Source organism: Melanerpes formicivorus, unplaced genomic scaffold, assembly GCF_026170545.1.
Source record: "Melanerpes formicivorus ecotype bairdi unplaced genomic scaffold, bMelFor1.0.p_v2 SCAF_5, whole genome shotgun sequence".
In the NCBI taxonomy this organism is placed as follows: Eukaryota; Metazoa; Chordata; class Aves; order Piciformes; family Picidae; genus Melanerpes; species Melanerpes formicivorus.
Window position 1 is genome coordinate 9271935 of NW_027142357.1, and position 58674 is coordinate 9330608.

At 41.5% G+C, this 58674-nt stretch overlaps 1 protein-coding gene across 2 annotated transcripts; it reads right to left on the bottom strand.

The window, feature by feature from the left end:
• Positions 1–663: 663 nt before the first annotated feature.
• BARD1 (BRCA1 associated RING domain 1) lies at positions 664–47837 on the bottom strand. 2 transcript variants are annotated; one of them, XM_068138005.1, is made up of 11 exons: positions 47651–47837; positions 47469–47525; positions 42596–42741; positions 34077–35059; positions 25177–25257; positions 24299–24471; positions 16789–16900; positions 14975–15110; positions 14015–14107; positions 2862–2959; positions 664–2123 (listed from the first exon to the last, which is right to left on the bottom strand). In XM_068138005.1, the coding sequence occupies exons 1-11, from the start codon at positions 47800–47802 to the stop codon at positions 1794–1796; spliced, it is 2361 nt and encodes a 786-aa protein (XP_067994106.1). In that variant the 5' UTR covers positions 47803–47837; the 3' UTR covers positions 664–1793. The 2 variants fall into 2 exon arrangements, with proteins under 2 accessions (XP_067994106.1, XP_067994107.1); XM_068138006.1 differs by lacking the exons at positions 42596–42741; positions 47469–47525; positions 47651–47837 and adding an exon at positions 42389–42514.
• Positions 47838–58674: the final 10837 nt, after the last annotated feature.

Here is a 58674-nt window from a genome sequence, read left to right on the forward strand (position 1 = left end):
AAATCTGCTTCCTCTACTTAAGGACACAATAGAATTACCAATGGGGCTAAATTCCTCCCTAAGATCAGAGCAGAAAAGCTCCATTCTTAAGAGCTTTGCAGAGATTCACTGTTACTTTTGCAAAGAACACTGCACTGGGTACATTGATGCGCAATGAAATGCCAAGCTGTAATGTGCTAGAATTGGTAAAATAAATGACCAATTCCACACCAAACTGACTCTGACCCTTCTTTGCTGCCAGCATTTATCTGAACAAACCCCCACCACACATCAGTTCCATGGGCTGTTCCATTTATGCTTTATGTTTTCACTCGCTGAGACAGACATGTGAGTAATTAAAACTGCATTTAGTAAGAGCAAGGATTCAGTTTAGCATAAGTGACAGACCAAGATACCTTCTCAGACTGAAGTCCAGTAGAGGCTATTGCAGGTCATACCTATGCTATACCTGACATGTAGAGTTCCAGGAGTTCTACAGAACACATTGAAAATTGGCAGACCCCCACTGGTGACGGCTACAGAAAACAACAATTTTGTTGCCTGGAAGAGGTGCTCTTGCAGGTGGATGTACTATCTTCACTGCTGGGGCAGGTTCACAGAACAGTACTTACCTTTCTAGTTACCCAGTGAGATAGCTAAGCTCATCAAGTAAGATACTCCAAATTTACTGGCACCAAAGTTTTATTATTACAAGCAATGCAAAAGTAAACAAGAAACTGCTTTATTTTTCATCCCACAACCATCATTCTCATTGTATATGACTACAACTCACCATTTAAAAATCATTAATTGACAAACTAAGACAACACAAAAGATGTGACACGTGAGAGAAGAGCAGAATGAGGAAGCAAAGTTCTGATAATAACTTAGGATCAATTATGACAAATAGTGTAATATATACAAAGGAATCAAGCATTGGAATGTTTAAGTGCAATTGTACAAAGCAAGGAGTAATTCTTTTGTCATCATCATCATCTTTGTTTTTCATTAAAGGTATCCATGATCCATACTTACAGCAATTCTTATCTTAATAGTTTAATAGGGATCTCGATGCTTAGAAACCTTCAAAAAATAGAATTGGAGTTATGGATTTTCAAGCATCAAAGAGGACAGACACAGAGCATCCCTCCTGCTACAGATAAGGAATTTCAGACCAACACTTTTAAAGATGGTGTTCTCAAAATTGTCTGGTTTTGAATGAATTTGGGCCATTAGCTCCACTCTAATTTCTGCAAGGCTTATCCCATGCCAAGAATTGCCTGCAAAAGTGAGTTGCAAGAAGTTAGAGGAAACAATCATATGTGCCTGACAGAACAGATGTCAGTACAGGCGAGCTACTATGTTCAAATGCATAGCCCTTTTAGATTTTTAAGGATACAAATTCTGTCCTGGCTGAGAAATCTCGACATAACACACAGCAGGTCTTTGCCAATGGATATTCAACAGAAAAGCAAGCAGGTAATGCTCCATCACCTAGGAAGGGCTGCTTTACATCAAGAATGCAAAAGGCTTCATTTTGCACAAATCTCAGTTGCAAACTGCCAGTGATTATTGCAGTTACATGCAAAAATAAGGCATACTGAATAACCCAAGCTGGTGTATTTACCTCTCTTCTCCACTGAATGTTCATTCATTCCAGCATATCCGTGGTGATCTTCGTAACTTATCTAAACAGTCAAAAGCTCTCCCCTACTCCTAAGTATAAAACAAATCATCACCTTCAGACCAGTGTCCACCAGAGTGTTCCAGCTGCTCAAGATTCACCACATTTTAAAGCCCTGAGACAGCAATGCTCATTTTACAGGCAGGAGCTGAAATGACATCACACAGTCTATAAGCCAGCTGGAGGAGGCCATCCAGACTTTGCCTTGACGAATTTTCTCTGGCTTGAATTTAGAAGCCACATCATAGATGACATACTGAGTGCAAAATCTCTGGTCAGAAGTGGATTCTGCATGGTAAGCCACTGTGTTGATTGTCTGTGTCACATCACTGTCTGGTTTTGGCTGCCTAACCAGAATTTGTCCTCCTCCTGCTTTGACCAGCTCCACAAGATCACTCTTCTGGTGATGGCTGAAAGATCCCAAAAAATAGAAGTAGCATCCATCAAACAACTTTGGCAGCTAAAGGGGGGAAAAAAAAAAAACAAATCACACAATAAAAATCAGACTTCATAACTGAATACACAGGAAAACGGTGGAAAAGAACAAGGAGAGCCTACAGGAAAAAAAAAATGACACGATTTAAAGTAACCAAGATTGGAAGTTAGACCAAGACTGAAAGTTACAACAGTAACTTTATGTGCAAGGTACTCAGTCTAAGTATGCAATCAAGAAAAGCTTGCTTACACAGTAAATTCTTACTTACATTGAAGTATTTTCCAGTGCAATGAGGTTTAACCAAGAGCTAGCAATATTTACAGCTACTGTTACAACATATTTCATTAACTTCTCCAGCATAATCCAGAAAATAACCCAAAATTAACCCAGTTAGATATAAAAGTGGCCTTAGGTGGAAAACAAGGAGTAACAAGACCATTTTTCTTTCAACTTGCAGATAATTTCAACTAGATTCTAAAACTGAGCAGGAAAGGTCAAAGAGGCCTCACTTCCTGTCCTATCCAGCATCTTCCATGGGTGTAATACAGCATTCCCTCTAACAAGGTTATAGCAACATATCCACTAATAGAGGAAAATGACAGCTTTACGGGTGCTCATGGTTCTTTCCATCACCTTGCACATAATCAAATTTCTGTACAAGACCACATTAAAATTTTACATCTACTGCACCTGTGGCAAGGGGCAGAAATGCACGAACCAAAGGTCATGAAGATAATCTGTCTCAAGCAATAAAAGACTCACCAGCTGTTCTCTGTTGAGCCGGCCTCTTTGTGGGCCACCTTGGATTTCGTACTTCTCCTCTTGTTCTCGCACTGTGGTTTGCAGGCAGGCTTGTACCCCTAGGAAAAAACCCAACCCCGCACACAATAACGAAGTCAAAGATGACAGATCTCATGCTTTAACAGAGGCTTGTGTGACATTTTAGGAACTAAAGAGCTGCACTGAAGTAAAAGGATTACCCACAATGCAAAACATAGCACCAAAGCCTGTGTGCTTTAGCAATTTGCTTTTAAACTTGAAAGCATTTACTACACTGGTTGAAGATGAAAGTTAGGCAGAGAGAAACAGTATCACAGTAAAATCAGTGCTGTAAACTCTAGGAATTATTAGCTTTTCCTCATACCCACTAAAGGTCAACCACTTAATGTCAAATGTCAAATTTCTGATCATTTGGAAGCTTAAAGCCAGCATGTAGAACCAACTCCGCGGTCATGAAATGGAAGCAATTGCCTTATAAAGAGCAATTACAAAGCAAGCAGAAAGCTGTTTCCAAACAGCCATGGCCTCAAATAACAAATCAGATGGGATTTCAAGGTCTCCAAGATCAGCACAAACTGGAGATTTATGCTAGGGTTTAACAGTGGCATTCATTTTTGTTACCAGTGGTGCGTAATGAGGTTGTCTTTTAGAGCCCACATGTTTTTACCTTGTTTTTTCCAACATGGAATGTGCTGATGCTAATGTATCACTACCATCAGTTAAACCTACTACCTGACCTCACTTTGGAGAAAGAAATTGCTGTGGCCACCCATTCAAGGGTGGAACATTTTGCCTGTGCTCATTAATAAAAATTACTCAAGAAAGTTAGTTTGCAAAACTGGGTTTGAAAACTCTTCCATGAGGATTTGCAGTGTTACTGAGGTTGTAACTGTTAAAGTAGCATTTCACATCTTGCACAGCATTTCTTAATCTACTGTGCAAATATGAAAGTATTCAAAAAACCCCAAACTAAACAAAACCAGAAGTAAAAATCATAGAATAGAATTGTAGAATGGCTTGAGTTGGAAGGGATCTTAAAAGATCACCTAGTTCCAACCCTGCTAGGCACACGTTCCACTAGACCAGCTTGCTCAAGGCCTCATCTAACCTGAACTTGAACACCTCCAGGGAGAGGCATCCACCACCTCCCTGGGCAACCTGTTCCAGTGTCTCACCACCCTCACTGTAAAAAATTTCTTCCTAATACCTAGTCTAAACCTTCCCTCCTCAAGCTTTCATCCATCCCCTTTCGTACTGTCACAACAAGCCTTTGAGAGAAGTCCCTTCCTGGCTTTCTTTCAGCCCCCTTCAGGTACTGGAAGGCTGCTATAAAAATGTGGAAATCCAAGTCTAAAAAGGAAGAAGATCCAAAACTATGAAGAGAAGCATCACTGACAGAAGTACCTGGCTACCATAGCAGCCAAGAGACAGGAATATGTAATCTAGAGAGAGAACTTGAAAGTCAGACCTTAGTAATTTACCACCAGTTCATACAGACTTACAAAATGCAACAGGAAATCACAATTTTAGTTACCAGAAGTCTTCCAATTTATTTTTATCAAAAACAAAAGAAAACAAAACAAACCCTAAGAAAACCTATGTAAAAAAACTATCACTGGCTGAAGACTACAACAGTATGTATCTTCCCTCAACGTACAAAGGTTTGGGTCAATAACTTGTTCATTCCTTCAAAGAAAATTAACATGAATGCAACCAAAACCAGAAGGCAACCTGGTCATGTATTTTCCAGAAAAGCTGCTTACTTATTCATTCTCAAGAACTGCAATGAATAACAGTAACTTATTTTCAAATCACTCATAACTCAAAAAAAAATTCAAAGTTGTTTCCATCTTACTTTCCTTATCACAACTCAACAAGACTTCCTGTGTCAATTTGCCTCTCAACTTACACGGATATTCTTTCCTTCCAAGACAGGGCAGATGCCAATCAGTGCCACTTACAATAAAGGAAAAATCATCTCATCTAGTCTTAAGAACAGAACCATTCACTCATTAAGAGCACGGGGTTTTTTTTTCAATCTACCATCAAAAGCTCAATTTCAAGGACTTTCACTGCAGAGATGAGGCTTTTATGTGGTGAGTACCTCATAAATTGAGCATCCAGAGGCAGCGTCAGTAAATGGAGCAAATGTGGTACTAAGGTAATAAAAGGCTGAATGAATACAAAAGACTGCAATGTCTTTCTATACTGTTACTTACCTGGGGGAAAAAATATGACTGAAGCGATGAAAGTGGCTAATGTTAGTGGAATGATGTCTATGTTAGAACAAGAAAATAGGTTCTGTCTGTTTTGCATATACACCTGTCCATTTCACACTGCCAAGTCCTGCAAAGAATCTGTACACCTCATACATAGCTCCTTGTCACACACAGTGACAACCCTTCAAGACAGCAACTCATCTGCAATTGTCATGTTTTCACTGTATCTACAAGAACCATAAGGTAAACATTTGTTTCCTTGAAAACCTAGAAATACGCAAACAGCCCATTTCTCTAGCCAGTGTCTGCGTGATCAGCACTCTCAGTAATTGCCGCTTGTCTTAGCCAGTTAGAACCAGAACAGATCAGATTTATGGCACAAAAGCTCTGCATTCCAGATAGGACAAAAAGCCAGGAGCGTCAAGTTCTCAGTGCCTAGGTGTAGTCCTTTAGTAGAAATATGCTAAAGGCAACACTGTCAGGCCTACATGCACACAACCCTTTTTGGAGCAGATTCCCTGGTTTTTGGTGATGGAAAAAGAATATATTTTCAATTCCCATTTTTTTGTGCAAACCATAGAAGCAGAATTTGCTCTGACTCCTGAATCTTGTTATATTTAATAGATAAGAACAAATGCTTTTTGGAACCATTGTGTTCAGGGACACAGGAAAGTCAGTCGCTGGAATCCTCAGGCTCTGATGAGGTGGTGCCTTAGGCTTCAACATACTTCATGGCGGTCTTTCTACAGATTAGTTGTGCTGTTAATGTTAATAATATCACTTGGAAAGAGACAAGACAACACTACCAGGGTAACAGTAGGAGGAGAGCCTTTAGGCCCAAGGAAGTTAGGCAAACAGCATGTCACGTGTCAGAGTCAGGGGCTAGCTACACACTCAAACAATTGATGAAGTTATCAACCAATGTTTGAGGGAGGTGCTTGCAACCTTTAGAATAGAATAAACCAGGTTGGAAGAGACCTTCAAGATCATCACATCTAACCCATCATCCAACACCATCTAATCAACTAAACCATGGCACCAAGCACCCCATCGAGTCTCCTCTACTGATGGTGACTCCACCACCTCCCTGAGCAGTACATTCCAATGGGCAATCACTCTCTCTGTGAAAAATTTCTTCCTAACATCAGCCTAAACCTCCCCTGGTGCAGCTTGAGACTGTGTCCTCTTGTTGTGGTGCTAGTTGCCTGGGAGAAGAGAGCAGCCCCCACCCGTCTACAACCTCCCTTCAGGTAGTTGTAGAAAGCAATAAGGTCACCCCTGAGCCTCCTCTTCTCCAGGCTAAGCAACCCCAGCTCCCTCAGCCTCTCCTCAGAGGGCTGTGCTCCAAACCCCACCCCAGCTTTGTTGCCCTTCTCTGGACACATTCCAGCAAGTCAACATCTTTCCTAAACTGAGGGCCCCAGAACTGGACACAGTACTCAAGGTGTGGCCTAACCAGTGTGGCGTACAGGGGGGAGAATAACCTCCCTTCTCCTGCTGGCCAAACTGTTCCTGATACAGGCCAGGATGCCATTGGTCCTCTTGGCCACCTGGGTATAATGCTAGCTCATGTTCAGCCTACTGTCAACCAGTACCCCGAAGTCCCTTTCTGCCTGGCACCTCTCCAGCCACTCTGACCCCAGCCTGTAGTGCTGCATGGGCTGTTGTGCCCAATGTGTAGAACCCGGCACTTTGACTGTTCACTAAGATATTTAATGCATCCAAGCGTGCCTATGTGTGGAGAAAGGCTTCCCAACTAGAAGGAAGCAAAAATAATTTAGGTGATAGCCACCATTCTGTCCTTTCCCTGCAGACTTTGTTCAGACTGACTTCTTCTTGAGTTGCTAATTTCATCAAGTCCTAGATAGCAGAAAGAGATTTTTATTTAAAGAATTAAAGGATTCTCATCCCATACTAAAAAAAACCAAAATCAGCAGGTAAAAGAAAGTAAAAAGGAAATATTCCCTGTTCTCACATTTGAGATCAAATGACACCAGACTCAAACTGTGATTCTACCTAATTCATTATGCATTTGTTTAAACAAAAGGACTTTTTTGGTCCACCCTTCTCCCTATCCACATAAAACCTAGTGTCAAGTTACTTGCTTTGAAATTGCTAATTTTGCATTATCATGTTTAGATACAGTGGCTCCAGCTGGATGCAACAGTCTCAGTGAGATTTCTCAAAGACAGCATAATTAGCTTTGGTTGCTCTATGCTCTCTTTGGACACATGCACAAGATTTACCATTTTTTGGCAAGATGACCCCATACTAGTGCCTCCCAATTTCATGCTTAAGAGTAAAGGTACAAGCAGAAGATTAGAGCATACTGTAGGTCCTTCCAAAATTATTTTTTTTGGTACAGCTAGCGATTTTATTTTGACCACTGAGTTCACTCAGTAAAGCTCAGGTCTTTTTCTTGAGTATGAATTATCAGTTTTAAAGCTGCTAATGTGTATAAGTGGATGAATAACATCAGAGTTCCTTTTTAATAGTCTCTCTATCCAATTGACTGTCAATCTGATTAAGAGGACATATAAAAAAGAAATAAAATTCCATACTGTACTCAAAGGTGTATCACTCTGCTACTTTTAAAGGACTTTTCCAGAAGCTCTATTGAGCTTACAGCACCTATTTAAGTCTGAGCACCCTTTGACTTCAGATAGAAGCTGTGTTAAATTGGTTCTCAGAACTCCTAAGATTAGACACTCATTTGACTGACACTGTCCAGCATCAGTGAGAACTTCATGCCAAGGCACTGGTCAGAGGATAATTTTTTTCCAGTCTTTTCATAATTAAAAAGTGATCAGGACACCATGAATACTATGTCACTTTCCTCATGAAATGGAGATGGCTATCTGAAGTTCCTCTGAAAAAACCAAACATTCAGAACAGGACTGAATCTCAGAATAATAGAGATCTTCAAAGAAGCTCTTCTCTGAGACGAAAGTGAACTCATTTTTGAGAGGACAGCTGCAACTTCAGGAGGGGGTAGGAATCAGGGTTACATGGCTTCCCTTCCCCCATTTGCAGTCTGTGTGTTCTTTGCAGGCAAATTTGACTTAAAAAAAAAAAAAAAGTCTTTTCTGCTATAAAATAACACAATCCAATTACTCAGGATCTCAGTCAACCTTGATTTAGTCCTCCATACTAGTGCCAATAAGTACTGTGGACCTCCTAGGTTTGAGGGTGATCCAGTTTACTCATTTAACATGTTCTCTTCCCTAAAGAGATGAGGGTGATTATTGAAACAACACTTTAATGGCCCTCTAGTTTAATCACAGTAGTTGGATCAATTACCCACAAAAGGGTAAAACTTGTACCAAGGCAGGTAGCATTTTTTTATTTCTCATGGACCAGTGCTGTTTTGCAATGCCCAGTTCAAGTCTGCAAGTACTCAGTAATAAAGCTTGCCTGACAGAAGACTGTACTGGAGAAAGATGGCATGTACAGAGAGGTCATGCAAGATTTTTTTCCTAGAAATACAGGCCATTAGAACTCTAAAAGACTCTTAAATAGCTGATTTCACACTTGCAATTTATAGATTACAAGCAACATCATTTGTACCAAATTCTAGCAAAACCTGAGCCTGTACTGAAGCACCCAGAAAATATTGCAGAAAAAGTTTTTATCTTAATACAACCACATTTTAGCTTGATGCCACCACATTTGGCAAGAGGAATACTGCTTATTTCTTTTCCCCTCATTAGCAAGATCAGTAAAGCATCACTACTTACACTGACCCTTATTACCTCACTGAGCAGCTGCCCTCCCCTCCTCACCTTCCAGCATGTAAGGAGCAAGCAGGTTAAAAGGGTGTGTGCTCCAACAGTATCTTTAATTGACCTTTGGTACAACTGAAGCCACTAGTAGTGGAAATAAAGAATCATTACTTGCAAAATTTCAGATCAGAGCCCTATAATCCTTATTCGTGTAAGTCTTATTGGTTTATAATGAAGCTAACTGCATCAGCAAAACCAATTCGAACAGGATGAAGAACAAAAAGAACCGGTTGCCAAGAACAAATTGTAATCACCCGCAGATACCCAGGGGTAGCTCTCAGTAACTCAATTAGCCTTAGTGGAGTTTTGTTGGATTTGCATTAATAAAGCAAAGAACGGGGGTTAGTCCCAAAAATCTCCCAGAACAGCTAAAAGTAATTTAGAAACACACAACAGCAACAAAGATAAAATATTACACATCCAAGATCTATTAGAGGTTGCAACTGAAACTTCCTCATCTTAGGATTTTAAGACTTATATGCAGATTGTCTAAAGCTTTTTGGGATTATTTTCTACAACAGGAAAATATCTGGACTGAAAGAAAGCCTTGGGGGAATCTGGCATGGCTAGCTTCAATTTGCTTTCATGGACAGCATTACTGCTCTCTGCTACAGCAAAAAATTTTTATACTGTCTCTTATCTGCTTATAAAGTAACTAGAACCACAGATTTTCATGGAGAGAGGCAGAGATCTCATCTGGTGAAACAAGAGCAGTCTATTTTTCCAAGACATGGAAATGACAAGACACGGAAATGACAAGACACTGCAGAGACTGTAATGAATCTGCTTAAGAATGGGAGTTAGCAAGTTAATCCAGGTGATGTTTATTAAATATGATGGAGCAGATGCTTAGAAAGTCCTTAAACATCACTTCCCAGAAGCTAGGGGCATGTACTATGAAAATCATCACTGAAACCCCCCAAGTGCCCTGTTCTCTTTAAGAAACGACTGTTTGCTGCAGCTGTTTTCTAGGCTGATCAAAGTGACTGGAGACAGCCATTCCTAGGGTGTAAAGGTGAGGTAAAATCCCACTGAGAATGCTCATCCTCTAGGTCCCATCACATGCTTCCAAATGAACGAGGCAATATTTGCCATCCTCTTCCTTATAATGGGCTTCCTTAATACAATGTTATCTTCAAACCAAAAGCAAAATTAGAGCAAGTGTACTCTTTAAATATGAAAACCTGAGTGTAATGGAGGGAGCAGTGGAAATATGTTTCCTTTCCCTCTGGACCTTATTTCAAATCAGTCCACTTTCTAGTTCTGCAGACAAAAGCATACCTCTCCTTTAAGATATTCTCACTACTGTATTCTCCTCTGCAAACCCAGCAGCTTCGCAGCATAAATTTATGCTGATTTTGAAGCAAAATGATTCCCTCCTCCTTTCCAGAAGGGGTTGACATGGTGGGAGTGCAGAAGTTCAGACTCTGATGTAAAACATTCCTCTCAGCTGTACACCCAACAACTACCTAGAACGTGCATATGCACACTAGATATTTCTACTACTTCTCACAGAGCTGTGAGTCCCTTTGTAGCAGGAAGCTCTTGAAGTAAATCTTCAACTATAAAACAAGCATGAAACACCAGCGATGAAAATTCTTAAGGAAGAAGGGCTTTGCTGAGCATCAGCTTGTTATCTAAAAGATACTATGCATGGAAGAGAGACACTCCAGTCTAAGCAGCAGTCAGCTCAGACAGCTTTGCACATCCCTTGTCTAATAGCTTAAACAAGGATGGACACTTTGCTCCAAGAAATTCAGAAAGATGTTTTTGCCTTGAAATATCTACTTGCTCTTCCAGTCAACTCCCAGTTGCTCTGAGTCTTCACAGGAAAAACAAGAGGTGTTTTTTGCAGATTTTTTAACAAATCTGAGCTGAATCGTTGCTACTGCTCCAGGTAAGCAAAACAAATGAAGCAATAAGCAATCAGATGCTTAGAATTCTGCCAGGTACTTTGTTGCAAAGACTGACACAGGCTTGTTTCAAGGCACAGCCTTGCCCAGATAATTTTTCATTCCCTGCTTTAACAGATGACAATCAGTTCAAGAAAAAAGAACAGCTGAACAGCTCTTAAGGACTTCTGCTGGTTTTAATTACCCTACTCCATGCTCTACAAAAAGCAGAGAGGAAATACAGTGATACTTGAATCTTTGTCTCAGCCTACTTGCAGAAGGATAATGGTATGCTACTTTGTGCCCTATTACCATCCCAGAAATAATGAAGGTAATAAAATAATGAAACCAATGAAAGATATGGCCAAGGGCAAGGAGCAGAGTGACAACACTGTCTCAGTTGAATTCTATGCTGCTTTGAAAGTGGATATATTGCTGACAGGGTATTATACATAGAAAATATGGAACTGCAGCTTTCTTCTGTGAAGATTAGAGGCTGACATCCTTTCACCCTCCTCTTCTATCTGAAGGCAAAAGGGAACCCCAAAACAGAAGAGAACTATTTAAATCCTGTTTCTCTAGTACACAGAGGCCTTACATTTAGCTCAAACTCTGCAGGAAAATGCCACATTACCTCTCTGCTGATAGTATGGGATACTGTATCTGTGAGCATAGACACATGTAAATGGAAACACCTTAGAATTATGCATGAGAGGGATATTGCTTTTTGTTAGAGAAATACAGCTTGAAAGCCTGCTATATAATGGAAGAGTTAACAGAAGAAATACAGTCAAATGAAATACTGGGTTTTGTAAGCATGCTAAGTTTTTTTCAGGAAGTGGAATAATTATGTGCAGGCTATAAATATAACTTGAGAAATAAGTAAAATACAGCTTACCTTTAAAAAATTATTCAAATACTCACTTATGCATAGTCAGAATTTCATTAACTGCCAGACCAAGCTTTGTTTTTTCATATATTTCAGTGAAGTTTTTGAATATGAATTTACAAAGTAAGTAAACAGTTTAGAACACTGAACTACAAGCACCTCCTTCAATTTATTTGCAATGGCTTTGTGAGAAGTAAGCCAGAACATGAACACACTTTTAGAAGTTTACTTGTGTCACATTTAAGGAAAATTATCCAAATACAAATCAAAAAGCCATGATACAGAGAAAATGATGGAAAATAAAAGCAAAGGTATTTTTCCTAGACAAATGTTCCATCAGTAGGAGTCCCATTATTTGTTATAACAATCTTTAACTTGTAATAACTGAAGAAGACTAATAACAGACTGGTGAGAACAGATGGAGTGGTGCAGTTAATTATAGGCACTTAGCTGCATCAGACCCCATGAGTTATTACTAACATTTCCCACTAGGGAGGAGAATCACTTGCTTTTAAGTAGTATGTTGCTTACTAAGCTGGGAGCATTAGCAGTACTAATCAGTACTAACAACATAAACACAACTCAGCTGCAAACAAAAAAAAAACACAACAAAAAAAAGAAGAAGATATTCCATGAACATCTCCCCCTCTCTTTTATTTAAACATAGAAGTGATTAGAAAAAGTTCTTCCACAAAGATTTGAACTCAGGTCTCACTAATTAAATCTCCTTACCACTCAGCTGAATTTTTCTAAGCATCTGACTAGCAAAAAAGATAATGAAATCAAGGAAAACCACCCCAGCACACAACAGAAGGTATGCAGGCCTCCTGAATGGAGTGAAGCCAGTGACCTGCAAGGGATTCACCACAGAATCCGATTATTAGCCTGATCAGGGTATCATTGCAGAGCACCTGCACACACCCTCTCCAGCCTTTACAACCTAAACATTGCTTCTAGGTCTTCTGAATTTCCTGATGCATACCTACCCCCAAAGAGGAAAATTTCCCTTCTGCTTATCAGCGTAGTGTCTGGAGGTTATTAAATCCATCTGCTTGCTTAAGCACAGACAGTCTTTCTTCATGCTATGCATTCAACAAGGAGCTACTCCTTTTTGTAAGAACCACAGCACAAAGAGGACACAATGTTTTCCTTTTGCACATTCTTACAAGGCCACAAACAGAAGCCACTCTGCAGCTGCTGCACAAAATATTAAAGAGAGTCTGTTGAATTTGTCCCCTCAAAAAAAGCATGGAACACGTCCACTATCTGGAAGCCAAATGAACACCCTGAAAAAGAGTCCAGTGTTCAAAGTGTCTGATGATGTGTCTTATTCGAAACCCTATTCTGCTTCATTTCAAACTATAAGCAGTGTCTTCATAAACACTAGTGACTGAAACATTCAGACCCTTAAAGAATCCTTAGATTCTGATGTTTAGTCACAGTAAAAAACTGGAATGAAACGTGTCTGTCAGTTTTCCATGGATAATTAACTCATTTCTAGTGTATTTATTATCTAAAAGGACTTTGTCATAAAGGTCTAGGGGAAGAAGGCAGCCTGAAAAGCCATCTGTGAAAGGATATAGTAAGAAATACATCAGAAAGAAACATTAAGAAGCAGAACTCGGGGTGTAAGTCCACAGAACAGCTGTGCCAAAAAAGCTTGCACTGTATAAAAACAGATTACAGACTGCATGAAAGGTGACATCAAAATAACTACTTGGATGCTAAGGGGACACTATTCAAGGCATCTTCCCTGGGAGGGTAGTATTTCAGTTGAAGAGCACTCCAATCTACAGGGTTTGTGTGTACAGAAATGGGTATTGAAAGTCATACGCATGTTTGATCTGCCAGAGCCTGTGGCTGCACAGGGAATTCTCTCAGAGAGATCCTGTTTGTACATTCCACTGAAGTTATGATCAGCTGACAGTCTAACTTTGGTTAGAAGTTAAAACTTTCAACAGATCCCAGCTTACATGTAAAGAGGCAGCACCTTCCCTTCTCACACACCTTGATCACATACAAAAGTAAGTTTCCCATCAATTTCAATAGAAGCTGCTTACTAGAAATCAAAGAATTTAATAAATTCCTTCCTCCTAGGATCTCTTTCATAATCACTCAATGTAGAAATGAATAAATTCATTCCCTAACCAATCTTAAGAATGAAATGCGAGGAAAGAGTAGTTGTATTTTCATTAAAACCCTTGTTATTCAGGAGATTAAAAGCCAAACCCCTCACATTTTATGTTCAGCTAGTATGGATATTAGGACAGTTGTTGAAGGAAAATTTCATCTGGAATCCCAGCAACTCTTTCTGGTTAAAAAGCCCAAAGAATCCCATATACTTAATACTTACATTCAAACTTGAGGACCCAACATCCAGTCAGAACAGCCATCATGCATTTGACAGTACTTGGCATTGGAACATCAGGGATAACAAGATGAGTTACTAGGAGAAAGATCACATCAGTAAACTACAAGCACAAGACTGGCTGAAAAGCATCAATCATTATTTAAAGAATAAACAGACTAGGATAATTTATCAACCACACTTTCCAGCACAAGTCTATGATTTTTGAGACTAAGATACAAGCAAGTAGGAGGGCTATTAGGAATTGTAAGTTTCAGCATATACTCATTCTGAAAAAGGGAAGTCACGTTTTTACACTTCTAAGGTAACACTTAAATCTTCAGAGGTAGCTCTGGGTTGCAGGATGCTGGTTTTGTTCCTAATGGTTTTAAAATTATATTCAAGTCTGACAGGAATCTTACTATGGGATCTCACTGCTTTAGACAAGAACCTAGCAGAACTCAATTCTGGAGTAGTAATCAGGGTGTGAAAGATGGTACAGGAAAATTACCTTAGCATTTCTTTCACAAGCAAGAAATGCAACACTCTGAAGGAAAACCAGCGGGGAAGATTTAGAAAATGTTCCCCTCAAAAGGCAACCAAAAAAGAAAAATCCCAAGCCCCATAATTTGGCTTTATCGTCTTAATGAAGAGAAGCAGACACCCTCAATTGGCAACAGAACTGGAAAACACAGAGATCTTTCAGAAGGACATAGGGATTTTAAATAACAGACCACATACACTGTCAAACTATGGCTTCCCTAGAAGTCTCTTGCCTCGGGTAACCAAGCAGGCTTCCTATGTATTCTCACACAACAACACACCATCACTCTACTACGGCCACACAGGCAGAGATTTCGGAAGCTGCACTTCGTAGGAAAGAAAAAAAAACATATCACAGCTAGTATCTTAAAGTGCAGGACGGCAGCTATATTTGGACAAAGACATTTCACCAAGACTACATACCTCTGCTGTTAAATTCAGTATGCTTTTGAGCCTTCAGAACTGTGGCAAGTTTGTTCAGCAATTTCTGTTGCTTCAAACTAAGACTGCTCCCCAGTATACGGACTGGTCCATCTCTTGGCTGGCTGGGGCTCAGTGACTACATGGAACAAGATAAACATTTGGGTACATAAAGCAACCAATTGATTTGTTTGACAGCTTTATTTAATAAGAGTAAACACATTGAAAAACAATTCATTGTAAGCTGACTGGACAGGGTCCATAAGCTCAGCATTAGAGGCGCTTCTTTTAGCTTATGCAACGTACCAAACCAGCTAGTGCATGAGATTTTAATTTCTTGCTTTCTTTGGTTTTTGGGGGCTGGGGTTGTTTGGGGTTTTTTGTGAGATTAGTTTGTGGCTGGTTTGGTTGTGTTTTATTTTGTGTTTTGTTGGGGTTTTTTGGTTGGTTGGGTTTTTTTTAAAGAATAAAAAAAAGCAGTAGTGTGCACACCGACATATGGTTGAACTGTGTGTAAACAGCCTGGCTAACAGCAGTGTTGAAGGAGAAAAAAGAAACATTTCTCAGTAAAGCCTCCTACTTTTAGTGAGATATTACCAAAAGATATGCTACCAATATGTTGAGTAACCTATATAATTAGCACCTGCCTTTACTTTCACTAAAGAGTCCATAATACTTTGCCCTCTAAGTAAAGAATGCTCAAGTTTGTTTGGTTTTAGTTGTGGTTGTTTAGTCTGGTTTTTGTGGGGGGGTTAGTTTTGTTTCTGGGTGGGTTTTTTTGTTTGTTTTCTGCAGATACTAAGCAGTGCAAAGTAACAAGAGCTGCTTGCTTAGGTTTTATGCTGATGAGGATGTGATGCTTCAGCTCCTGGGTCTCCACGAGTATTTCCAGATTCCATAGTACAGATATACCTTTGAGACCCAGTTACCTCAAAGCCTTAGGCTTTGGATCAAGTCACCCATATGAGCTGGTGACCATCCATTGGCACACACTCATCCCAAAGCAAATGTAAACATCAAATGGTTTCTTTGTGGCAAGAGAGCTGCATCTTACATTTTCTGCAGGTGAGAGAACAGTTGTATCCTTGCCAACTTAGCTGCAACATTTTACTTTTAGCTGATGGGCATCAATGAGGAGCGATCATAACAGGCTGTATACTCTGGAGTCAAGTAGAATTGCTTGAATTAGCCAGGTCAGTTTAATCACCATCCATTAGGAAGCACAAAGGATTTAGTAATGCAGTGACTTATCAAGTCAGAATAACCTGATTTTGGCCTTGAAAAATCTTTGGTAAGAAGAAAGAAAAAACAAAAACGAGAAGACCAAAATAATCTACTAAAAGCCATTTTTCAGCTGCTGAGCTGGTATCTTCATTGCTGGACAAAGGATGATACTGAAACAGCCTTTTAAAGGCACACAAAAAGAACCTGGAACAAAGACTGCTGCTGCTTTCAGCCAGTTTGGCAAGTGGAACAAATTCAAATATGAAGAAAAACAACAACAAAAGCAAAGTTCAATCAATGATACTAACACAGCATTCATCCTCCTATAAAGCCATACTACAAGAAAAATCTTTTGTTTTCCCAGGTAAAGCTGTAACAGGAAATCATAGCATGTATCCATCCCACATACATTCTAGAGATGCTGTCCAAGTCAGCTTCCCAGCCTATTTTAAATCTCCCTGTAATCTTTACAGGCAGGTGACATATTGTACTTAGGTCCAAGCCTTCAACACTTACAGAGTGAATCTTATGTTTTATTAAAGAGCAAAACAAACTAGGAAGAAAAAAAACCCCAACAAACCACACACACTTACCTCATCAGAGGGTTGTTTAAGTGAAAATGATTCATTCTTCTCTGCTAACATTAGCACAGACTTCATCTTTTCACTTTGTGCATAGTCCACAGGCCGCAGACCAAATTTATTACTGGCAAAACAAGCACAGATGGGTTTAAGTAAATAAAATGTGACTTGATTCTTAACTAACTGGGCACATTAGCTGGGTGGCTTTCCCTCCCACTTTCTTATTAATATGTAATTTCTCCTAAAACCCCACAAATCTTTGAGTAAGAACTGCATCCAAGACAGATGGATACTGAATTCCAAGCTGCAGCACTCAGCTGAGGAGTAAGGGATGTTCAGAGCAGTATGTTCAGCTCAATAACCCACAGTCTTTCAAAACTGCTTCAGGATGCACTTTGGTATAGATCATTCACAGAACCAAGAAATTTCGGCTTTAAACTTTCAATGCAGTCATATAACCAAGAAAGGCATTTCTGGCTTTACCCATTTTGCCATAAAAGACAGGCCAGAATTTTCTACATGCTGTGTTAAAACACTGGAGCTCAATGTGGTTATGCTTTTATGGGAAAAGCTATCTGCTTCCTACTTGGGAACTGCAGTTCCCTCGCACTTCCAAAATTTGAGCATGCATCTCATTTTGCCCTCAGCATGCTGTTCCACAGAACACAACAACTCATTCAGATTTTAGTTGGTTTGCCAATTTTGTTGAACACTATTCATCATATGTGGTCTTCTGTAGTGAAGATATGCTTCACAATATATTTCCTCCCCCATTCTTTTACCATTACTCAGACAGATATGATGTGCTATAAACACAACATCGAGGACAACCATGGCTTCTGGGTCTTCACACAACTTTGCAGATACAGAATAGCAGTTTGTGGAGAACAGTTGGAAACCACAACAGGTATAATTGCTGTTAACAAGCATGATCCTCTGCCAGTACTCTTGGGAAGTATTCTGCTTGTTTTGCCCTCTGTGAGAATAAAGGCTATTCCTGCTGATCCTCTTCTCCCCACCTCATGTAGCTCCAGCTCTCAAAAAAGCATGAATAGGAGCTCGTTATGAAGGGGAAGCTTGTCACCGACAACAAAGCCCAGACACAGTATCTGAAATCCGGTAAGCTTAGTCACCAAACAATGAACCATTTAAAGAGGTCAAAAACCACCGCAGCTTTGAAGTGCTGTCTCCTAGTTAGCCACACTTTCCTCTGCAGAGTAGGCAGAGATTTATAGGGAATTCCTCATGAGTCCATAACCCAATCCTGCCCAAAGAGAGGCTCAAATCATTATGTCTTCATTCTGACTTAACTGGGGGGCTTTGGCCAGTGCAAAGCTGCAAGAAGCACCTGACCTTAGCAGATTTCCATGCTCCTGACTGAGCACTGCTCTGTAACACAGGCTCTTGGGAAAACAACAGTCCGCAAAAATCCCACACAGGAGGTTCTGGGAAGGTATTTTAAAATTGCTAATCTTACAGTATTACTAACCCCAAGCTTTTCTGTGTTACTAATGAGCGAAGAGCTGGCATAATACACATTCTGCAGACTAAAAGATAATTGGTTAAATCTCAGCCCAGTCCTGGGAGTTGCAAGCCCATTAAATATTGTCATGCTGTTCCTGCTTTGTCATGCATCATCAGGGTAGCTCTTGCCCTTTCTTTAAATAAAGGCCAGGTTCCACTCAAAATACCACAGGACAGTTCCTTTGAACAATGCATCCAGAGAAGGAGAAAAACAATTTAAAATATTAGCACATTCACTAAAGCCACCTTTAGACTAGATGGTTGACCTTTTACTGTGAACTAAGCAGGGGGAGGATGTGACTGCATGTCAGTAGCAGAGGTTTGGGAGTGTCTTTCTGTTCCTGTCCAGTCACAGTAAGATCTTTGTCTTGGAAAAAAAAATCTCATGACTGTTTACCATAGATATGCAGGCCAACACAGTTAAATATAGAATTTTTTTTTGCCAATTAAGCTAGAAAAATAAGAGCTCCAGCCACCCCCTCCATACTCCACTCTTTTTTTTCCTCCTCTCTGTTTTTAAGATCATCTCAGTCATTTTCTAACAGTGTTGCAAAACACCATCCCATCATTACAAAGGCACTGAAGAATTAATGGCTACTCATAGGATGTTAAGGTGACAGTTAAAGTAGAACATCCTAAGGCCTAAACCCAATATTTTCAGACATACCACTAATTATGCTTGTGTGCTCCTACTATAGGCCTGGGTTTCACAGAACCACAGAATGTTAAGGGCTGCAAGGGACCTCGAAAGACCACCTAGTCCAACCCGCCTGCCAGAGCAAGATCGCTATACCACATCTGGATTGCATCCAGAGTGAGTATCTCCAGAGAGGGAGACTCCACAACCCTCCTGCTCAAAGTGAGCCTGGTGCACGTGACTGCTTAACAGGACAGGTTTCCCACTCACAGAGAAGACAGACACAATTGTTTCTACATGAGAGTCTCTGGTGTTTAAGTTGCAATAGCAGGTCTCTAAGGCACGCTTCTTTTTACCAGAAAGCAAGTGGGCTTTTTGCAAGTTGCTTTAAACATTCAAGAGTCAGATGCATGCTTTGATGCAAGCAGTTTCCTATTATTCAGTCATCAAGATACTGAATAGTCAAGCAGAGGGTTCTTACAGCTGGAATAAATTCCAGTCAATGAGTAGGATGTCTGTGCCAAGAACAAAGATGAGCCCAATAAAGAGGAACTCAATGTAATCTGCAGAGTATGATTTTACATGAAATGACAGGTGATATCTTAAGGACTGACAGATCAAAGAACTTATTATGAAAAGCTTTAGGAATGGGATTCAGTTCATGGTGCAACATTGCTCAAGTCTTAGGTACAAAGAAACAGAGGTTACTGCTGTAGTCAAGAAACTTAACAGCTACCTTCTGTCTCAGTAAACTTTCAGCAAATAAGCTTCCAAGAGAGATGATAAACAGGGAGACATGGCCTTGACAATTCTTCCTAAGCCCCAAACTTTCACAGATTTTGATACAAGCAAACAATTATTTTGTTTACACAGCAAAATACTTTGTAATCCAGAGTTTTAAGGTGCCCCATTTTGACAGTAGAAGTTACACAAGCCCAGCTCCACAAAATGAGTTCAGTATTGAATGGAACTCCTGTGGCCAGTTCCCAATGCATTACTGTAACCACTAATTCCAATAGGGAAATGACAAGGTTGGGGCTTCCCAGTCAGCACATGTATTACTAGAATGTAGGAAACTGAGTATTTTCTTTTTAACTTGGCAGATGTAAAAAACCAAAACCAAACAAAAAACAACACCCACAAAAAAACCAAACCCAAACAACCAAAACCCACAAAACACACAAAAAAACCCAAAACCCCAAACCTTAGTAGTCTGTGTAGGCAGAAAAACCATCCTAGATATCCAAACAGGGACAGGGTTTTAATTAACTTGCAGTCAGCATGATGTTTGGCTCACTGTTTGCACTTAGACAGCAAAGTCCTGCACAAACTCAGCTTAGAAAAAGGAGACAAAATTATGTCAGTGCCATGGTCAAATGCCTCCTGGAACTAACTGCAAGTTATATTTTTTTGTCCACATGCCATTCCTAATTGAGGACCACATTCTATCTATCTCTAAGCATTACCACAGACTTGATGAGAATCAGACTCAACTACTCAAAGAGAGCTAGCATCAAAAAAAAAAAAGGGGGGGGGAGGGAAGGACACAACATGACAATTTTTACTAATGCTAAACTTATTGTGCATGAAAAACTGGCAAGATAGCCCATTTGAGTGAAAGCATTTAGGAAGTACTGTGAAATTGCAAATGCACAGATCTAATTTTTCAAATCACTTGGCTTGCTGTGAAGCAAGGACGAAAGAATTCAAGAGAGTGAGCACATGAGGAAAAAAAAGCTATAAAAATAAAAATTAGCTATGTGTAGGAGATTAACTTAAAAAAATTAACTAGACTAGGGGGACAATTAATAGGTCCACTGGTCCATATAATATTTTTCATTTGTGGTTCATATCTTCCCCAGTCAGTGAAAGCCTCAAATGCCAAATGAAGTGCCACAACTATTAAATCTCACAGATTTAAATAAAAAAATTTAGCCAAGGAATACCAAAATTGCTTTCTGGCAGAGGAGGTAGTTCTATCTGTATTTGCTTGGTCCAGAAGACATGCAGCTGCTTCGTATTACATACAGTTACTTCTTAATGCACTCTGTATTAATGTGCAAGGAAAAAAAACCCACAACACTAGCCTGAGAAACACTTGGAATGAAATGTACTTGATGGGTCCATAAACCTGATGATCTAAATCTGAAATGGCAAAGTCTCAGCACTCTGATGGCAAGGGTTATGCTAATATCTGCACACCTCATGAACTGAGGTCCCTTAGAAAGAGTGTGTATTTACTCCTTGATCTTACATCCTTCTACAGACCAGTGGATCTTACCTGCCGTCAGTAAATATTGCATATCTTTAAAATATATTTTAATCTTGCAGAACTGACTACCCTACTAAATCTCAAAGCTCCTCCTCTAAGCAGTCCATTCAACACAAGCACTGTTTTTATTCCAGTAGATTAACTCTCCAACACACAAGGGACATCCAAGACACAAACCCGAGCTAATCCTACAGCCACAGCAGCAGCAAGACATCAGTCACTTGTGTGAGGTTCTACACTCTCTATTTGATAACATCCCAAGTAACACTTGAATACATTATCATGTTCACATTTTACTTAGCTTAGCTAAAGGAAAATACTTTACGTAACCATAGTGAAGTAATCAGATTTTGCTCCCCACCCCAGAGAGGTAATGAAGAATCACTTTAATATGCTGGGATAAAGAGAATCCTCTCCTACCCTGAAAGTCAGTTCACTAAGATCCTGAAGAGGTAACGGACTACAAAGTTTCCTACACATACCAAAACAAAACAAAACAAAAAAAAAGAGACAAACTAAAATTAGACACATGTATCAGTTTGGCAAAGTGGGTTTGGATTAGTCTTGGCTTACCCACTGCATACCTCCAAAGAGTTAATGCACTCCTCTGGCACATCCCTAAATAAACCTTTGAGAAGAGATGCAAGTTCTACTCATCACAGCTCTAGTTCTGCTTTAAAGACCCTACTGTAATGATGTGAAGGTGAGTAGATCCTGCATCAAGTACAAAGAGACCAATTATAACTAGTGATAAGAACTATCACTTGTTATCTGAAAAGAATTACACTTGCACCATCTGAAGTGATCACCCTGTTCTTGCCTCCTGTTTTCAAAGCTGTATTCTGCAGGTCTCAGTGATCTAGGAAAAGCATTCCTGAAAAAACAGCAAGCTTCCTGTCAGATTATGACTTCATTATAAGTGTGCATGCATTTACTAGGGGGAAAAAAATAAGCCTTCTACATTAAAGCAAGTTCAGGTTCACCTGAACAAATCCAACCACTGTTTAATTAGGACTACAACTATCAGAAGCAGCGACAGAAACATACCTGCAAGATTTGCAAAGTCATGATCCAGGGAAACATTCCTCACTGGGGGAAACTAGCAGGGCACAGGAAGGAATGGAGACACAGGACAGGTTGTCTGAAGTCTCAAGACTTGCAGTTCTTATTTCTGTTGTTTCTTGGAAGAGGTCAGTAAAGTCTTACTTCTCAACGTGAACATTTTGCTTGCACATCCCTTTCACTGTCTCTAGTACCCTCTGTAAAAAACTATGGGAAAAACCCTAACCCCTTCCCATCACAACTGCAATAGTTACTTGCACAGTAGCATTTCAGCCAGAGACAACCAGCCTACAGTAGATTTGGAAGCCTCAGTTTTTCCAGGGAGGGATGTACAGGGCTGGATTTTTGCCTAAGTACTTGTGCTTGCTTTTGCCAGACAAATGAAACAAAGATTAAAGGCAGCTAAATTTCTTTCCAAGAAGATTTTAAGTAAAAATAAAAGTAAATTTATTACCAGTACACACTAGAGATTCCAAGCACCCTGGAAATTAATTCAAGCACAGTACATACTCAGAAGTGGGTAAGAAGCCATTTTTTATTTTTAGAGGTACTGCAAGTGGTAGCTAGTTGCTTACCTGTATTCAGTGAAAAGCTAGTACAGAGTTTAAAGTTTACATAAATCTCACCCTCCATGATTAAAAGGCTTTTGTTTCAATAGGTCATGTCTGCTCATGCAGAATGAAGAGAAAGAGGTTCAGATTCATTTCAGTTCATGTGAACATGTGGGGCAGAAACTAAGGCTAGTAAGAGACCTAGAGAGTCCACTGCTGGCATTTGGAGTCTCGAATCCAAATCTTCCAGTGCCTAAAAGCCTGTCAAAACCATGTATTACAGCTGTGCTACACTTTCAAATACTAGACAGACAAGTGATAAGCACCACACAACCAGTTCTTGATATTCAAGTGGCTTGAAAATTAGTTTCTGAAGCTGTCGGCTTCTCAAGGTGTGATGTGCTGACCTATGTTGTTCAAAAACAAAGTGAAAATGAACAATTGATCTTTGGTTTACTTTTTCATGCTAAAGTTTTGTGGGCTTGTTTTATTGTTTTCAAACATCAGTATAGTCGAGATTAGGACTGGCTTTGAAAACCTTGTGCTCTTCCATGAAATACCTTAATTCTGTAAGCTTCAAGAGGGAATGTTGAAAGCTAAAGTGATTAAGCTGAACTTGTTTATGCTTCTTTATGCGGCTGGAAAGGAAATTCATGTCATGCAAGACTTCATCCTATCGTGTTACTACACACACACACACACACTTATTGACAGCATGCATTGCCCTCAAATTTCATACATTCATCCAATACATTCATCCAATACATTCATCCCTGCCACAACCACAACTCTACAACACCTAAAACCACATTTAGTGTCTAAATACTAATAGCTTGCAGGGTTAGTCACAGCCTAACTGATTCTTTAGCACTTCCTATACACCAATGCCAAAAGCTTCAGGAGGCATAACTGCATAGAAGATTCAGCTGAAAATATTTCTAAGACTTATTTTTTAATTAAAAAGAGTACTAAGGATTAGTGCTTTGATCCAGAGTGGAAAAACAACAACAAACATCCCCCAAATCCCAACCTGTGTTTATGTAATTTGTGCATGCAGAAAGCCTGGGTGAAAATGCCTTCTGCTAGCAAGCAGCGTAGTAAAAGTAAAGAGACAACAAACAACTGTAGCAGTTCAAAACTCATCTAGCTCAGCATCTTAGTGCTGACAGTAGCTGCAACAAGATGCCAACAGAGCAGGTAAAAATAGGGTAAGCACATTTTGTTACTTTCCCAGTACAATCTCCAATACTCCAGCTATCTATGATTGCCAACAGAAAAGCTTAGGACAAAGGAAATGGAAAGACCTGCCTGGAAAAGGGGAATGCAAGTATAGCGGAGTATACATTTAACATCTGCCTCCTCACTTCAAATACATCACATTTATGACCAGCTTTGCTTCGTATTTACTTAACACACACCCTGGAAGCGGTAGCTGTAGCTAAAGCTACAGTTAAATAACATCCCACATCTACTTACACTGCATCACAGGAGGCACCATGCAAAAGCAGCAGCTCAGCAATGCTCACATGCCCATTCTTGGCAGCATCATGAAGTGGCGATTCGTTCTGATACCCTGTAGTGTTCACCAAGGCCTGGTGTTGTAGCAACAGCTCTACCACTTCCGTGTGCCCATGATTACATGCCTCATGCTGGTTGGGTAAATCCATAAGAGAGAAAATTCAAGGGGAAAAAAAAAATTCAGAGGGAGGACTTGTGTCACAACAGTTAACACATTCATTTTCAAACACCTCTCAGTAGATGGTTGGGGAAGACAATTTGAGGATACACCACCACCACATTCCTGGTATGAATTTACCTTGGAAATTAAAAGCAATAAAAAAAGCACAGAGAAGAACTACAGAAGGCCAGTTGTGTGCAAATTAGACTACAGGGAATGAGGCCTCCCAGATTAGAGCTCTCTTAAGGGTATTCTGCAGGAGAGGTAGAAGTCATGGGTCAAAACAACCTTTTGTTTATTTTCTGCAATTCAAGTGAGCAATTTTTTCATTCAACTCCTTGATATATTTCCAAAATGGGAAAGAACACAAAGGATATTAAGAACCCATAAAATATCCATGTCATCTGCAATTGATCATTTTCCAGCTATCATAGCTATATTTTCTGCATTTGCAGAAGGGCATGCTCATAGATTTCTTGACATGCCCTACCCCAGCAGAGAAGAGTTGGACTTGGGCAGACCAGTGGTTGCTAATAAATTAAACTTCCTTATCATCACTTCTTCACTTTGCATAATTCTGTCACCTAAATGGATGTAAAAGCAACCTGAATATGCAAAAGGCGGGGTGAAATGCAATCTGATCGGAGTAATGAAGGCAGAAATCATCAACACTTACCAGTGGTGTCCAGCCAGCATTATCTTTGACATTGGGGTCTGCCCCATTTTTCAGCAACTGTTCAACAGTTGCTAAGTCACCCTACATAGGAAAAAAAACCAAAACCCTGAGATTTAAAAAGTAATTAAGAAGATAGCAAAAATTTAAGAGGTGCAGATTTATAAGTTTAACTGCAATAAAAATCTAATAATACAAAACTTCCATTTAGATATTGTCAGGATGATAAAACTCAACTGGTTTGGAGACCACAGTTTATTATTATTGTTCATTTAGAAGCACCTACATGTTTTACAAAAATACATATTTTGAGATAAAAAGATGATGCACATAACACGCTCGGAATAAATGGATGCTCTTGTGCTGGCTGCAATCTGTCCACTGGAGTCAATTGCAAAGATTAAAATCAAGAACATTACTCAAAATTTCCTTGTCCTTCAGACTGGCTAGAAACATGCATAGGTGAAATAGATTAATAAGCCTGACAAGCTTCTATAAATTGTTTTCCCATAAGTCAAAAGGAAAAGGGGAAAGAGTTTCATTTACCACTGCAATCACTGCTCACGGTGAATCTCACTGACACTTTCTCTGACAGTTATTCTACCAAAAGAGTTTTCATTTGCTCAGTTTTCACTATAAGCAAAGAAATGTACGTGGGAAAAGGATGGAAACAGAGAGGAAAGATGCTGAGTAGAGGCAAGGCAAAAGAAGCAACTGGACAGAATTCATGAATCAGAGGATCCATCCAAATCAGGCACTTGAAGAAAACCACCACTTTCCCTTGACCAGGGTGCTGCGATCTCAAATGAAGAGATTAACGTATTAATTGATACTTAGCTCTTGTCCTTGGCCAAACTTGCAATATATAAATATTAGGATATGGGCAGAGGGAAGAGAAGTTTAATTCATCATATACAATATGTTCTACGCCCTTAAGCAGTGACAAGAAATTCCTGTTACTTCACAACATACCTTAGTAAAAATTAAAAGAATATTAAATTAAGCTTAATCCCATTTTTTGTTACCAAGAACAATTTGGAAAAGCAAAATAGCTTTAATCTTTACATTTTAGTTGGATAAAATATTAAGGCAGACTGCTCAGCAGAAATTAATCCAGCAAGCACCAACTGGAAACTCAAAATTCACCTAAAAAATGCTGAGAATCACTGTCTTTACAACAGCCAAGCAAATTAACACATCAGAGAGAAGTCTCATGTGTTATATTCACAACCTAGCTGTCCCAGTAAAATGTTACCTTTCAAAGCAATTAAAGGATATGCTGCTGTTAGAATACTTTATGGTTGCAAAGTAATAGACAGTGCTCTGCATTAGATCTTTTCCTACAGAGAGAAGATACAATTATCTATAATGAGTGAGATCTGAGCTTATCATTTAAAGTTAAGTTTGCAAACACGTACAGCAAGGGTTTGACATTTCAAGAGCACTCCTTTAGTGCAGTAAGCATAGCTAATAATTTGTGTGGGCATTAGGTAGTGTCACAGCTTTTCAGAACAGTTATGTGAACATTGATTGGTAAAACATTGCTGCAGCTTTATTAAAGGAAACATTGCTGGTGTGGACACCAGTACTGACAACACATGCAGAACGAAATCCAGGTCTACGTAAACATTAGAAAATTGGTGTTTTGCTGTTTACAGGAGACAAATATTGTCATCACATCAGGTGTAAATGGAACCTGCTCCCCTCAGCCAGCACCTAGCAATGAGGGTGACAAGAAGAGTGAGGAAGCTGTCATGCAAGTTGTACTCTGTAGTGACTGGATAGCTGCTGTCAATCAGGGTTACAAGAGAGATGTTAAAGTAGTTGATTGCTAGAATGTGCCTTCTATCTTCTCAGAGGCTCTTCAGTCGCTTACATGATGAATATTTAGGTCAAAAAAGGAAGTTGACATTTCAAGATGTAGAACCTTAGCAGGCTTGTGTTAGAATCTTTCCTGAAATGAGGACCACTGTCATCTGCTAGTGATCCAAAAGTAAAAACTGTACAGCTAACACATTGACCAGTTCTATCAGAGCTGATGATATCACTCATACATCTAAAAGTTAATAAATGTTTTGCTCAGCTCTAACCAAGAAAGGTTAAGCGTCCTGCAGGGGCAAGTCCTAGCCACAAGCATTTATGCACCTTATTTCTTCCACAAGTACGAAAGCAGAAGAGACCACATCTATTACATTGGAATGACTAATTCAAACATAATTCATGAATTTGTGCTTTAACCAGAATTAAAGTTTACTTTGTACATTTAGTCCCTTGAGTTTATTTGATCTAGCAATGCTAGCATAAAATCACCAGTCTCAAATAGGGAGTTATAACCATGCCAGATGATACAAGGAGAGGTCCTCACTGCTTGTGTTAGCAGTCTGTGACAGCAGCAGAGTGGAAATCTAACTGGAGACACTACTTGTTCAGAAAGAGAACAGGACAAACATCAGGTAGAAGACTGCTAACAAATCACAGGGAAGTGTTTATTTTTAAATCTCCTTATCATTGAAAGATTACAACCAGCTTCTGAAAAGGCAGAAACTACTACAGAATGTAAAATTATCCATTTGGAAGATGCAAAGCAAAGGACATTTTAAGCTCATAGCAAAGCTTATGTGTATTGACAACACAATAATGCAATGGGGCTGCTCTTCCTCTGCTACAGATTGAGAGAGCTCTGAAAACCACAGAAGGAAGAAAGGCATTGGGGCCATCTGTTGGCAGATCTAGAAGACAGCATTAGCTCACACAGAGAAGGGCATTTACACTGACTACAAACACTTCCCTCCCAATGAGAATTTAGCTCCTGCCGATACTGATGGCATAAGCCCAGAAAACAATCCTCACTTGGCTTAGAGAAGGCTTTTTTGTTGGTTTTTTTCTCAAGTCAATCATGCCATGATTTTAATGAAGACAGATGGTTAAGAAGAACTTCAAATGTCCTTTCAGCCCTATTTTATAGGTGTGGGGAGTGTTTTCCCCATTTTGCCCTTTACTAGTTCCACTAACCATTGATATTTTCCATGCAAAAGTCACCTTTTAATTAAGTTAACAAGAAAGTATTCTACCAGTTCGAAGACAGAGATCAAAAGAATAAGGGCAGTACGTGAAGATGATGGTAAAAACCTGTACCACTGCAACCAATCACTTCTCCCTTTATTTGCAAAGGTATCCAAGTGATTTCAATCTTTAGGTCAAACATGAATAAATGTAGGAGAAGGGTTGGTTTTGGATAGCTTTGGAACAGCTATGTTTTGCCCTTGAGTTAGGAATACACACCTTATCAGTAATTGAGAGAAACAAAGAGGGAAAGGTAGCGGATGATTTGCCCTTGCTTGAGTTAGAGAAGGCCATGTTTTATCCGTGACTTAGAAAGGAATGTAAGCATCTTGTAACTGAAGAGAAAGACTTGGCAGAATTTGGGTGGATGTGTTGAAATATTGTTTTGCCATTTTAACCTATTGGGTGTCTTATTTACATGCATACCAACAAAAAATAACCAATGAAGATATGACACATGTTTTCTAGAAGAGTATGTAACTTTGCTGTGTAACATAATAAAATGTCTTCATCTGGTAACATCTTGGCCTGGAAGCTGTGCTTGTAGTGACTCCAGGGTGATCAAACACTAAAGCAAAGTCCCCTTTCAAACTCCAATACAGCAACGACAGCAGGCAAAACTAGCCTATTTACAACTCATAAGTGGTCAAAGAGGTCAAATATAAACTAGAGTGCTTATTCTAATTGAGAATGTTCCAATCAACTATTTCCAGGAATTAGTAAATTTCTCACCTCAAATTTCTCCAAATTAATTCCTGATCCAGCAGCCCATTTATTAACCAACAAGCACACAGCTAACTATGCTTAACCTTTAACAAAAACATTCAAGAAGTTAAGTTCAACCCACCTCAGAAACAGGAGGAGTAACGACCAAGCACTATTGAAGAAGAAAGGGCAATTTGTTTCTAAGCTTTCACTTGGGAAGATGGATTGCTTTGACTCCTGGCCACCTTTCATATTCTGAAGTTCTGCATTTGAAACCATTACACTGCTTCCTATTTGTCTTAAGCTATCTACTGGATACTACCCCAGGATCAGGAGGCTGCTCTGCTATTCCCACAACACTTGGCTTTAACATTAGAGAGTCAAGCACAACTTCAAAGCAGGCTTGTGTGCTACACCTGAATCCCAGTCATTCTGCTAGTTTCTGCCAGCAGATGTCATTTCTCCAGTGAAATGGACAAAGCTAAGTCACCTGCCACACAAAATCAGGTGGTCTAGACAAAAGGACCTTGCACCGACAGATGCATTCATTCATTGTGAAGCAGCTGGCAGAAATGATGCTACCCATCCACCACCTTTTACTCAGAGGACACTAGGAGTGTCCTGCTGTGCAACACAACTCCTCTCTTGCACCTAAAGCCTCGAGAGGAAAGGAAGGAGGGGAGATGTCCATCCCGGATAGGCATATGACCCAACACTCAACTAAAGTGAGACACTTGAAACAAAGATTTAAAAGGTGTTCTTAGGGTGCCCATCACATGCTTGCAAAACCACAGAAATCTTTCAATCTCCTTTCTAATGAGTCATATTCTATTCTATATATTGTAGCAAAGCAATAAAAAGGAAAAAGAGTCTCATAGGCTCAGAAGGAACTGTCTCCTACTTATTACAGTGTTAAGTACAGCGACTATGAAGTACCCAGCACAGCAGGCTAGCCATGGTTGAAGACTTTATGAAGGCCCTCCTGGTCAACTGCCAAAAAGGGTCCCCCAAACAGAAGGCCACCAAAACTGGTCCCAGTGCTCCTTCTCTCGCTCTCCTCAGACTAAGCAGCTGTTCTGAATAGAGGCAATTTCTTCTTTCCTCAGGAAAGGACAACTCTTCAATTGGTTCCAATTTGAACCAATTGGCCAGCAGGAGCCGGGAGGTCATTCTGCCCCTGTACTCAGCACTGGTTAGGCCACACCTTGAGTCCTGTATCCAGGTCTGGATGTGTCCAGAGAAGGGCAACAAGGCTGGGGAGAGGTCTCAAGCACAAGCCCTACGAGGACAGGCTAAGGGAGCTGGGGTTGTTTAGCCTGGAGAAAAGGAGGCTCAGGGGAGACCTTATTGCTCTCTACAACTAACTGGAGGGAGGTTGTAGACAGGTGGGTGTTGGTCTCTTCTCCCAGGCAACCATCACCAGAATAAGAGGACACAGTCTCAAACTGCACCAGGGGAAGTTTAGGCCTGAGGTGAGGAGAAAGTTCTTCAGAGAGAGAGTAATTGGCCATCAGAATGTGCTGCCCAGGGAGGTGGTGGAGGCACCATCCCTGGAGGTGTTCAAGAGGGGATTGGACGTGGCACTTGATGCCATGGTTTAGTTAGTCATGAGGTGTTGGGTGACAGGTTGAACTTGATCTCTAAGGTCTATTCCAACCTTATTGATTCTACGAAGCATAAAAAGCAAAACCTTCTCTGAGCTGCCTCCCATTCACTCGCTTGTAACAGTACGACCGCTGCTGCGGTCCTCTGTTGACCTGTAGCACTGTGCTTTGCTATTCCTCCTCCTGGAATCCCCAGTGGCAGCAATTCCATACTGTGAACTGCTCCATTACCTTATCAAGGCAGAAGAAACAATAAAGATCTGAAACACTGTACCAAGAAACCATGCTTTTTTCTCTCCACAGACTGAAGATTCTGTACTAACTAGTTCAGTATTACTGTGCTGCATTTTTAATTGCCACATTAGAGCCTTTCCTGAGAACAACTCATTATTATGCTGTAAAAAAAAAAAAAAAAAAGAAAATCTTGCAGAAGAGCTGTTGATTAGGCAAATTCCCACCAGTTTAGAATATCAGGAGTGCAATAGGTCATGTTTCGTATTTTAACTGATTGGAAGTTCTACCTCTAATGACTGTAAGAAGAGGACAAACATGACTGCAGCTTGCTATGGGAAGAGCCACATTTATTAGTGTACCTTAGCATTGAATTCATCCACTCTAGAACCTCTCTTGGAACCATTTTGATTTCAAGTAAGTTAATCAACTAGTGGTAGCAAATGGGGATAAACCCTTAGAATTATTTGAAAGAGCACTATGCACTTAATTTTAATGCCAGATAATGTTTATCTCCTCTTTTTTAAAAAAAGGGGAAAAAAATCAATTAGCTTTAATTAAATTTGGGGTATTAGACCCTAACAGTTAATGAAAATAATACAGATTTCTTTTTATAATTAATGAAGTCCTGGAAAATTAGACTTTATTTCATGGCGGAGAGTAAGGTGGCAGCTACAAGTTTTTCCCATTACACACGTGAGAAAACATTACTGGCTGTGAAAAGAGTAAGGAAAAAAAAAATCACCTAGAAAACAAAACTGGAAGGGAAATATTTCTTCCAGAAACACCAGAAAAAAAAACATAATGACAGGGCTATCTTGGACCAAAAGACAAAAAAAAAACCACCCCAACAAACAACCCCAAACCAACCAACCCAAACACAAGCAAAGAAATAGACCACAACAACAAACAAAACCACAATGAGAACACGCATAGAGCATAAAGTATTTTCAGGACCAGCTTCTCTGAAAAAACACATTTACCAGTTCCATAGCAGAGTTCCTACACTCTAGAAGAGTGATCTAAAAACACACACTTTATATGAAAGATACTTGCCATTGCCACACATCCCCGGCAGATTCATGGCAATTAATCGCTGCTATTTCTTGTTCAGTGCTTCACAAAGTGAGATGTTAGCAAAACCCATGACCAATAGTTCTCTGGAAAAACCAGCTCCTCACATTAAGCTATTTTGAAAGCTCAGCCTTATTTCATTTTGAGATGGACCAGTAACTGTGCCTACATTTACTGTTAACCAGGGGATGCAGCAGCTTCTCAGAAGGGCATCATACATCTACAATTATGTAACAAGAACAAAGAACACTACTATGATCTTTGAGGTCTCTTCCAACTTTGGTGATTCTGTAGTGAAAGTAGATAATCTGTATAATCTCATTCTACAAATGAGGATCTGAGGTTGAGGGACAGCATGACAGTTTTGTTAGTTGCACTGGAAATTTAGTAGCAAGAAACAAAGACAGGTGCAAGTAAACTATGACCATAGCAAAATGGACCATTCTCCTTGCCTTATTTTAATAACCTTTAAAAGCTACTGGGAACTTTGGGATCACCCTGAAGCCCTACCTAGTTAAAAAAGCTTTTACTAATGAGCACATCAATGCAAATTGAATTGATAGATTAAATCCACAGCAGAACTAAGGAGGAACAGAAGCAACTTCCCATTTTAGATCAATACACATTAAAAGATAGCATCACAATGAATTCACACACAGGGCTGAGAAAAGCATTCCTGTGCCTGTTGACCCCACAGCCACACTGAGCTTTTCAGCCCACTGCAACAGCCCTATCCCTGTCTCAAAGAGGGCTTTATCAATGCCAACAAGCAGGGCCAGCTACACCACAAAACCTGAATAATCAAAACTTGTTTATTCCTTTGATCTACAGCATCATTTTTCACTCATTCATGACCAAAACTCACATAATTGGCAGATCACTGTTTAATCCAAATCTCCCAATAAGTATCAGACATATGGCTGGAAACCACACCTAGGTGAAAGTTTGCCAATGTAGATACAGATTTTTTTGGACCAGTCATAGTAGTATTCCTTACACATTCCCCAAAATTCATGGAAGGATAATTTGTAAACAGTGCTTCAATAAAGAGGAATATATAAGACTTAAGATGAGAAGTAAGAAGAGATCTCTCCTTAAAGCTCGAGTCCTGTAAGGACGATGTTTAATTTTCTCCTCCCTACTTCCATATTAATGGCATCAAGTAAGATATCTGAACCCAACTCAGCTAAGCTGCCACTTCCATTTAAAAAGGTCTCATGCAGCAGGAGTGTCTTATTAGAATGCCTTTGAAAGAGGACACAGTTCTTTATCAAGAACAGCCTTTGTCACAACAAATAGAAGTGCTGTATAAATGTCAGGATGCTTACAGGTGAATCAATTCCAGTAGTTTATTAACCACACAGTATTTCTCTATTATGATTTAGCACAAAGCACATTTAAATTGCCAGACTACAAACTCTTTGAAATGACCTCTCAGAAGAGAGCTGCTATGTTAGCACATCCAATGAGTTTGACTGTAAGCATTCCACCTACCCTACCTGCAGATAGCATTTACATAGTCAGAAGGAAGCAAAGCTGTGAGGTTCTACCACAGCAGGAACTGGGTGGAGATAACAACAGCAAAATGAGTGACAGCTGTCATTCCATGAATGACAGTAACTGACACTGAGAACATCTCAAGTTGGTTCTAATTCTCCCTTCTCCACTATCCGAGGACAACATGCTCAAGGGCAGAGGGCTCAGCATGGGCATCCCAGGGTGCAGCATTTTGTTCCTCTTGAACCAACACTTGCATCAAATGGAGGTTCTCAGATTATCAAATAGTTAACCTCAATTAAGGCTGCAAAGAGTTATCTTCATGCAGATAATTCAGATATTGCCCTGGCTGAGTTACCAGGACAAGTTAAATGGATGAAGATCACTTGGTGAGATCTGAAATATTTAGCTGACACCCTTATGATAAACAACAGAGACAAAAGGCAAAAACATTCAAATGCTTATCACTTCCTGTAATTCATAGGTACCACTGACACCATAGTACATCAAGTTTCTCAAGTATAATCATCTTGCATCATTCCAACCATCATTTTGTTATGTAATCAGAGAATCAGGTTGGAAACTGCTCAATAAACCTAAAAGAAATAGATGATGAGATTCCCCTGCCCCCAAAAGAGTATGAAGTAACTGGTTTCCAGGATATTTTTAATATAACATTGCTTTATATACACCTTTGTTTAAAGCTGAAATAGAGGCTGATGGTCTTACCTTGATGGAGGCGACATGGAGCAGAGTCTCTCCTTTGTAGTTTCTTCTGGCAATTGTGTTACCACCAGGGGACTTCAACACAGAAGGACTGTAGGGTATTCTTACTTGATCAAAAGTCTTAGAAGTAGGTGAGGTAGGAGATTCTGAAAGTGAAGGGCTGTTTATTACTTGGAAGGCTGCAGAGCTTCTTGTTTTCATTACAGTGTCAGAAAGTTTCAATGTAGAGGAAGACATCTGAACTGGTGTTTTGTGTTCTGTTGCTGGGGAGTTGGGACAACCCTGAGGTACCTCCTCTGCACAATCTGCTTGCCCTCCTGACTTCCTAATACTGCTCCTCTCACTTAGTCTTTGTCTTTTAGACTGAGATGTAACTGGAAGTTTGGATTGCTCCCTTCCACGTTTTAAGGGTGTAGCCTCCTTTTCTATTGACAACGACATTTCTGCAGCACTGTTTTTTCCCTTGCTGTCTTCCATGGGGCACATCACTTCACTGTCATCTTTCTTCTCTGAGGATTTTACTTGTGGTGGTATTTCCACATTTTCTGTGTTTATGGAGTCAGCATCCTTTATAGACTCCTGCTGAACTACCTCTTCAGGGCTGTTGGGTTCTGGAGGGCCCAGGACTACTGGTTGACTGCAGATGATAACATGCCTCTCCTTGGGAGTCTTCTCAAGTCCTCCTTTCTGCTCAGGCTTCTCTAAGCTCCACACTTTGTTTATGTCTGCTAGAATTTTCTTCTTCTTCTTCTGTGGCTGCATTGGCTTTTTTGTTGTTTTGGAGGGCTTATTGTGAGGAGGAGAAGGGAAGAAATCATAAACCGAAGATGTGTCCTGGCAGAGGTCATTACTTTTGGTGCCAGGCTGTCTCGTGTTCAGGACACATCGGATTTTTCTACTTTTTGGGCTGAACCACATTTTTATCTGTTCCTTCTTACTCTTTTTTTCAAAGCTTGACTCAGTTGTGGACATATCTGCCGTTGAATCTACATGCATCAGGGAAGAGGAAAAATAATTTACAGAGCACTCTTCAGTTGAGCATTGCCAAAGAAAGATCAAAACAAGAACTGTAGTAGCTGATGAAGACTAAATACAACCGATGAGTGCCTTCATTGCTTCTGAAGGGACAGGTGTAATTGCTTTAAAACAACTGGTAAGGCCACACGCCACTGTAAAGTTCAGGGATCCCAGTGCAGTTAAAGCTATCTGCCAGGCAAGCAAGCACCCTGGTAGGGACATTTCCTCAGCAGCCTGAGGTCACAACACAGCACACACACCAAAGATTTCTGACTAGATTACAGAAGAGAGAAGCTGGTTCTCACTGAGGTTTCCTTGGAAATAGGTTTAACAAAGTAGTCTGTGAATACACAAAAGAGCACAAAAACAATTTTCTAAAAAGATATTACGGTCCACATGAAGATAAAGGAGAAGAACAGACGCGAGAAAGCAAAAATAACATCCTTGAATGTTGAACATTCCTGAGGAATTCTGACTGACTCCACAGATGTAAGGAGATGAACCAGAGATATATATAGAAAATCTGCAAGTAATTGTGTCCTGTTATTTGAATCTTTACCTCTTGGTAGTAAAAAAAAACAACAAAATCAAAGAAGCTAAACATTTTGATGATCTCAAACATCTGATCTAGGCATAGTGGAGTTTCAGGGGGGTTGAACTTGATGATCCCCAAAGGTCCCTTCCAACCCCAACCATTCTGCAATGATTTCTTTATAAATGTGCAGTGGAGCAGTTTTGTAAGTGGCGTTGGACAGCACATTACAAATCAATAACCAAGATGATGGAGGAATATCCTGTACCCCTAGTGCATGAAATAGCAGTTGAGAACCACAGCTATAAATAGTGATTCTCAATGGCTTAAGAATAAATTAAGGAGCATGAAGTGACCTCCAAGTTAGACAATAATTTAAGTTGACAATTCTTTCAGTGAGAAAAAAACCTAGAACAGATCTTTTTTTAATTTTTTTTTTTTTTTAAAAGAACAGATTCCTTCATGGAAATCTGAGTTATTTTGGGTTGCCTGGACAAGTCCTCCAACAGCCCTATGAGGAGAGGCTGGGGGAGCTGGGATTGTTTAGCCTGGAGAAGAGGAGGCTCAGTGGTGACCTTCTTGCTTGTCTACAACTACCTGAAGGGAAGTTGTAGACAGATGGGGGTTGGTCTCTTCTCCCAGGCAACCAGCACCAGAACAAGGGGGGACAGTCTCAAGCTGCACTAGGGGAAGTTTAGGCTGGAGGTGAGGAGAAAGTTCTTCACTGAGAGAGTTGTTGGCCATTGGAATGGGCTGCCCAGGGAGGTGGTGGAGTCACTGTCCCTGGAGGTGTTCAAGAGGGGACTGGATGTGGCACTTGGTGCCACGGTTTAGTCATGAGGCCTGTGGTGACAGGTTGGACTCAATGATCTTTGAGGTCTCTTCCAACCTTGGGGATACTGTGAAATCCAACTTATTCCTTCTGTTGCCTCCAACCTCAGTGGCTATCGTTCACAAGTGTCTTTGTGACTTACAGCTGTCAGTGGAAAACCACTATTAATTTTTTCTGGTGAAGCAAGTTGGATATTATTTTTAAACAGAACTAAGAGCAATAATAGTGTTTTGTTATTGCCATTTTGATTTTTTTTTTAGCATGTTTAACAAGCTATACACAGTCTTGAACTTTAAAAATGACAGACAACAACGTATTACTTTCACTTCAGTGCATTAACTTTCTATGGATAATTCGTCTTCTCCATACCTTCTCTTCTGTTTTCGGTGTTAGTAAGTAACTGTAGCCTGTTTTGCATAGCAAGCTATGATGGTAAATTCACAGGTAGCAGACAAACTAACCCAAATTGCCTAGCTGCAAAAAAGAAAAAGTTGGGAATTTTGCTTAAACCAGCACTGAGTAGCTAGTAATTCAACACCAAAATAGATATTTGCAGTTTTCTTTTAAAGCAATATTTCAAGGTTATTTTTTTCCTCTATCTTGATTTAAATTATCCTACTTATCCTTGGAATTAAAATATAGGAGATATTAGGAGAGTTAGCTAGAGGAATATGCAAGACATCACACTAAAAGGGTCTTTAAGATTACAGCTTGAGGCTGCCCAATCAATCATTTAGGTATCTAAAGACAATCATCAAGTACTGAACTGCAGCTATTTGATTTTCCTGTAGGGCTCAGCTTGGTGCAACTGGGGAAAAAAGCACTGAAATGGAGACTGAAATCTCGTAACTATGTAGCCTTCAGAAGGATACCATGTCCAATTTCATTCTGACAATAACAGCTAAAAAAAAAAAAACACCACAGGAAGAGCTCCATTGCAAACAGATGCAAAATGTAAATGCTAACTGATTTTATGTGTCTTGCCTTCACTGTTGACAAAACCAGCAGATTTCCTTCTAAAATATTTACCTTGCTAGAACTATCAGTCACCTCCAAGTAAAGAACAAGACTGAAATCAGCATGGAAATGTAATTTGTGCGACACTTGTGATGGCAGAACCCTTTGATGTGTACAGCACAGTAAGACTTTAAAGTCCAAGTGACAAATTCAGTCAAAGGCACTGTCCTTCAGAAGTATGATCTAAGCATAAGAAAATTAAGTATTTACACTGGAAGCCATGTAGATACCACTTCTGAGAGCAAGAAACCTTGTGAAAACCATAACAGTTCTTCAACTGACCTGTTCATTACTGGTTGTTCAGCATGGACTTAGCAGTCAGGTTATTAAAAATCTGCTGAATATACAGCAAATAAATACTTTGCCAAGGTTATTTTTCCTCACATGCAACTACTTGAGGTGTAAAGAGTACGGTGCATGTTTTAGAATAGGGAGGCATTCTTGGAGCATGACTTAAAGGGCATCATACTGTGAAAGAGAGCCATCAGATTGAGAGGCACCCAGGGCATCTCCATGGCCTCCTGAGGAAGAAACTGCAATTTCTGACATGGTGGGTGCTGTCTCTCAATCATTCTTCAAAAATTCCTCACTTCAGAATACTCTGGAGCTAACATCAACTCTACCTGACCAGTTCTGCATAGTATGTGCAAAAAATGTTATTCTTAGACTTGGCTGCCGCTTTCCTCCATTTCCAAAACAGACAAGGTAAGGAGCACAAGTAAAAAGGACCTTACTGTTGCCTTCCAATATCTGCAGGGGGCCTAGAAGAAAGCTGGTGAGGACCTTTTTAGGGTGTTGGGCAGTGATAGGACTAGGGAGAATGGATCCGAGCTAGAGGAGGGTAGATTGAGATTAGACATTAGGAAGAAGTTTTTCACTGTAAGGGCAGTGAGACACAGGAACAGGTTGTCCAGGGAGGTGGTTGTGGCTCTGGGCACCCTGATCTAGTGCAAAGTGTCCCTGCCCACGGCAGCAGGGTTGGAGCTAGTTGATCCTTGAGGTCCCTTCCAACCCTGACAATTCTGTGACAAATGGCCAATTTACCCTCCCTGAAGATCTAATCCTTTCACAGACCCAGAGCTGTAACAGGTAGACAGGAAAAAAACCCAAGAGATACAGTGCTAAGAAGCTGAAAGGAAATTCTTATGGTTTAATAGGTAAATGTTCATTTATATAAAGAGGGTATTAACTGGTAGCTAAGTACATTCAGCTAAACTACCTTCACAGAAAATGGCTCACAGAAAAATCGATCCAAAGGAATTCTTTGTTGTCTTCAAGTTGGAAGCCAGAGCTCATGCCTCAATAGGAATGCAAAAAAACAAACTATATGTGATTAAGATTTAATTGTCTTTAATACATAAGAAGCATCCCTCCAAAATTTTTAGAGAAGCATTAAGACAAGGCGAATCAGTAAAGCATGCCTTACTAATTCTAGATTTCAAAGCATATGCAAGTGTAAAGGCTATCTGCAGTAACAGTATTAGAATCAGCTTGTAATAAAAGCAGTAAATTTAGTTTCCTTTACCTATTAAAAGTAACACTCATATACACAGTGTATCAATGCAATTCTCTCTAAATTAGACTTATTTGCTCATAATAAGCACAAGCTTCTTAATGCTGACACTTAATAGAGTTGAATTTCCTAAAAGGGCTGAGAACAGACAAAAATATTAGGAGATATGCAGTGCCTTGCAACTGGAGAGCTAGAGGGCTACATCTTCAAGTTCTGCTGCAGTGCAATAACAGGCTAGAGCAGGAAAAAGGAGCAATTAGAAAATGTGGTTTAGCTATCATTAATCTGCATCAAAGGAATATAATGATGCACATTGTGTGCCTTTCAAATTATTCTCTATTATGGGTTTCAGAACAGAAGTTGAGAAATCTCTTTGACAAACTAGTCCCTTATTAAAAATCAAAGGGAAGTGCTTTGGTACCATCTGTGCAACATTAGTGCCTTCACTGAAGAATGATTATTTTGCAAGTTAAGTATTCTGCATGGGGGGGAAAAGGGAGAAATTCCAGATATTCAAAACCTCATCTTTAGCTATTATGAAAAATGTCATAGCATATATGAAATGCAATGTAACAGGAGTTCAATGTCTCCTCTTCCACGTCAGTAAATGTGAAACAAAATTATGATACCATAAAGGCTAATCAAATGTTAACCTCCCCTACTGTCCACCAGCATCAACATGAGCTTTGGAAGCTTTGACCAACACCTGCAGGGTCTAGCTCTATATGAGAAAGGCAGAGGAAAGCTTTTGATTTGACTGTGTTAGAGTAAAGCAGATGATTTTACAATGAATAAGGTAAAATCATCTGTAAGTGGTTGTTGCGAAAATTTATGACAATCTCTCTTTTTAAAGAGCATCATACAGAAAAATCTGCTGAAGTATTTAGAAATTCACTACTGCAAATCAACCTTCTTCAGCTCTAGTATACTATATCCACAATTTGAGTTCTTACTAATTACCAACTTCTGAATCCTATCAACCCACCAGCTCAAATTCTTAAGATTTAATGTTACAGAGTCAAGCCATCTTAAGATTTTCACAGGCAACCTAGTTATGAAACTTCTCAGTTTCCCATTAGCCTCATAAAGGCAGTAGAGATCAGACAGATCTGCTCACCTTGCCACAGACTAAGGATAGAATGTCCCTAACGTGAATTAATTGTGAAACTCAACTTTGCCTACCTATTTTGTATTTTCTAACCAGTTTCAAGTTTTCTGCTTGTCAATTCCCCTTCAGTCACCCCAGTACTATTCTGTAGTGTCCTTTGTTCTGCTTCCCTTTAATTTAAAAGGGAAGTATAAGCTTTTTTGTGCACTCTTTCCTGAATTATTTGCTGCTGCTTTTTAGGAGGCACGTGCTGTTTGGAAATAATCTATTCTTATCCCAATGGAGTACAAAGTGAGATCCTTCTCATCTACTGTGGAACCCCAGGGTAGAGGGATTTTTATACTTGAAATATTTAACACGTGAGTTTAACCCTATGCTTTCCAGCCACAATAGTTCTGCAGGTTTTTTAAACACAACACACACACTTTACTGCGCTCACTAGGTCTGTGGAAGACCAAAAGATAGCCAGAATGGTGCATATGCATTAGAAACTTCAGAGCCAACAAGGGTCTCAAACAGAAGCCTTGAGACAAACCACAATTGTCTCAAAATAAGGCACATAGAAGAAATGTGCAAAAAGAATATAAACCAAATAACTATTTCTTTTCCAACTGCTTCTGTTCCTTTCCTCCACAGAAAGATTGATTTGTTTTTCAGTAGGTTTCCTTTACTGGAGCAAAAAATACAATTTCTGACCTTCTAACAAAAAGCTTAAAGACAATGTTGTTGACAGGAATGTGGCAGAAGTTCAGTGCCATAAGGACAAGACAGGCCCTGATCCTTCAAACTCAAGCATCTTCCACATTGAATACATTAAGTTCAAGACACATCTACAGGAGGTGACAGATTTGCCAGAGATGAGCGACAAAACTTCCTAAAGGAATTGCTCTCAAAACCGCTAAAGCTACAGCATCCTGTGATCGTCCATGCTACAGCACGTAACTGGCTTTTGTTAGAGGTGTGCTCATTTACTTACATATCCAAACTTTTTCTGACAGGGAACTATCTCCAGGTTTTTCCTTTAACCTCAATAAGAAACATTTGAAATCCTTAGTGCGCTGTGAAAAATACAAGTAATCAAAAGTAATCTCCCACGTCAGTTTGTAACTTCAGCTCCAAATAAAATGCTCAAACCTCCACCTCCTTGCTCTGCCTTAAAAGCAAGCAAAGGATAAAATGAACCTCATTTTGTTCTGTGGTCTAGCCACACCATGCAAATTTTACTTTGCAAGAACTATACTGAATTTCTGCTATAGTTAAATATCAGACCAATTTTTAAAGGGTAATCCATCTGTAAGTGTTCTTCACAATGTCTAATGTGTATTAATTATACTAAAATTTTGTATTTTACATGCTTTATTCATAACATATTCATTACAAATAGCTCCTCTCAGATCTTCTTCCAGTTCTGTTTTTAAAAGCTTTTGTCATTTAATATGTTTTCCCAAAATCCTATTTGAGCCATCACCTGTATTTTCTATGCTCCAGACAATTTAATCACCACGGACTTTTCTATCTGTGTAACATGTATCCCTTTACAGCTGGACATAGGCATCCAGCCTCCCCACTTAAATCCATTTTGATGTCAATGAAGAGCTACCCCACAAATGAATACAAAGGTGCTGAAGGGATTAGGCTTTGAAAAAAGGATCTTTAATTTAGACAAACAGATTAGGAAGCAACAATGAAGTAAGAATTGCCTCTTCTCTACCTGACAGCTAAATAAATGTTTTCTAAAACTTGGTATTACAGAAAATGTTCCTCACTGAGCTTGCAGAAGAGACATACATTCACTTATGCTTATTTCACTTCATTTTTTTTTTCCTACTTAGACATTCAGCTTAAAATTTGATAAAGGGATGAATTCCCACAGTATGATCTCTGCAATCATCCGGCACAGTAGCAATGACAAAATTTCATTCTAACAGACTACCTGACTGCTAGGGACCAGAAAATAAATGAGTTCAGACTTGCCTTCTTCCCCTTTTAAGCAAGGAACACAGATGACTTTTGTTTTTTTCTGTAAGCAAAAACCCTAAACTCAAAATTACTGGGACAGCACACACATCTCAGTGCACAAATGCACAAGAGGCAAGAGAATATATGTATTAATCTTCTAACAGGGTCCCCCTAAGGAATTGCACACTGCAGAGCATTACACATTTGTGCTCTCTTAAGAGCACAAGATTTGACAGCTCGTGCCCCTGGTTTGTGCAACTAGCTGCCACGTGACTTGGTAATCTATCCCACTTCTACTTAATTTCGGAAGGCAGATTCTAATAAATTATGGACTGACCTGCTCATGCAGATTTCTTATTAAACAGATTCAAAGAATGAGCAATCCATACAGACAGTTCTCTTCAAATCAAATTTTCCAAACATGATTTGGAACAGCCTTTCAGAATCTTAAACAGGGCTGCACTGCTCATTCTCTGTAAAGCCTGTGAAACGAGAGAGAGTGGTGTGGACTCGACAGCTGTCAGAGACCCAGGTTTGCTCTTACCCGAGGTGTCTGCCCCCAGCAGATGCTGCAGTTTGCCGCAAAGCTGAATCATGGTATCCAGCTGCCGGTTTACCTGTGCATCTTGCACCCAGGCTGGTACGTAACACACCGGGCATTCTGTGCCAATACAGTCACCCACACAAGATCTGAAAGTCAAATGTAAAAATCCATTATCCAGTAGAAGTTATCTATTGTAGTTACTATCAACCTTTTCACAGCTAAATGTTCAGCTAGAATCTCTTATTTTAGCATTGACAAACCGCTACTGTAAAGCCCACAGATGCAGGAGAGGACATCTTTATCACGGCAAGTGACAAGCCATAATTAAGTAAGCCAAGTCCAGAGCCTTGTCAGGACACTGTCATGAAAGACTTGGTATCTTGTGACTCCCACAGACTCACAAGCTGATCCAAATTTTCAAGGTACGCTAAAGCTCCACTGCTGTTTGTCTCCAGGTAGCAATTAGGCTTGAACAGTTAAAACTACACATTATTTAACACCTCAGCTAAAGGCAGGGTCTTCCATTTGTAAGCAAGTGAGAAGAGAGCCAAATGATAGCAAACTATCATCTCCACTTTTTCCTCCTTAAAATTTCCTCGCCATTGTGGAGTTTCACTAGTCCAAACACTTTTTTTCTTCAAGAAGTCCTGAGAGGATCGGGAGATGTTCAGAGCACACCATCACTTTTCTCTTTCAGAGCATTTATGTCAGATGATCAAGGTGGGGTGGGTGGGGAAACAGATGTACTCAGTAAAGGTCATTTAACACCTGTAGCTTCTAATTAATACTACTCTTCCCATGAAAGCCTAAAATCTTTTATTCATTTGACTAGTCCAGTGATTTGCCATCTGAACTGCAACATTCAAAGGTCATTGTTACATCTCAACTCCAATCTACCCTACTAAAGACAGGTTATAATTTCACTTATCCAAGGCTGAATTAATTCCAAAAGTCTCTGTTACCTTACCAAAATTTCACACACAGTTCTTGCCAAAGGCATAAAATTTAAGGTGAGCAGATCATGTTAAGACATTCAGATGAACAGAATGCAAGTAACATCAAGCCACTGCTACCTGGAGAGGAAAATCTAAGTCTGTACATCTAGTCTCTATAATCACATAGCCAGTTTGGAAGCTGACAGTCATACACCCCCTGAACTAATAGCATATCAGTTAACACCACCTGAATTACAAGTACCACCACTTTCCTTAAAAGGAGAGCTCTTTTCAGATCTGCTCTCTACAGTAGCATCCCTTCCTCAAACACAAGAGTATCACACCTCCAGTTAATTCCAAGATGAGAAATTTGGTATATAATAACTGCTGCTGGGCATGCTTTGTGCTTTAAATAGCCTGCTCTGAGCAGGCAAGGACCTGGCAGTTGAGACACTGCTATGATCAGGAAACCGAAATACAATTCTTGGCTCTGACATATTCTAGATGACATTGACAAATCACTTGGAGCAAAGATAAGAACCAACCAGGTCTCACTCTCAAGGAAAGTTGGCCTCAGGTCTCCCACATCTATAAAAGGCAGCTCCAAAGGAAATGCAGAATGACTTTGAATACCATGACATTTCCTAATTACCTCTAGCTGTTGGGTTTTTATAGTTAATGGATAATGACAGTAACTAACTTATAGTTACTCAGACAAAACTGCAGAAACTGACCTTAATAAATATCCCTGCCCATAGTAAAACTCATGCTGAGGGAGAACCAGTTACATTATGTGTGACCTGGGGGCCTACATGAAAGATGGAGAGGGACTTTATACAAGGTCACGTAGTGACAGGACACGATATAATGGCTTTAAACTGAAAAGAGGGTAGGTTTAGATTGGATATAAGGAAGAAACTGAGAGCAGCCAGACACAGGTATGGCTTGCCCCAAGAAGTTGTTGATGCCTTACCCCTGGAAGCATCACAATCAGGTTGAATGGGGTGTTGAGAAACGTGGTCTAATGGCAGAGGGGTTGAAACTAGAACCTTTAAAGTTGCTTCCAACCCTAACTATTCTATGCTTGTATGGTTATTGCAGTTCATTAGTTCCACATGTTTTACTTCCTATATCAGAAGCCAGCTCTGGCCATTCACCCCACTCCTTCCCAGACACGTCTGACTTTAGCAATGGATCAGAATCACTTCATGTCAGAATACTGCAGATTCAATTCCTCCTCTACCAAATTTATTGGTGATGAACAGAAAATTCTCATTAGCAGAATAACAGAGTTGATAAGAATTTTCCGCTTGTTAGCTGAAATGCTGGAATGCAGGGAGGGGGAGAGGGGTTGGCAGACAGCCTTTGGATAGATAAGGAATAACAGGATTTTTCAGTGATTCACTTCTGTTAGTCTTGGACAAGATGATCTTTTGTATAAGATAAAGGACACCTGCATGATATGTATACTTCTGCTATTTTTAGATAGATAAGCTTTGTATAGATAGGAAGCATCTGGACTTTTCTGTGAAATATTAACATACCTCTGTCATTATAGACAGATAACTCTTTGTATAAAAGTTTGCCCAAAACTCTCTGAAGACACACAGGTCTTTTGAAATTATTCTACCTGTGTCAGGTGCCAGAATAGAAGCATAATACAAGAAACTTACTGAGTCTCTTGTGTGTCTTTCTCTAAGTCACTGGTAAACAAATTAATCTAAATTTCCTTGGGTTTACTTAAAAAAATAGCTCCTATTCAAGATTCAGTCACCAAAGGACACATTAAATTTATGACTAAAGGGTCAGGTGTACAAGAGAATAGATCAGGTATAAGAATAACTTGGATAATAGCAAATAAACACTTTCTGGAGTAAGAAATAGATGGTAATGAATGCTTAAGACTCCTATTCCCTATTCTTTTCAGCCTGATCACTGCTAACTGAATCATCTTCTGACATCTTGAAAATGGCTCTTAAAGAAAAATTAAAATGCTTCAGCAAACAGTGGGCACCTTAGATCTATAACCTAGAATACACTGAGATCATCTAAAATAGAACCACTAGATGTGGTTTTATTACTAAATAATTATGTATATGACTAAGTAATTATTTATTACTAAATAATTATGTTTATTAGGCCACCCTTATGATACCTTTCCATATCCACACTACACCTGAGGGAAGGAAAAAAAAAAAAACCAAAAACCCAACATTTTATGAAGACAGATATGAAGATCTTTATAAATAACTTGTTCAAGATTCTAGGGGTTATTTTCCCTGGGGACAGGTAATACATATGGAATAAACAACCAAAAATTTGCTTTAGAAGGCAAAATCTTCTACAGCAACTAATGGCTAAAGCAGAAGAACCTGTCTGTAAGTAAATCAATCATTTGTGCATATCCATATGTGGAGGGAAGATGCTAAGGGCATCTGTCCCCTAATCAGTTATTCCCTAAAACCCCAGAAAGCCTTTTGCTAGTATTTCTAGCCTTTCAGTACTTAAAGGGGAACTATTAGAAAGATAGAAACAATCATCTTAGTAAGGCCTGTTGCAAGAAGACAAGGAGTTGGTTAAAAACACAAGAGGGGAAATTTAGACTAGATACAGTGAAGAAATTTTTTACAATGCAGGTGCTGAAACTCTGGAACAGGTTGCCCAGAGAAGAGGTAGAAGCCTCACCCCTGAAAACATTCAAGGTCAGGCTGAAGAGGACTCTGCACAGTCTGATTTAGTTGAAGACAGCCCTGCTCACTGTAAGAGGAAGTTTGGACTAGATGGCCTTTAAAAGTCCCTTCCAGCCTAAAACATTCAATGATTCTATGATTTTACTCTTCAGGCCTTCAATACTTTAAGCTCCTATTAGAAAGATGCAGCAGTCTACAGCTAATGAATACATGGCTGGGGGGCAGGGGCGGAGGATTTCCGCTGCTTTTATTGATATAGTAACTACAGCATTAAGAGGCAGAACTGAGTATCTAAACTGGCTTACAGTTACAGCCAGATAAAGATTAACCTACAGCAGAGGTCAGAAAGTCTCTATCCTCCACAATAAAAGTACAGGGTTTTAATAGGGAACTCCCATCTGTGCTGTGTAGAGAAACTGTTGCAGATACACGACTGACCTTTTAACTCCCCATGTCTGCCTTTGCATTTGCAAGCCATGAAGAGCAGTGACACACAGGACAGTGAAGAGGTTCCACTACCTTCCTTACGTGATGTTTTGGGGCTTGAACATTCCAGGCTCTGATAAGGTGAGCTATCCTAAGGCAGGCCAACTATCACCTCCTCAGCACTGCATTAGCACAATATGTGTCATGACTGTCTTTTTAAGCACTCGGGTTATTTGACAAACCACAGGCAGAGGTATTGATGCTATCTCAACATGTTTGGCAAGACATGAATATAAGAACTGCTACAGATCTGAAGGAAAAGAACCATTAGCACAGCAAGAGGCCAAAACAATGACAAGCAACAACCAATCCTCTCAAACTAAGCAAAAGGGGAAAACGTCTTCCCCACCTGCTCTGTTGGGTTTTTTTTCAAGTGAAAAAGAGGAAGGTACTGCAGGTGGCAAGAGGAACTGCAAGTTAGTTTTGCCTTCTATCTCACTACGAGTGAACTCCCCCTTCTGTCAGGCTGGGGGCTCCCTTCACATCCGGCCGAGCCTAAAGCGGCGCTCAGAAGGCTTGGCTTTCACTTCGGCAAGGCAAAACCCGCCCCAGAGCAGCGAGCCGGAACCCACCGCGGACCGGCGCCTCCCGCTTTCCTCTCCCGTCCAGCCCCTCGGGGCACAAAGCACCATCGGTGCTCGCCTTCCTCAGGCACCAGCCCCTTCCCCGAAGCGTGACAGCAAGGAGGGTAGGGGTCTCCGGGCACCTTCAAAGCGCCAGGGGCCAGGGAAGCGGCCAGGCCCCGCGCACCACGATACTTACAGGCAGAAGACGTGGTCGCACTGCCCCAGGGACACGGGCTCCCGCAGCATGCCGGCGCTGCGGAGAGAGGAAAAAGAAACGCAGGCTTTAACACACGCGGCCTCAAGGGCACAGCGCCAGCAGCAGCTGGGCCGTAACGGCAGCGAGTGGGAAGGGGAAGGGAGGGAGGGGGTGCCCGTTACCAACGGGAGCAGCTCAGAGCCCTCTCCAGCTGCCGTAGCGCTGCGCGGGTGCGAGCCCAGGAGGGACCTGGCAGCGCCATGGGGTCGGCCGTGAGAGGCCGGCCGCCCGGGGTCGGTTGGTTGCCGGAGCGGCCGCGCAGCACCTCCCGCATAGCTTCCCGCCACCGCTACTGCTTCTACTTCAAACTCCCCGCCCGCCGACACTGCCCAGGAGCCGGAAGCTACGCGCACGGACAGCCGCACTAGCCGCCGCCGTGCCGCTTCCCGCGCCTCGGCAGCGGGCGGGGGCCGGGGCGGGGCACTCGTGGAGGGAAGTCAGCAGAGGGAGGGCTGCCTACCAGCTTTCCTGGCGTTCCTGTTTGGGGTAGGATCACGGTATCATTTGACCTTGACATCATCGAATCCGACTGTTAACGCAGCGTTGCCAAGCCACCACTAAAACGTGTTCCTAATCACCACGTCTACACATCTTTTAAATACCTCCGGGAATGATGACTCCAACACTTCCCTGGACAGCCTTGACAACCCATTTTGAGAAAGGATTTTTGGCTAATGTCCAACCTAAAGCGCCCCTGGTGCGACTTGGGAGCATTTGCTCTTGTTTACTTGTTCACTTGGGAGAAGACTGCAACCTTTCATGTAGTTGTGGAGAGCAATGAGGTCCCCGGTCAGCCTTCTTTTCACCAGGCTAAACAATCCTAGTTCCCTCAACTGCTCCTCATAATAGGAGCTGTCCTCTAGACCCTTCACCAGCTTCACTGCTCTTCTTTGGGCACATTGCAGTAACTCAATGTCCTTGTAATGAGGGCCCCAAAGCTGAATGCAGTGTTTGAGGTGCAGCCTCACCAGAGCCAAGTGCAGAGGCATGACCATTTCCCTACTCCTGCTGGCCACAATATTCCTGATACAGGCAAGGATGCTGTTGACCTTCTTGTCTACCTGGGCACACTGCTAGCTCATGTTCTGAGTATGAGGAATCAAGATACCTCAACAGCATACAAACTGATCAAATAACCAAACTCTATGCATCTATATACATCCTTCCAGTACCTCTCCTTCCAGTAACTAACATATCTAAGGCAGCACAAACACCTCCTACCCAAACAAGGCCTGAAATAGGTGGGCAGGTATGATCTTCTGGTACTGAGGGCCTCCTCCCCTTACTCTAGTGCCCAGCCCAGGCATGGTGTCTGCCTCATGCCAGTGCCTTTGCACCTCAACTTCAAGAATTTAATTCTGTTCCCTGTCTTCTATTCATTCAGCAAATTCAGTATGACAGAGATACTTTGCCCATCACTGCTGAGTTTCGAGAGTAGTTTTTCCACAGCCTGTGTGCCCAGTAGCACCTCAGGGTTCAGCCCAATCTCCTGCTTTTTACAGTTTTCTGATTTTGAGATGGTACCTGCATAGACACAGCTCCCACCATCCCTGTACAGTGTAATTACTGAAGCACATAAAGCAGTTATAGCAGGAATTTATCACTTTCAGGTAGAAATACTCCTGGCCAAATAAAAGATAGAGCAGGAATGCCAAGAGCGATTTATAACAGGTTTACTGACATTTCACATCTAGAAGCTCCACCAGTGTATAGGCATCAAGCCATAAATCTTGGAGCAAACATGATTAAAGCAAGCAAGTTATTCTTTGAGGGAACTTCATCATAAAAGGATGCGATGGCATAGAGCCACAAAATTTGGCTGGCAACAATCATAGGAAACAGCCATCAGAGTGGTGTCTCAGCAACCTGTCCAAAATTTCAGTAGCATTTCTTGCCCTGCATTTCCCCACATTTGCTTTCTGCAGGTGAATGGTTTCAGCTTGTCCCCACTCATCAGGCAAAGTATATGCAATGATATGTCGAGTACCAATGCTCGGCTGAGTAGTGGCAGCCTGATAAGAGGGACTGTTTGACCACTGGTGTCAACAGCAGCATTTTCTGTAGCTTTTACCTCATCTAGAGAGAAGGTTTTCTTCTCAAATCAATGTTAAATCAGAGCTGAAAATATTTTAAAATCAATTATTCTTGCCTTCCAAGAAGGAGGTTCTTCAATTTTCAGGTTTTACATTCTTCTGCTTCAGTAGTTTGTTTCCCCTGTAGCTCCTGAACACTGACAATGGTTTAAATTTGGATCTATTTTTCTTTATTTATTTATGGAAGTTTAAATATTTATCTTTGCTATTAATGTTAGCTAGAAGTGCAAAGAGGGCAGGACAACACAGGATGGGGAACTGCAAAATTTTTCATCTCCATTGATCCAAGAACATTTGCTACTTTCATCTGGGACGTGCAGATGTGTTGTAGGGTGAAACACTGGCATGCTGATTTGAATGGTGGTGTATTCACCCTTGCTTACACCAGTGCCTGTTGTATCTCCCAACCTGCTCAACCCCAGAAAACACTGTCTTGGCTTTCTCTGTGTTCATGATAACTCCTAACCCATATCCATGAGAAAGATGTGGAGGTGTGTGGAGAGTTGAAAGGGCTAAGCAACAGCCCATGCTTTGAAGGTGACTCTGTCCTTGCAGAGTCAAGGCCTGATCCCTGAGGGAGAGGGATTAATGGAGGTGTCCCCACTCACACATCACCTCAATTTCACAGAGAGAAGGCTGTCTGTTGTCATCCACAGTGCAGTAGTTGTGACTGTACACTTGGATACAGCTGTGAAAAGTGCAGTTGTATCTCTGTAATAGCCTGGTGTTTTCTGGTGCTCAGGAAACCCCCCTGCTGCATTAATAACACAGAGCGGTGCCCCTAGTGCTAACAGCCTGTCTGTCATCCCTGGCACTGGGGATTGGGAGGCCCTCTGCCATGGAGGGAAACAGCTCTGAGGAAAAAAACAACAGCTGTGGAGGCAAATGTGGGAGTGAATCAAAATCAAATGCAAACTACACCGTGTTAAGAAACTTACACAGGTTTTGGGTGCCCCTGGGCAGCAGGCAGGCTTGGGCATGCTTCTAGCAGGAGCTGACTGTGGATGAGCTGCTTCAGAGCACAGCATCTTCCTTGCCTATCCTGGAAGAAGAAAGGGGCAGGGAGAGGTGCCCTGGCCCCAGTCCTGCCTAAAGGGGAGCTTGTCCCCAAGCCGAGTGAGACAGGGGACTGGCATGTCTCATGGTGCTTATTCCCATCCTGGGTGCCTGAATGAAAACACCTGGATGCAGGAGAGAGGTGACAGCAAGGGATACAAGTGCACAGGGCATCCGTGCTTGTGTCTGCAGGATGCAGGGAATGGAGCTGAAAGAGGGGCCTGCTCCCTCATGCTGCCAAACCCAGGATGAACTCACAAAATAAGCTAAAATAGTTTAAAAATTAAGAGTCACCATATGCAACTTTAACATCCCACTCCTTCTTGCTTGGCTGTTGTGTGCTCATCCCGTGCTTCAAAAAACAGCACCCAGCACCTCTCTGTGCAACAGGGTTACTGAAGATGCTAAAAGGCCTTGCTGCCGAGATGAAACTTTAATGCCATTTGTAACGTTCAGCGCAGGTTACAAACAACACTTGATCTCTTGAGTCAGCCTGGCATTTATGTTCACGAAATATGAGATGCCAATATATATTGTATAGGATGATAAAGCAGATAAGTGCCTCATCTTCCCTTCCTCCAGCTGAAATATTAGTGTCCCTCTCAATAAATCCATGTGTGCGCACGTAGACTGCTTTGTGCTGAGACATTATGTGCGAATTTACAAACATTTAAAACTAAGTTAAACTGAGGCAAAGCACAGCCCTGGGCAACCAACATCTAACAAATACTCGTGTTGGAGGAAGATGTAAAAGTCACAAGTGATTCATTCTCCCTAATTCTATAAAGGTTAAGGAGTTGGTGCTCTTGGAAAGCTAAGAAATGGTTTCCTCTGCAGTGAATTACTGCAACCAATTGGGCAGTCGGAAGCAAGAAAAGGGAAAAAAAAACCGGAAAGATGCAGAGAACGGGGGGGAAGCAAGAAATATATCTCTAAATTTGGTTTATGCAGTATTTAAAGTACAAGTAAAGCCATTCCAGGCAGTATGAGGCCCACCAACTTTAAAAGAAATTTGTTGCATGACAGAAAGCCAGTAAAACAGTTTCAGCAGCAGGGTGATGTAGTGCAACAGTCATATTGGGTACGTGCATGAATCAGCCGCGCCAGACCCCGCTGAGGCGGCGATCATCTTCACTCTGCTAAACTGATGACGGGGTTTTCAAACAGCGCGGGGGTCTCAGAGCGAAACCCATGCTGAAGGATAGCACTTGGCTCCCTGGCTGATGAGGAAGGTGAAAAAATCCTGGTCTACCTCCTGCTTCGCTTCAAAATGTTGCCCATCTGGTAAAGATCCTTTTATGTAAATACACCTGTATGTAAACACACCTGTACCTGATGTTTTATTCGTTAGTGAAGTTCCTCAGCTGGTTTTCAATAAATACACAATTATTACGTGATTCGTCATCTAACAGGAAGGAGCGTGCAGGGGGAGGCAGTTCCCTTGAGTCTCTCAAGTCAGTTGTTTTCCTAGGGTTTAAAAGAGCCAAAGAGTCTGTGAAGAGAGGGCCCCCCTCCTCTCATCCACCCAAATATAGGGCACCATGCCCCACCGGGAAAGGGTGTTCAGCTCTGGTGTGCTGAGTGCCCACAGGAAAGGACAGAGTGGATCTGCTTCAGCAGAAAACTGGGGAAAAAAATGGGAGGAGAAGCAGCCTTCCTCCTTGGATTTCCTCTTTCCCCAAATGTCTGAATCAAAGCCTTTAACAGGCTTAGTTTGCTCCTTAGGCCATCCCTCTGGGGTCAATTTTGCCACGTGCCCAAGGCCCTGTGAGCTCACCACAGTCTCAAAGGCAGCATAGGATGCAGCATCAACTTGAAAGACACAGGGCTGCTAAGATTATTCAGCACAGTAATTGGTTAGGGCCATTAGGCTAGCAAGCTTTAAGATTTCCAATATTGAGGGATTTGATCCTCAAAAGGAAATAATAATATTTTTAAAAGTCTATTACACTTTCAGACTGAGCAGCACAGTCAGCATTGCATTCACGGCATTAAATTATTAGTCAAGTCTCGATAGCAGGAACATCTGCTGGTGTTAGACATGGCATTTTTAATTAAAGGCAGCAGCAGAGAAGCCTCTGGTTCATTGGTTCTGCCTTCACCATGCGAATTGCTAAATCCAAAGGGCACTTGTACAAAAGATTTGGTCAGAGCACATGCTTTGGACCCAGCACTGCAGAAGCACAAGCAGAAAAGCAGCAGAGGTGACAGGTAATTTACACCTGCACCCACTGGGCACATCACTTGGTGGGAGAACTCTGTGGATCCCTGGCCAATCAAAACTGAGGGGAATTCTACAAAATTAAGATTACTGTTAATTTTTTTTTCCAGAAGAGGGAGAAGAGGGGTTTCCAATGGAAGATAGAAAAGCAGACTGGGAGGAAGCTCTACATCCAACAATGTGGGGACCACATGCACACTTTTTTTTCAGTGGCTGCTGATGCTCTCCTGCTCCCAGGGCTCCCCACCAGTGCCCTGATTTCCAGGTATGGCTGGCAGAAGCATCAGGCCCCACGGATGCATGTGGCTGCCTTCCTGCTGGCACAGAGTGGGCCAGGATTTCCCTCGACAAGCCCCACAGATGGTGTTTGTTTGCTCAGCCACGATAAAAAAGGAAAATATTTGGTGCAATCTGCTAGCAGGCAGAGGCAGACATATGGCTGCTGAGACGCAAGCCCGGATGCTTGGGAAAATGCAGTCAAAGCTTTGCAGCAGCTCTTAGATGTTGGATTGTCCTTGAGTTGAGTGAAATACAAAGTCTAAGGAAACCTTTGAAGAACTTTGGTGCGGGTTTTGTACAGAGGCTGCTGTGGCTTGAACCCTCTGATTATTATCCTCACTCTAATTAGTCCTACTATACCATCCTTATTGTACTAGAGTTATTATTAACCCAATTTTAATTAATGTGAGCCTCAGCTCTGGCTCAATGCTTCGAGAAATTCTCCCTGGTTTTCTATCTGTTCATCTGGCATGCACAAAATACAGGTTAAAAGCAGCAGACACAACTGAAGGAAATTGCTTGTGTCTTCAGGTGCAGCAGAGTCAAGGTGCAGGTGCACCTATGCTTTTCTTCTCTTTATTCATGTCTCATGAGCCTGTTCTTACATGTCTCACTGCAGCATCAGGCCTGTAGGAAATCTTCTGGCCACTCCAAAATATTTTCATTTCCCTTTTCAGATACATTTTAAAAACCTAAACCCTAATTCTTCTGATTTCTGTTTCCCAGATAGCTAGGCCTATTTCTTAACCAGGATCAACCCTCAGCTAGGATAGCACTGGTGACATTAAAGGCTTTTTGGGGGGATCCTGGTTGCTCTGAGGGAGCAATGGACAACAGATCACAGTTCCAAAAGCATAATGAGGCTGTGACATATACATCATGATGGGACACTCCACCTGTTTGGATTCTCCATGTTCATCTCATCCTATGAGAAAATGCCAAGGGCAGCACGTGGTTCACTGAAAACATTGAGATTTTGGGTCTTGCGGGGTGTTGTTTCAAATAAGGAAAGCACAATCATTTGCTTTCTGTAAGGATTTAATTCCCTTTGTTTTATACATCTCCTTTTGAAGCTGTACAGCTGAATGTCCCTTTGAAGTCGTTGCTTTTAAATTTACCTTTTGGTTGTCATGAGCTCCACAGGGTCAGTCAGGGATCTCTATGCCATTGGTCAGGGCCCAGCACCTCTGGTTTCATCAGGATAAAACAGCTTACCAGAACAGGTGTTTAAGACCAGGCTGGATGAGGCTCTGGCCAGCCTGATCTAGTGTGAGGTGTCTCTGCCCATGGCAGGGGGGTTGGAACTAGATGATCCTTGTGGTGCCTTCCAACCCTGACTGATTCTATGCTTTTAACTGCAGGCACTAGGCTTATTTTGGGGAGAAATTTCCTGTGACTTGTTAACAACAAACCTGCCTCACTGTGAAGAATTCAAGCTACACTGGAGGGCCTTGGTGCCATGGTTTAGTCATGAGGTCTGTGGTGATAGGTTGGACTTGATGATCTTTGAGGTCTCTTCCAATCTTGGTGATTGTGTGATTCTGTGAAAAGCCCTGGCTATTCCTGAGTGCTCAAGGACAGGAACTGATGCTGTGTCCAAGTACCATGATGGAGATTCCTGTGGGGTGAAGCTCCATCCCCACCAAATTCAGAATGCTCTGCAGAGAGGGATGGGGCCACCTTTCTGGCCCCTGCATGAGTTCCACACCTGAAACAACAGGTGCATACTGGTGCCTTTACTGGCCTTCCTTTGGTGCATGAGTGTCTCAGCTGCACCTTTTAGCTTGAATAAAATGGGGGAAAAAAGGAGAGAAAAAAATACAGCAGCAAGGAGTATATCTGGCATTTCTGGAGAATATGAAATGCGCAGGTAATGCTCCCTTAATTTAAATTAAAATGTTCCTTCCCTGCTAAGCCTTCCTTCCAAAGGCAGGAGCAGAGGGCTCACATCTTGTGAAACTGCCAAAACATTTTCCAGACTCACTTCCTAGCAGGAGGAAACTAAGGAACAAAAGCCCCAGCACATCCATATGTGTTTACAAGTAAGGGTATATAGTTCTTCAAATGGGTGAGGATATTCTTTTTTTTCTGTACTAATCCATACTAAACCCAAATTAACATGATAGCAGTTCCTGATGATTTATGTTGTTATAACAAATAACAGCAACCATACGCCGCTTAGCTGATGATTAATGATCCTTATTTACACTGTGTTCAGCTCAGGTCTGCAGTTTACACTTGCAAACATCAAAGGAGAGTTCAACTTTCCTTTTCTTCTGTATTTTGAGGCCATGTCTTAAATCCTGTACGAGCAGCCTTGGTGGCTGCATTTTAATCCACAAATAGGATTGCTGTTCACTGCCACAAGTTTATACACCAGCCTGACCCAAGAGATGAAGGGGGCTGTTTTCCTTTGGCTTGGGGGGCAGGTGTGGCTTCAATAGCCTTTGTGAGGAAGGCTGTTGAAACCCTGGTGGCAGTCAACACCATCAAACTCTCCTCACAACTTACCAGGGTCTGTCACTCAGAGGTACCCTGCCACAAGCACTAGCCCTGATTTCTGTGCTCTGATATTCCTATGATGTCTCCTCTCAGGTCACCTCTGAGGTAGGTGAGATGCTTTGTGAGCTTCTCTGCAGAAAACCTCCCCTTGTTCTGGGCCACACAGAGTTGCTGCAGTGTGTCCAGGGAAGGGCAACAAAGCTGGGGAGGGATTTGGAGCACAAGCCCTATGAGGAAAGGTTGAGGGAGCTGGGGTTGCTTAGCCTGGAGTTGATTAGATGGTGTTGGGTGGTGGGTTGGACTTGATGATCTCAAAGGTCTTTTCCAACCTGGTCTGGTCTATTCTATTCTATTCTATTCTATTCTATTCTATTCTATTCTATTCTATTCTATTCATACAGAATCCACCATGTGCTCATAGTGCTCTGTCCTACTATCAGAACGCCCCCCCCCAAGCTTTGAGTCATCCAAGCCCAAAAGGCTCCTTTTTCCTGCCCCACCTCAGAAACAGGCCCTAGGGGATGGGAAAGCCCAGTGGCACAGACCCTCTGTTTTTTATTAGATCAGTGCCAAGCACCTCTGAATGTCACAGCTGGGGCAAAGTGAAAATGCGTTTTCAAGGACTTATATGACCAATGTGTGGCAAAGAGCTGTTTATGGGTTAAAAAATGCTGCTTGCTGTGTTTATAAAGAGGACAAGCAGATGCTGCAGCTGTAGAAAGCAGGCTAAAGGAGAGGCTTCACTGCCCACGTGAGGGAGGGCACTCGTACCGCTGCTCTGGCATGTTCACACAGAGGGCTATCACAGCACTGAGCAGCAGCCCATGAGCTCCCTTTGTGGTTCTGCACTCCCTGGAGAAGCTTTAATAATTTCTAGGGAGGCTGTGAAAGCTTAATAAAAAAAAAAAAAAGTCAGCCCAAGCAATCGCTCGCTCTCTCTTTCACAGCAAGCCTCAAGCTGCCCTTGTCTGGCTGATCAGGTGCAGCTCTGATTTCCCAGGTCCCTCAAGCAGAACGGCTTCGGCAGCCTTGCAGCCTGCTTTTCAGTGATGGATGGCAGTGATTATAATTGTTAATCTGATTAAGCCTGTGGTCTCAAATTTTGCTTGTCTTACTGACATTGAAGCTACTTAAAGAAACACCTGAGGAAGAGCATATGAAGACATATGAAGCATGTGCTTCTGAGCACCTATCAGTATTGATCTTAGGGCAACGTGATGTGATTTTGCATTAAAATTAGATCTCTGGGTTATCAACATGCACCAGCCCTCCCTCAGGCTGGTGGTACAATGGGCAAAGAGGAGGACAGTCCAATTATAGACCTTGATGGGGACTTTGACTAAGGCTTCAAGCCCAGAACAGTATCACAGTATCACCAAGGTTGGAAGAGACCTCAAAGATCATCAAGTCCAACCTGTCACCACAGGCACCAAGTGCCATGTCCAATCCCCTCTTGAACACCTCCAGGGACGGTGACTCCACCACCTCCCTGGGCAGCCCATTCCAATGGCTAACAACTCTCTCAGTGAAGAACTTTCTCCTCACCTCCAGCCTAAACTTCCCCTGGTGCAGCTTGAGACTGTGTCCCCTTGTTCTGGTGCTGGTTGCCTGGGAGAAGAGACCAACCCCTTCCTGGCCACAACCTCCCTTCAGGTAGTTGTAGAGGGCAATGAGGTCACCCCTGAGCCTCCTCTTCTCCAGGCTAAACAACCCCAGCTCCCTCAGCCTCTCCTCATAGGGCTTGTGCTCAAGGCCTCTCACCAGCCTTGTTGCCCTTCTCTGGACACGTTCAAGTGTCTCGATGTCCTTCTTAAACTGAGGGGCCCAGAGCTGGACACAGGACTCAAGGTGCAGCCTAACCAATGCAGAGTACAGGGGCAGAATGACTTCCCTGCTCCTGCTGGCCACACTATTCCTAGTGCAGGCCAGGATGCCATTGGCCTTCTTGGCCACCTGGGCACACTGCTGGCTCATGTTTAGGTGGCTGTCAATCAGCACCCCCAGGTCCCTCTCTGTTTGGGAGCTCTCCAGCCACTCTGACCCCAGCCTGTAGCTCTGCATGGGGTTGCCGTGGCCAAAGTGCAGCACTCGGCACTTGGACTTGTTGAATGCCATCCCATTGGACTCTGCCCATCTGTCCAGTCGGTCAAGGTCCCTCTGCAGAGCCTTTCTACCCTCTAAGTGACTAACATCTGCCCCTAACTTGGTGTCATCTGCAAATTTGCTGATGACTGACTCAACCCCCTCATCCAGATCATCAATGAAGATATTAAAGAGGATGGGGCCCAGCACTGATCCCTGGGGGACGCCACTGGTGACTGGCCGCCAGCTGGATGTGGCACCATTCACCACCACTCTCTGGGCTCAGCCCTCCAGCCACTTCCTAACCCAGCACAGAGTGTAATGGTCCAAGCCACGAGCTGACAGCTTAGTCAGCAGTTTGCTGTGGGGGACGGTGTCAAAGGCCTTGCTGAAGTCCAGGTAGACCACATCCACAGGCTTCCCCACGTCCACCAGACGGGTCACCTGATCATAGAAGGAGATCAGATTGGAGAGGCAGGACCTGCCCTTCCTAAATCCATGTTGGCTGGACCTGAGCCCTTGGCCATCCTTCAGGTGCGCAGTTATTGCCGCCAGGATAATCTGCTCCATCACTTTCCCTGGCACTGAGGTCAGGCTGACCGGCCTGTAGTTTCCAGGTTCCTCCATCCGACCTTTCTTATGGATGGGGACCACATTGTCCAGTTTCCAGTCATCTGGGACCTCACCTGTGAGCCAGGACTGGAGGAAAATAATGGAGAGCGGCTTGGCCAGCTCATCTGCCAGCTCTCTCAGCACCCTAGGATGGATCTCATCCGGTCCCATGGACTTATGAGTGTCCAAGTGGCTCAGCAGGTCCAGAACTAATTCCTCATGGATTTCTGGGACATTACACTGCTCCCTGACCCCGTCACCCAGCTCAGGAGGCCACTCGTCCTGAGCTCCTGCCTTGCTG

Excerpts from the sequence above, each read along its gene's own strand:
- BARD1 (XM_068138005.1), bottom strand. The coding sequence starts at position 47,802 with ATGCGGGAGGTGCTGCGCGGCCGCTCCGGCAACCAACCGACCCCGGGC. Across the intron at positions 47,526-47,650 it reads GCTCTGAGCTGCTCCCGTTG|CGCCGGCATGCTGCGGGAGC; the intron begins GTAACGGGCACC and ends CTCTCTCCGCAG. Across the intron at positions 15,111-16,788 it reads TTAAACAACCCTCTGATGAG|TCACTGAGCCCCAGCCAGCC; the intron begins GTAAGTGTGTGT and ends TGTTCCATGTAG.